This window comes from Phyllobates terribilis, unplaced genomic scaffold, assembly GCF_046119375.1.
Source record: "Phyllobates terribilis strain yellow unplaced genomic scaffold, ASM4611937v1 Scaffold_2__4_contigs__length_985480577, whole genome shotgun sequence".
In the NCBI taxonomy this organism is placed as follows: Eukaryota; Metazoa; Chordata; class Amphibia; order Anura; family Dendrobatidae; genus Phyllobates; species Phyllobates terribilis.
Window position 1 is genome coordinate 443427263 of NW_027362762.1, and position 72089 is coordinate 443499351.

The window sequence follows — 72089 nt, forward strand, 5'->3', positions numbered from 1 at the left end:
ATCGACGGCAAATGGGCTGTCCATCCTCTGCGTAGCGGTCTGTGGGCCTCCCTCGGAACGACGGGATCCTCCTCTGTCGACGCCACGGGACATCCTCCGGACTTGAAGCCAGCTCGATGGGTCTTGACGGGTCCGCTTGCAACGCTTGGACGGTCCTGGTCAACGCTGCGACGCTCCTGGTCAGCTCCTGGACTTGGTGGTGCAGGTCTTTCGACGGGGCTTGGTTCAGGGCCTGTGCATCAGCCCCCACGGGGTCCATAGAGGAGGGCGCCGCCTCCTGGTGGTAGGTGAGAGCAGGGCGCCGGGGGTTTATAGCGCCACTGGTTGCAGATTCACGGAGCACCCTTATGGCCCTGTCCTTAAATTGGGCAAAGGTCAGATCAGGGTTCTGAAAGAACATGAGGCGCAGCTGGGTCCTGTGGGCGCTAGACAGCAGACCTTCTATGAACTGTTCTGTTAGGAGCTTATCCGTATCCTGCACGCTGCCAGGATCAGCTTGTTGGATGGCCCTCAGGGCTTCCTGCAAATTGAGGGCATAGTATCTGATGCTGTCCTGTGCCCGCTGCTTACATCCATAGAACCTCATTTTAATTTCAGCGTAGGTACGTGTGTCAAAGGTACCCCGCAGCCGGGCCAGAATACCCTTCACGGTCCTTTTCTCCTCGGTGGGCCATGATTTTACCTCCCTTTGGGCTGCGCCAGTTAACTGCCCTGTTAATATGCTGACCTTCTGTTCCTCTGTCAGGGGGTAAACCTGGAACAAACTGTATAGCCTTTCCTTAAAGTCAGTTAGGGCATGGGGCTCCCCTGAGTACTTGGGCAGCCAGGCCGCTCCAGGGATGTAGGGCAGGGAAAAGGGCATCACCGCTGCTGCAGCTGCGTTGGTGGTAGTGGGCGCCTCTGTGTCCGACATCTTCCTCCCCCCTAGTTAAGCGTGGCCTACCTTCCGACGATCCTCTTCTGTAGGCCGCGGCTCCGCTGCTGCTGCTCTGGACGAGGACCTTGGGTCGCGTCCTGATGACGTCAGCGTCGCTCTCTCTCCCTTCCAGGACCTTGCGCAGCGTCGGTGCGTGGGGCGGAGCTTCGGATCTCGCGCGGTTTGGACATCCACGCCCCTCTTCTTCCCGCGCGGCGTCCTGAAGATGGCGTCCGATGGTGGGAAAACGGCTGGAGATGGCGGGAAACGGCTCCGAATGGCGGGAAACCTCTTTTCAGGTAAGTGCAAAGTCTTTTCTAGGCACGCAATACCCGTTTGTGGCGGGTTGGTTGCAATCCTGCCGACTACGTCAAAGCTGACTCGCCCCCTGGGCCGTGGGGCATTCGGATCCGGGCAATAGGGGGAACGATGGGAGTAGTAGTGGCAACCCGGTTTCGTGGCTCAGGGTGGTCAGGTCAGTAGTAGTGCGTTATGTGCTGATGTTTATGTCCGACTACGCCACCCGTGGATTGCGGCTATTAGGAACCGCCGCTGCATGCAGACCGCTGGGGCTGATGAGGTGTGCAGCTAGGGTAATGTGACTCCCCACGGGAAGAGTGCGGCCCCAGGGCAGTATAATGGATGTTGGGAGTGATGGTAGTGAGAGTCCCAGTGCTGATAGTGCTGGAGGAGCAAGGAGCACACAGACAACAGGTTGCAGTCCAGGGTCTTTACTAGAACAGGTAAACTGACCCACAAACAGTCCCGGCTAGGAGGGGACCTGGATGTCTGAGAGCAACGGGGAAATTGGCCCTGGTTAGGGTGAGGGTGTAGGCCTACCATGCTTTCTGTGCTCCTTCTGGCTATCTCCTCGTTATAGGGTAGCAGCCCACGTTTCCGAGCTTTCCGTGTATTCTCGCCTGTATGGCCTGCGACGTGGGTTCCTTTCTGCTCCCAGCCTTGTACGGCTCTGCTGGTCCCTTCTGTTGTGGCAGAGCCTCCAGGCTTCTTAGGCCAAGGAATATACAGTCCCTTGCGGACTGGTTATCTGCTGGAGAATGTGGAATCCTCCCAGCCTCAGACACCAAAGTCTGGTAAAGTAAGTCTTTTATCTGCCAAGACAGGCTCTCTTCGCCTCTTGTCTCTGGCTTGTGGCTCTCCTCCTGCCACACTTCCTCTTAGGTGCAATACAACTGTCTGTCCCTGCTCTGCTCTGGGACAAGTCTCAGTCCTGAGACAGGCCTTCAAGTTCTCTCTAACCCTGCCCCCAGTACCAGCTTTTATAGGGGCAGCCTGCTCCCCCTACTGGCCTGAGACAGGAGGCATTGCATGCTAATGTTCCCCTGACTAGAGAACCTCCCCCTTGCTCTCAGACACAGCTTTAATTACACTTGTGGCATCCAGGCCAGGGTGACACATATGCAGTGAGTCCAACGGCTGACCTATTTTAGGAAAAACCCCACTAAGAATTTAAAGACACATAGAGCAGGGCCACAGTAACGACAAATTCCCATTAGAAAGGAGAAAGTCTCCCATAGTGTTGGCCTATGCATTGAATGCAAGGGCTGCCAAAAATTTGGAGGCACTTCGATGACCCTTGGAAGAGACGTGGAGGAGGGCCTCATAAAAAAATGTTCCCATTAAAAAGGAGCGGACCTTCTATACTTGTAATGCACATGCAAGTGTATAGGCTGACAAACATTTACCCCTGGGGGGTATACATGAACATACTGTATAAACAAATTTTTTTTACGGGCATCATAAACACCCTTTTAAAAAATTATGTGGGTGTTGGATCACGGACCACGGTCACTCTGGTAATATGGTGGTGGAGGATGAGGAGAAGGAGGAGGACAAGAGCAAATAGCCAAAATCAGGAAGCGTATACCCATGTGTGGGTGTGAAAAGGTGCATGAGAATACACCTCCCAAGAAAAGACACTGGATTTGAGTTTATGTTACGCTGCTATCATTCGGTGGTGTTGGGAAGTCTGGCCCAATCCAGCCCTTGTTCATTTTTATAAGAGTCAGACTGTCAGCATTTTCAGTTGACAGGCGGATGCGCTTATCAGTTATAATTCCACCAGCGGCACTAAAAACCTGCTCTGATAAAACGCTGGCGGCAGGGCAGGCCAGGACCTCCAAGGCATAGAGAGCCAGTTCATTCCACGAATCCAGCTTGGATACCCAATAATTATAAGGCAAAGAGGAATCACGGAGGACATTGGTACGATTGGCAAGGTACTCCCTCAGCATCTTCCCAAACTTTGCACTCCTTGTGAGAGTACCCCGCGCCTCAGGGCCTGTGCGATGGGAGGGTCTGAGAAAACTCTCCCAGAACTTTGACAGTGTTCCCCTGCCTCTAATGGATTGAAGTTGTGTCTCTCTCGCCTGTACTCCTTGGTTGTCCAACGAAGTGTGCCCTCTGCCGCCAGCGTTTTCAGATGGGAATTTTTTTTAATAGTTCCGCAACAAGGGCCTTCTGGTACAGCCCCATTTTTGTAGACCTGTCCTCCTCAGGAAAAAGAGATATAAAGTTCTCCTTGTAGCGTGGGTCTAGAACACCAACCAGTAATGACTGTCACCCAAAATTTTGAGAACGCGAGAGTCATGGGAAAGGCAGCGTAACATAAACTCAGCCATGCGTGCCAGACTACTAACAGTCAAGACTTCCGTGATCTCACCAAGAGGATGACTGACCATGCTCTCCTCCTCCTCCTCCTCTCTGTCCTCTGGCCATCCACGCTGAACAGACGGTATGACAGCTGTGCAGATAGTACCGTCTATAATGCATGAAACTAGCTCCTGTCCTTCCTCCTCCTCCTCCTCTTCCTCATTGTCACCCAATCCACATTGGGATGAGATGAGGCTTGGCTGTGTGTAATCACCCTGTATGGTTCCTTGCTCCATCTCATCGTGCTCCGCCTGCAATGCATCCTCTTTGATTGTGAGCAGAGAACGTTTCAGAAGACAGAGAAGCGGGATGGTGACGCTAATTATGGCATCATCGCCGCTCACCATCTTGGTGGAGTCCTCAAAGTTTTGGAGGATGGTACATATGTCTGACATCCATGTCCACTGCTGAGGTCTTATGTGTGGAGTCTGAACTGAATACCGACGGCCTTGTTGATGCTTGTACTCAACAACTGCCCTCTTCTGCTCACAAATCCTTCCCAACATCTGCAGTGTAGAGTTCCAATGCGTGGGGACATCACAAACCAGTCTGTGAGCCGGAAGCTGCAAATGCTGCTGAAACACTGCAAGGGCGGCGGAATCTGTAGCTGACTTTTTAAAATGGCCACACAGGCGGTGTACTTTAACAAGCAGATCCGGCAGCTCCGGGTAGGATTTGAGAAATCACTGAACCACGAGGTTAAGCACATGGGCCAGGCATGGTACGTGTGTGAGCTCGCCTCGCCTCAGAGCCACCACCAGGTTCCGGCCATTGTCACACACGACCATGCCTGGCTGTAGGTTCAGCGGTGTGAGCCACAGATCTGCCTGCTCTTTCAGAGCTGTCCACAACTCTTCAGCATTGTGCGGTTTGTCAACTAAGCTTATTAGCTTCAGCACACCCTGTTGCCGCTTGGCCGAGGCAGTGCTGCAGTGCTTCCAGCTTGTGACTGATGTGGTCATTTCGGAGATGGAGGCTGAAGAGGAGGAGGAGGCTGAGGAGGATGAGGTGCAGGAGCTGTAGACCGTGGGGGCAACAATGATTGACCAAGGGCCCGAAATCCTTGGCGTCGGGAGGACGTGTTCCGTCCCAAGGTCCGACTGGGTCCCGGCTTCCACTATGTTAACCCAGTGTGCTGTCAGCGAGATGTACCATCCCTGCCCACAAGCACTTGTCCACGTGTCCGTTGTTAGGTGGACTTTACCGGTAACTGCGTTGTTGAGAGCACGGCTAATGTTTTGGGACACGTGCTTGTGTAATGCAGGGACGGCACACCGGGAGAAATAGTGGCGGCTGGGGACTGAGTACCGAGGGACGGCCGCCGCCATCAGGTTGCAGAATGCTTCCGTCTCCACAAGCCTAAAAGGCAACATTTCGAGTGCCAGCAGTCGTGAAATGTGAGAATTTAGTAGTGTGGCCTGTGTGCCGTGGCTGCATATTTGCGCTTGCGTTCCAAAGACTGGGGTATGGACAACTGAATGCTGCGCTGGGACAAGGACATGGACGTGCTTCCTGATGCTGCTACTTGAGAGTGTGCAATGACAGGTACAGGGCAGGAGGCGTCTTCGCATGCACCATGGACAGGGGATTGGCTTGCATGCACAACAGCAGAAGAAGCAATGGTGCCACCCGCAGACACTGTTCCTGGACCCTGGGGTTCGGCCCACAAAGTCGGGTGCTTTGCTGCCATGTGCCTGATCATGCTGGTGGTGGTCAGGCTGGCCGTTTTGCCACCCCTGCTGATGCTGGCCTGGCAGGTGGTGCAAATGGCCTTTTTGAGGTTATCGGCAAAGTCTTTAAAAAACAACCAGACTCGGGAAGACCTAACAGTTGTACTGGCAACTTCCTTCGTGTTGGTGTTACAGGGAACGGTTGCCTGCCTTCTGTCTGTGGCCACCACACTGCTTCTTCCTGCCTGTTGGGGTGCTCTGCCTCCCTCCCCCTGTGTGCTGCTGTCCTCGCTCTGCATGTCCTCCTGCCAGGTTGGGTCAGTTACTATATCATCCACCACCTCGTCTTCCACTTCCGCACCCAGTTCCTCCTCCTGACTTTCTGGCAATTGTGTCTCATCATCGTCCCCCTCTTGTGACACTTACCCACCTTCGCCTTCATGTGACCGTGGCTTCTCAAATATTTGGGCATCGCTACACGTGATCTCCTCTTGCCCCGCTTCAAGTGGACCGGGCGAGAGGCCCGAATCTATAAATGGATAAGTGAACAGCTCTTCAGAGTGTCCAAGTTGCCTCTGGGTACTCGGCATGGTGGGAGGAAGGAGCATCAGGGTGAGGAATATGCGGTCCAGACTCACGGCTACTGAGACTTGACAGTGTGGTAGACAGGGTGGTGGTGGTGGCTAAGTGACTGGAAGCATTATCCGCTATCCAACCAACAACCTTTTGACACTGCCCTGGGTTCAATAGTGGTGTGCTGCGGTCCCCTAGAAATTGGGACAGGAAGGTCAGGCGAGAAGATGTGGGTGTTTGTTGTGGCACAATTTCGGCTTGCCCACGGCCTTGTCCTCGGCCTCTGAATGCACCATTACCATCACATCCAGTTCCCCGTCCCTTGTCACGTGCCTTGCCCATTTTAAATGGAGGACAGTATCTTCCACGCTCACTACAAATGACTGAGTTTGGAGCGAACGTGCAGTATTTTCTGACAACGTATATGTGATCCGTGTGACGGAGAAAACAGAGTTTTAAATACCTGGCCTGTAGGTAAGTAGTTTGAACCGCAAACTGCGGGGAATTGCTTCACTGACACACTAAAGGAAATTTTTAATGGAGGCCAGAAATGGCAGTATTTTCAGACAACGTATACGTGATCGTGTGACGGAGAAAACAGAGTTTTAAATACCTGGCCTGTAGGTAAGTAGTTTGAACCACAAACTGCGGGGAATTTCTTCACTGACACACTAAAGGAAATTTTTGATGGAGACCAGAAATGGCAGTATTTTCTGACAACGTATAGGTGATCCGTGTGACGGAGAAAGCAGAGTTTTAAATACCTGGCCTGTAGGTAAGTAGTTTGAACCGCAAACTGCTGTGAATTGCTTCACTGACACACTAAAGGAAATGTTTGATGGAGGCCAGAAATGGCAGTATTTTCTGACAACGTATAGGTGATCCGTGTGACGGAGAAAACAGAGTTTTAAATCCCTGGCCTGTAGGTAAGTAGTTTGAACCGCAAACTGCGGTGAATTGCTTCACTGACACACTAAAGGAAATTTTTAATGGAGGCCAGAAATGGCAGTATTTTCTGACAACATATATGTGATCCATTTGACGGAGAAAACACAGTTTTACATAGCTGGATTTCTAGTGCTCTAATATGGAAAGGACCTGGCTATATTCTGCAGTGCCAACAAGCAAATGGCGCAGAGAAAATGGTGTTCTCTGGATTGCTTTTTAAGCAAATAATGAGGATTAAGATCCAAAGAAAAGTATTCCTGGCCCCTGAGACCTGGGCCTTTGTATAGAAATATCTAACAGCAGCAGAAGGCAGAATTGGAATGGAGCCTCTCGTGCTACATGCACTGCAGTCTGCTATACACCCTGCCTGCCTATACACCCTGCCTGCCTGATATCTCTGCAGATGGATTAGTCCTCAGAAGGACTGTTTGTTAAAATGGATATGTGTGATGTACGGTTTTTCTCCCTACAATACCTAATACACAAGCAAATCTGTCCCTGACGCAGCAGCACCTCTCCCAAAACAAGCAAATGGCGCAGAAAAACGGTAATCTCTGGATTGCTTTTTAAGCAAATAATGAGGATTAAGATCCAAAAAAAAAATTCTTGGCCCCTGAGACCTGGGCCTTTGTATAGAAATATCTAACAGCAGCAGAAGGCAGAATTGGAATGGAGCCTCTTGTGCTATATGCACTGCAGTTTGGTATATACACTGCCTGCCTATATACCTTGCCTGCCTGATAGCTCTGCCGATGGATTAGTCCTCAGAAGGACTGTATGTTAAGATGGATATGTGTAATGTACGGTTTTTCCCTACACTACCTAATACACGATCAAATCTCTCCCTGACACAGCAGCAGCTCTCCCTACACTGTCTGATCCGGAGTGACTGTAGGCGCCGGGTCTGATATAGGCCTGATGACGCTGTGTGGCCAGCCAATCACTGTAATGCCCACAACCAACATGGTTATGGCATTACACTGCATGGCAGGCAATCCCTGCATATTCATTGGCTCTCTAAAGAGCGCCAAACATGCAGGGAGGGGACCCGAGTTCCCGCCCGAGCAACCCAGAAATATTCAGCGAGCGCCGAGCATCTCGAGCAGTGAGATGCTCGGGCGAGCACCGAGCAGTAGCGGGCATGCTCGCTCATCACTAGTAATTATTTTTTCTTCACTACCCAATGGTATCAAATTATGTGAGGCACGTGTTATTTCAACATGCTGATTACTCCCCTAGATGAATTCATTGAGGGATGTAGTTTGTAAAGTGTTGTCACTTATGGGGGGTTTGCAATTCTGGCACCTCAAGGGCTCTGCCAATGTGACATGGAACTCTCAAACTATTTCAGCAAAATGTGCACTACAATATGGCGCTCCTTCACTTCTGATCTTTGCACTGTGCCTCAAAAGTAGTTTTTGACCACATATGGGATATCGATTTACTAGGAGAAATTGTGTAACAAATTGTACTGTTTTCTCCTATTAGCCCTTTTGAAAATTAAAAACTTGGGTCCAAAGCAACATTTTAGTGGAAAAATGGTAATTTACTCAGCCTAATTGTTATACAATTCTGTGAATCGTCTGAGGGTTAAAAAAGGGTAATTAAAACTCTAGATGAATTTGGGGGTAAAGGAAGTACCTAAAGGATTAATAAACTTATTGAATGTGGTTTTGAGCAATTTGAGGGGTTCAGTTTTTAAAATGGTGTCACTTTTGGGTATTTTCTGTCACATAGGCTACTCAACGTCACTTCAAATGTGATGTGATCCCTAATAAATTGGTTTTGTAAATTCTGTTGGAAAAATTAGAAATTGTTGATCAACTTTTAACTCCTCTAACTTCCTAACAAAAGAAAAATTATATTTAAAAAATGATTCTGATGTAAAGTAGACATGTGGTAAATGTTATTTATTAACTATTTTGTGTGATATAACTATCTGGTTTAAGGCCAGAAAAATTAAAATTTTGAAAATTGCAAAATTTTACAATTATTTGTCAAATGTTCAATATTTTCTTAAATAAATGCAAATCATATCAACCAAAATTTTCCACTAACATGAAATACAATGTGATAAATGAAAAGGAGAAGAGTGGATCCAGCAACCGCAAAAATTGTATGTAGGAAAAAATATGTGGATTTAAAACATCACATTTAGTCATCGATTAAAACCAGGGAAAATACTTTAAAAATATGGAACAAGGTAGGGGGGATGGGTGGAGAAAAAACATAGCGTTTCAAGCTATGTAACTTTTAGTCCTGACAAAGATCTCATGTATTTGCATTAATGTAATGGAACTTGACATGTACAGTTGCGCTCAAAAGTTTACATACCCCTGCAAAATTGTTCCTTTCTTGGCCTTGTTTCAGAGAATATCAATGATAACAAAAAAAAATTTTCTCCACTCATGGTTATTGGTTGGGTGAAGCCATTTATTGTCAAACTATTGTGTTTTCTCTTTTTAAATCTTAATGACAACCAAAAACATCCAACATGACCCTGATCAAAAGTTCACATACTATGGTGATTTTGGCCTGATAACATGCACAGAATTTGACACAAATGGGTCTGAATGGCTACTAAAGGTAACATCCTCACATGTGACCTGTTTGCTTGTAATCAGTGTGTGTGCATAAAAGCTGAGTGAGTTTCTGGGATCCAGACAGACTCTTGCATATTTCATCCAGCTACTGACGTTTCTGGATTGTAAGTCATGGGGAAAGAAAAAGAATTGTCAATGGATCTACGGGAAAAGGTAGTTGAACAGTATAACACAGGAAAGGGATACAAAAAAATATCCAAGGAATTGATAATGCCAGTCAGCAGCATTCAATCTGTGATTAACAAATAGAAAATCAGGGGCTCTGTAAAAACCAAACCACGATCAGGTAGACCAACAAAAATTTCGGCCACAACTGCCAGGAAAATTGTTTGGGATGCAAAGAAAAACGCACAAATAACATCAGCTGAAATTCAAGACTCTGTGAAAACTAGCGGTGTGGCTGTTTCAAGAGGCACAATAAGGAGGCACTTGAAGTAAAATGGGCTGCATGGTCGAGTCGCCAGAAGAAAGCCATTACTGCGCAAATGCCACAAAGTATCTCGCCTACAATACGCCAAGCAGCACAGAGACAAGCCTCAAAACTTCTAGAACAAGTTAATTTGGAGTGATGAGACCAAAATTGAACTTTTTGGCCACAACCATAAATGTTACATTTGGAGAGAGGTCAACAAGGCCTATGATGAAAAGAATACTATTCCTACAGTAAAGCATGGAGGTGGATCGCTGATGTTTTGGGGATGTGTGAGCTACAAAGGCTCACTGGGGATGTGTGAGCTACACAGGAAACTTGGTAAAAGTTGAAGGAAAGATGAATGCAGCACGTTATCAGCAAATACTGGAGGCAAATTTGCACTCATCAGCCCGAAAGCTGCGCATGGGACGTGCTTGGACGTTCCAACATGGCAACGATCCAAAACACAAGGCCAAGTCGACCTGTCATTGGCTACAGGAGAACAAAGTGTAGGTTCTGGAGTGGCCATCTCAGTCTCCTGACCTCAATATCATTGAGCCACTCTGGTGAGATCTCAAGCGCGCAGTTCATGCTAGACAGCCCAGGAATTTACAGGAACTGGAGGCTTTTTGCCAAGAAGAATGGGCAGCTTTACCATCTGAGAAATTAAAGAACCTTATCCACAACTACCACAAAAGACTTCAAGCTGTCATTGATGTTAGAGGGGGCAATACACAGTATTAAGAACTGGGGTATGTGAACTTTTGATAAGAGTCATTTGGGTGTTTTTGGTTGTCATTAAGATTTAAAAAGAGAAAACACAGTAGTTTGACAATAAATGGCTTCACCCAACCAATAACCTTGAGTGGAGAAAAAGTTTTTTTGTTATCATTCATATTCTCTGAAACAAGGCCAAGAAAGGAAAAATTCTGCTGGGGTATGTAAACTTTTGAGCACAACTGTATATCATAACACAATTTATGTATACTTTATTTTTCTAATATATTTTTTGTTTATGATTTCATTCAATATTAATGCATTTAATTATAATACACATCTATATATGTTAATATGAATTTATCCTCTTCATGCTACCTGTTGCATACCATACAGGGTTAATATATTTCTTTGGACACAATAAGCGTGTTTCTATCATGCCCCTTTTCCAGAACAAGTGTTATAATTTTTTTATTCTTTCAGATATACTTTGTCAGGACTAAGAGCTACAAAGATTGAAATGTATAGACCCGCTGCCTTTTTTTCCCGTCCCCTTGTTTCATGTTTTTAATGTATGTTCCCTAGTTTTAATAGATTGATTAAATGTGATGTTTTAGATCCACATACAGTATTTTTTCCTATAGATATTTTTTTGAAGTTGCTGGATCCACCCTTCTCCTTTTATTTTGTCTCATTGCTCAGGAACCGGCCTGATGCTTCCTTGCACCGCATCCAAATTCATGGAAACTCATACTGGTGAACTTGTGATACTGGTTCATTTTTTCCTTTTTCATTGTCTCCAGTATATCGTGCTTATGGCTCTGGGAAAATATTATTGTTTGTGTATATTTTTTCTTTTTTTATTATCTTTTAATTGCCACATTTTTCTAAGTATGACAACATCACAGTCGGCTGATACTATGTCCTCTTTTATATTGCCCATGGAGCAAAACTGCACATTTATCCAAATTTCCACAGGTTTTTTCCACCAATGACTGCAGCAATATCCCTACTATGACTTCACTTAAATGTCTTTTTTGGGCATCTGGAAAAGACCTTGTTACAGAGACTTCATATTTGATTCCACCATACTTCAACAATATGTGGACAAAAATATGATCCGTAGAGGTCTCAAGATCAAAAAGACATGTATTACGTTTTTTAATGATGATTTCACTAAGGAATGGAATGACATCCTAAGCAATTGTTCCTCTAAACTCATGTCATTAATCATCAAGTATGAACAAGTCAGACATAATGAATTGGAAAAAACTATTGCTAAATTGCAAGACTCTGTCAACAGTTTTTCTACTAATGCTGAGCTTAAAGGGATCCTGTTACCAGAAAAAACTGTCACGGGTGTGTCAGGTGTTATAGACAGTCGCTCTGGATCTGGCTTTAGAAGGTCTCTGCGCTTGGCATTGCAGATACCTTCTTAATCCTTCTTCCTTTAGGACCCAGCGACTACCTCCCTCTCGCTGTTAATTGACACACCATTGCATGGCAGTTAAATACTCTTAGTATGCTGAAGGAGATCGCCGGTGATACTTCTATGTACCTTTGTGCATGCTTGGAACACTAGCTGTTGGATGGCTCCCTCTCAGGTGCCCTTGGAGGACTGCTGGTGTTTTTCTCTGGTGTCTGCTCAAGCTATGTTCATCCCTTTTGTTTTTCTTCCTTGTTGTCTTTAGTTTGTAGTGGGGTCTGACCAGTGCTCACCCTCCCCCTCCCTATCTAGGGCCAAGATCTAAGGATATACAGGGATTAGGTTTCCTGCTCGGCGATTGGTGTGGAACCAATATAGGGATGGTAGTGTAGGCAAGGTGTTATTAGATCTGCCTAGGGGTCTCCACTTCCCCTTGTGTTTGGGCTTCCTTCCCCTCTTCCCTTCCTGTTGCACTTAGTCTTTCCCACACCTTGCGTGACAAAAACCCGACTGACATGATATGCTAATGACGCGCCCCCTGGGCCGCGTGGGGAACCCGGAGCCGGGCCTTCTGTAAGATACTGGGGGTTGTAGTCTCCGTGTGGCGGTGACCCGGTCCGTGCCCAGGGTGGTCAAACCAGTGGCAGTCTTAATGTAAAAGCAAATGTCCGACTACGCCACCCGTGGATTGCGGTCAGTGGGGACCGCCGCTGTGCCGCAGACCGCTGAGGCTGATGTTGTATGCGCAGCCAAGTATGGAATAACTCCCCATGGGAGAAGTATTGCCTCAGGGCAGCTAGTGTGGAAGATGGTGGGAGTGATGGTGTGAGCGTCCCAGTACTAATGGTGCTGGTGCGGCGATGAAACACAGAGATGTGCGGTTGCAGTTTCCAATGCTTTACTCACAGCTGTTATTCGTGTCAATCCTGCAGGCGATGACTGCCCAAGCCGTGCTGCGTCCACCAGGCAAGGGACTCGACCAACTCCCAGGCAATTCCAGAGCATGGCACAGGGCTCCCTTCCTTTCTCTGGCCGTCCCCACCAGTGACCCACCTTTGTCCAGCTTCCTCGGGCCTTCTGTTGGCGAAACCTATCTCCGGTTTCCCTGACCCTATGCGGTATGCTTTCCTGGTGGATGTAGTGAGGGGGTCGCACTAAGATGTGGTAACGACCTCCGGTCTTTGGCTGAGGAATCTGTTGCCTCCACCAATTTGGGTTCTGGTACCCTGTTCTGCCAACCCGTCACCCGCAGTCTCCTGGGTCCTTAGGGTTCCCTCTGTCCTCGTGTCTCTGGGCCTTACTCTGTGTTCCTTGCTTCCTTTCTCCTCTCTTCCAGTTCCCTTCTTACTTTCCTTTCTGTTCCTTCTCCTCTCTTTTTCTGCTGTTTCTGGCCTCCACTCCAGGCCTGCCTCTGGAGCTGGGCCCAGACTGAGCCACAGCTCCCTGTCAGCCCTCTCTGGCTGAACTCCTGACTGAACTGAACCTAGATCTAAGTTGGAGCCCAACTTATATACCTCCCTCTATGTGTGAGCCCAGGTGACTAGCAACCAATGGGCTCCTCCCTATGCCCAGAGACCCACCCCTATCTGCTCCTACACCACTGAGTTTTCCTCCCCCCTCCCCACTCCAGCCAGGGACAGAAGCTGTCGTGCCTGCACTTCTGTCTAGTAGGAGCACCGTTGAGCTGTCCCTCGGAAATGGGGTGTGTGTGATGCATGCAGCCTACTGAGTCCTGGTCCACACTCCATCCTTACCCGGGAGTGGAATATCACACCTCTGGTTTGAGGTGCAATACCCCTGTAGCAGCCGAGCCTTCGGGGTGCTACATTCCCCCCTGGTAAACCACAGCACGTCCTCGGGCTGGAAAAGAGCAAAAACAATTTAAACATACAAATTTTTAAAGTGCACTCGCATATAAGACATTAACTATCAACTCATCCCTTTATGGGAGGTACTCTTCTCTGTTTAACGTTACTGGTATAATCATTATAAAACATTTTGCTAATGCCACCGGAACTCTTTTATAAAACACTATATAAACTTTGGCATTTCTATTTTAGCAGCATATCAAACTTTTTCAGTAGAAAACATTGTCAAGTAAAACATTCTTCCACAAACACATTCTTGAGTTCTGGCCGCTGTGCAACTTGCGACCAGGTAAAGGTGCAACAGTCCAGTTAATCTTGAGGTAGACGTTGCGGTTTTTGTATAAAACCAGTAGGGGGCGCTTTAAGAAGCGCAATTATTTACAAGGGTGGCCGCTCTCAGTCCTCAGCCAGTGAGGATAGGGGAATGGCTGCTCACAGTCCTCAGCCTGGTTACTTAGGAAGGGGCAATTTTTAAACAGTCAACAGTTCACTATTTGTCCCAACGGGGACCACACTTTCAAAAACGGGAAAAGTTCCAAAAACAGTCCTTGTACCCAGACGGGTAACTATATACAGTTCCATTTTACCGTTTACTGGTAACGGTATCCTCCTGATGCTCCTTCCTCGTACTCTTCAGACCCGTCCGGGCCCTCAGGGTAGTCCATGTCTGGGCGGTACCGCAGCTCCTCCTCTGTTAGACAGTGGACATGGAGGGCATACAGTCCCTTTGCGCCCTTGTGCAGGTGACCACGTCACCGGGGTACAGGTCACGGCCGTGATGTCCCTCCGGCAGGTGGCTCTCTACGTCCCTTCTGGTGACAAAGACGTCGGTGTCAGCCTCCGGGTCTCTGATGAAGCCCCAGCCATGCTCTAGCTGGAACTTTACTACGGTCCCGGTGGCTCTGGGACCGCGGATGGCGTGGGCGTCTTGTCGGGCCCTCCTCTTCTGTTCCGCGCTCCTGGCCTGGAGTCGCTCCTCCCTGATGCGCCTCTGCCATCGCTCCCTTTCAAAGGTGGCCAGCTGCTGACGGCAGCAATCCAGGCGCTGGGCTGCTTCCGCCCGGGTCTCCTGGGTGAACCCCATGAGATTCTCGCCGGTGGGGTCCCATGCAAACTGGGCATCCTCCGGCGGGGGTGGAGTGATGTTGGCAGGCTCCGGGGCCGGGATCAGAGGCTCGCTCAGGGGTTGTTCTCTCTGGAGACGGGGGTTGACAAACTCCGGTGGCCACTCAAAGGGCAGCCCGTCCGGGCTGGTATGTTGTGCATACAGGTCCGCACCCAGGGGTGGCACCGCGGGCTTCGGACGGGTGGCAGCGCCCGGGGGCACTCGGCCTTGCGACCAGGCCGGAGGTCGCTGGTTGGTCGCGCCCGGGGGTGGCACCGCCAAGGTAGGGGGCGCTGGTGAGGCAGCGGCGCCCGGGTGGGCTGGGCCTTGTGTCCCGGCCTGTGACGTCTCCCGCTTTACGGCGCCCGGGTTCAGAGGGCACAGCACGGGGCGGGGCGTGACAGTGACGTTTGCAGCCTGAGGTCTAGCTGGCGGCGGTGGAGGCATGATGTCAGGTACGGTCCCCGGGGCTTCGGGTCCCGCAGTGGAGGGTGAGGGCAGGCTGGTGTTCCCGGGGCTTGGGGTGGTGGCGTCCCCGTTACCTGCCTCGGTCTCCGTGGCCTCCTCCGCGGCGTCGTCTGCAGCTGCCGGTCCCTCTTCTCCGCGCCCAGCGGTAAGCATGCTGCCCGGTCCCGGCGAGGTCCTCCGCTGGCTGCCTTCATGCTGCCGGGCCATCTCCTCTCTCCACCCGGCAAACATATCCTGCTGCGCCCGGACCATCCTCCTGTTCAGGTCTTCCAGCGCTGCGCGCGCACTGCCCAGGTCCCTGGGCAGCTGGGCTAGCAACTCTGTCAGGCTGCAGGGTGGCTCAGCTTGCAGCAGGCTACGGGCCAGGGTGCTGGTGGAGTTCTCTGCTCCCTCCATCTCCGGGTGCAGCAGGTCCAGACTGATCCAGGCCGCGCCCGGCCCCACAGTTTTCTTTCCTATCCGCCCCCATGGGGGGTGGTCTTGGGGGCATCTGCTGACAATCACCCTTAGGGGCAGCCCGCCCACATTGATGGACATCCCCACTGCTGCATTCATGGCTGGTGGGGGCGGGCTCCTTCTTTGGCGCCATTCTGGGACCTGGCCCACGATGGGAGGTGGCTTCCTGCTGTCTTTTGGTGCGCACATAATGGCGTCTGCTCTGCCAGGGCGGGAAAAACGGATGAAGATGGCGGGAAACAGTCCAAAATGGCGTCTGATGGCGGGAATCGGCTCCGGATGGCGGGAAACGACTCCGGACGGCGGGAAACTTCTGGAAATGGCGGGAGCCTTCTTTTCAAGGTACATGCACAATCTTCTTCAGGCACGCAATACCCGCTTGTGGCGGGTTGGTAAAGATCCTGCCGACTACGCCAAAAGTTGACGCGCCCCCTGGGCCGCGTGGAAACCCGGAGCCGGGCCTTCTGTAAGATACTGGGGGTTGTAGTCTCCGTGTGGCGGTGACCCGGTCCGTGCCCAGGGTGGTCAAACCAGTGGCAGTCTTAATGTAATAGCAAATGTCCGACTACGCCACCCGTGGATTGCGGTCAGTGGGGACCGCCGCTGCGCCGCAGACCGCTGAGGCTGATGTTGTATGCGCAGCCAAGTATGGAATAACTCCCCACGGGAGAAGTATTGCCTCAGGGCAGCTAGTGTGGAAGATGGTGGGAGTGATGGTGTGAGCGTCCCAGTACTAATGGTGCTGGTGCGGCGATGAAACACAGAGATGTGCGGTTGCAGTTTCCAATGCTTTACTCACAGCTGTTATTCGTGTCAATCCTGCAGGCGATGACTGCCCAAGCCGTGCTGCGTCCACCAGGCAAGGGACTCGACCAACTCCCAGGCAATTCCAGAGCATGGCACAGGGCTCCCTTCGTTTCCTTTCTCTGGCCGTCCCCACCAGTGACCCACCTTTGTCCAGCTTCCTCGGGCCTTCTGTTGGCGAAACCTATCTCCGGTTTCCCTGACCCTATGCGGTATGCTTTCCTGGTGGATGTAGTGAGGGGGTCGCACTAAGATGTGGTAACGACCTCCGGTCTTTGGCTGAGGAATCTGTTGCCTCCACCAATTTGGGTTCCGGTACCCTGTTCTGCCAACCCGTCACCCGCAGTCTCCTGGGTCCTTAGGGTTCCCTCTGTCCTCGTGTCTCTGGGCCTTTCTCTGTGTTCCTTGCTTCCTTTCTCCTCTGTTCCAGTTTCCTTCTTACTTTCCTTTCTGTTCCTTCTCCTCTCTTTTTCTGCTGTTTCTGGCCTCCACTCCAGGCCTGCCTCTGGAGCTGGGCCCAGACTGAGCCACAGCTCCCTGTCAGCCCTCTCTGGCTGAACTCCTGACTGAACTGAACCTAGATCTAAGATGGAGCCCAACTTATATACCTCCCTCTATGTGTGAGCCCAGGTGACTAGCAACCAATGGGCTCCTACCTATGCCCAGAGACCCACCCCTATCTGCTCCTACACCACTGGGTTTTCCTCCCCCCTCCCCACTCCAGCCAGGGACAGAAGCTGTCGTGCCTGCACTTCTGTCTAGTGGGAGCACCGTCGAGCTGTCCCTCGGAAATGGGGTGTGTGTGATGCATGCAGCCTACTGAGTCCTGGTCCACACTCCATCCTTAACCGGGAGTGGAATATCACACCTCTGCTTTGAGGTGCAATACCCCTGTAGCAGCCGAGCCCACGGGGTGCTACACTAATGCAGAGCCAGTTTCAGTCAGCGCCGAGGGCAGCGCCGGCGCCACCCCGTGAATGAAACCAGAATGCTGCCAGAGGTTAATTTTCTCCCCACAGAGTTTGGCTACTTGCAGGCGTCGGGCAGGTTAGTAACTAGAGGTGGTTGAACCCGAACAGTAAAGTTTTGGGTCCGTACCGCACACCTAGTGTTCGGGCACGGTCCCCGGACACGAACTTTCTCAGATCGTTACCGCCAGTCAGAGAGCTGCGGAATCACGCTGTCAGATGTCAACGTGATCCCGCAGCTGTGACTGTGACTGGCGGTAAAAAGTTTACCGTGGGTTACTACTACTACTCCCATCAGCCTATGCCTGCTGTCACTGATACCAGCGAGCGCAGGTGCCGCTGATGCTGGTATTCATCAGCCGGCGCCTGTGCTCAAAGTAAAAATAAATAAATAAGTACATATTGAAATAAAAATAAAAAACACAGTTATACTCACCTAACACCTAATCCCTAAAGACCTTGTCCCCTGTAAAAAAGAAAAAATAATAAACCACCATAATACTCACCTACCTGCAGTAATCCACGTAATTCATACTGTACCACGACGATCTCACTTGTAGAACAGTAACATCAGCAAATGTGACTGCTCTACCCGGCAGGCATCTACACACTGACAGGAGCATAATCGCTCTTACAGTGTATAGTGCTGAGCTGCCATGACAGAGTTCACCAGTGTTCATCAGCTGATGAACTCCGGTGATCTCCCTTTTGGCACCACCACTGCTTAAGAAAGTTGTCACCCAGCGCTGGTGCCATAAGTGAGGTCACTGGGGCTCATCAGCTGATGAACTCCTGTGAACTCTCTCACGACAGCTCAGTGCTACACACTGCCTGTGTCAGTGTGTAGCCTGCTGTCGTGTAGAGCAGTCACAACAGTTGCTCTACAACTGATCCAGATTGTCGTGGGACACTATGGATTATTTCAGCACTTCGAACAGGTGAAGGATATGTTGTTTTATTTTTGTTTTTTTACAGGTGACAATGGCTTCCGGGATTAAGTGTTAGGTGAGTATAAATTTGCCTTTTTATTTTCTGTTTTTTTTACAGGGGACATTGGCTTTATGGATTAGACGTTAGGTGAGTATAACTGTGTTTTTTAATTTTAAATAAATGAGTCAAATCCTGTCTACTTTTATTTGAAATAAAGGAATTTTTACATACCGTGTTTTATTTCCAAACTTTTACTATGGGGTTAGTAATGTGTGTATCTTAGAGACGCCTCTCCATTACTACCTGGGCTTCATGTCAGTTGCCAATACAACACTGCTTTGAACCCCAAGCCTATTACCCCACTTGCCACAGCATAAGGACAAGTGGGAAGAGCCGAGGCCATGGGCCAGATTTGCACCAGATTTGCATCTTATTGATGCACCATTTCTGGGGTGGCTGAGGGCTGATGTTATTAGCCTCGGAGGGGGCTAGTATCCATGGCACCTTCCCTGGCTGTTAATATCAGCTCACAGCTGTCTGGTCATCCTTTGCAAGTTAGATTTTATAGAGGGACCCTACATCAATTTTTTTCTGGGGTCCCCCTGTAAACTAGCCAGTAAATGCTAATCAAACAGCTGTGAGCTGTTATTAACAGGAAGGGAACATTTTGGGCTTATGGACTCTTTCCCTGGCTAGTAATATCAGCCCCAGCAGGCGGCTTTCCCTCTGCTAGTTATGAACAACCCATTTAAAATGTCCCTCAAAGTTTCCCATGAGGTTTCTGGGCCTCGCAGATGCCGGGAGATTGGTTGGCTTTGAATTCATATGTAAAATATATATCTTTGGCACAATAAAAGAGAATTTATTTGATGCCAAAAAAATTGTTTATTCAGAGCGACCCAAAGAAACAAGAAAATCCAACATTTCGGCTAATGCCTTTATCAAGGTTATCTAAATACAGAAACAATCAGATATAGGGTCAAAATATTGCATATAGACAAATGCACATACCAAAATATAACTCACTGAGACATTTGATAGACAATGTACTAATCAATAAGAAGCAGCAAAAAGGACGTTATATAAAATAAGAACAAAAATGATAAATAAGAAATCCTCATAGTGGACAGATAACCTAAGGCCATGGGTACAGTATCTACCTACATAGAAAGCCCAAACAGGAAAACAAATCTTATAAGTGTGAACATATATAAAATAAACGACCAGAAAAAATCATATAATAGAAAAAGAAGTGATAGTAAACAGATAATTACCTTGGCTAGTACTCGGTGCTCACAGATCATGTGGAATGGTTAATGTCTGCAGTGCATACCTGCTTGTGAACGCACTGTGTTATTCCCGTCGAAATATGCACGTGTAAGGAGGCAGGGCGGAAGTGCTGATCACTTCCGCTCTCTGTGAGTGCGTTCCATGTGCATGCCAAATAAGGGAAGTGATGTCATGGACAAGTAAGATCGGGACTAGGATCTAATGCGGCAATGCGTATGTCCAATATGAGTTTAGGCAGAATCACGGGGGCATATGTAGACAATGGTACAAAAGAGCTGCCCATGTATGTATATGCGTACTGTATATGAGTTATGTGCTGAAGGATGAAAAGGGAAAAGATTATGAATAGATAGAAAAAAACAGAAAAAAAAGGAGAAAAGAAAAGAGAAAGAGAAATAAATAGATAAGAAACCAAGCAGGAAAGGAAAAAGGCCGGTGTCCAGAAAAAAAACAAAAGCGGGTAGACAGCAAATACCTCATGGATCCCTATGGCGCCTGTAATGAAAAAAAGAAAAAATAATAATTAGTAATAATTATATACATACTGTACATCTCTGTCTACAATCACTTGGTCTAGAATACAAAGTACTCGGAATATTAATATAAAACCAGGGAAATATATGTTTCCACCGGATGGTATGAACGAGGAGGGTTTGAATTCATGTCATTGTCGCCTGTTCTCCCTGAGATCAGCGTGACCAGGCGACAATGATGGGAGTTGTAGTCATCACCCGCAGTGTACATTATGTGTAAAATAAAGAATTACATTAAAAAAACAGTGTGGGCTGCCGCCGATTATTCATAACCAGCAGAGGGAAAGCCACCCACTGGGGGCTGATTTTACTAGCCAGGGAAAGGGTCCATTAGCCCAAAATGTTCCCTTACTATTAATAACAGCTCACAGCTGATCCAGATCACGTGTAGTGCAGTCACAGCTGTACATGATAGCTGGCTACACAAAGACACAGTGTGTAGCTCTGAGCTGCTGTGAGAGAGTTCACAGAAGTTCATCAGCTGATGAACCCCGGTGACCTCACTTACGGCACTGCTGCTGCGTGAGAACTTTCTCACGTGGCGGTGTAGTAAGTGAGATCGCGGGAGCTCATCAGCTGATGAACTCCTGTGAACTCTGCCACGGCAGCTCAGTGCTATACACTGGGGGAGCGATTACGCTCCTGTCAATGTTTAGCTGGTTGCTGGGTAGAACAGTCACATCTGTTAATGTGACTGTTCTATAAGTGATGCTGATCGTCGTGGGACACTATGGATTACGGCGGATAGGTGAGTATTATGGTGGTTTATTATTTTTTCTTTTTTTACAGGTGACATGGGCTTCAGGGATTAGGTGTTAGGTGAGTATAACTGTGCTTTTTATTTTTTATTTCAATATGTATGCCTTTATTTTAACTTCTTTTTTTTACTTTGAGCACAGGCGCCTGCTGATGACTACTCCCATCAGCGGCACCTGCGCTCTGTTATCAGTGACCGCAGACATAGGCTGATGGGAGCAGTAGTACTCTCATCAGCCGACGCTTGTGACCCGCGGTAAGCTTTTTACCGCTGGTCACAGTCACAGCTGTAGGCTCACGCTTACATCTTACAGCGTAATCCCGCAGCGCTCTGACCGGCGGTAAAGATGCTCGGGTACTGTTCTGAACCCGAAATTTTAATAGATGTTTGGCCGAACCCGCCGGACCTGAACATCCAGGGGTTCACCCATCACTATTAGTAACTCTATTAGCTTGAAGATTAACCTCATATCTGCAAGTTAACAGCATTTTTTCTGGAGACAGGTTCCCTTTAAACACAATTTTTGCTACCCAGGACAATGTTCATTCCAATATCACTTTTAAACAAAAAGTGGCTGTGTCACAACTATGAAACAGCAATAATATTATTATCCACCCTTCAGACAAAGGTGGCTCAATAGTCATTCTGGACAAGATGTTATAACAAAAATTAGTGAAAGAGATGCTATCTGATTCCTCCACTTATGGCTAAATTATTAGAAGGGACGCGTCAAGGTTTTATTACCAAAAAAGAACAGGAATACCTCATGGTAGATACACCTGTCTGCCCTATTTTTCATGCACTTCCAAAAGTGCATAAGAAACAATTTCCTCCACCACCACACCCAATTGTTTGGGGTATCAGTTCATTAACATCTGTCCATCTGGGTGGATAATCTCCTACAGCCTTTTGTATTACAGTGTTACGCTCATGCCTGGACTGACTGGCGTGAGCGTGATTAGTGATCCCACTGTACCATGAACCGAGGAGTGCCTGGAGGGGCGTAACTAAGTATCAACCCAAGGTCGCACGGCGGCTCAGTCGACTCCGTGAACCAAGGAGGAACTGAGCAGAGGGACCAGGTGCTACTCCAGGTCAGACCCCGATCACAGCTGTTAACCCACACACCAGGGAATGCAGGAACAGGCAGGTTAGACTGGCATGTAGACAGGTGGGTACTGGCAAACACGGCTAGTATGCAGACAAGTGGATATTGACAGGCACAGCTGGTATGCAGACAGGTGGGCACTGGCAGGCACGGCTGGCGTGCAGACAGGTGGGCGCAGGCAGGCACGGCTGACATGCAGAGAGGTGGGTACTGGCAGGTAGAAACATAGGCAGGATAGGGACCTGTACAGACTGGGACACAGGAACTGAGCCGCAGGTGCAGTAGACGAGCAGACCAGAGCAAAACCCACAGATGCGGTAGACAAGCTGAGCAGAGCAAAACCCGCAGATGCGGTAGACAAGCTGAGCAGAGCAAAACCCGCAGATGGGGTAGACAAGCTGAGCAGAGCAAAACCCGCAGATGCGGTAGACAAGCTGAGCAGAGCAAAACCCGCAGATGCGGTAGACAAGCTGAGCAGAGCAAAACCCGCAGATGCGGTAGAAAAGCTGAGCAGAGCAAAAACCCGCAGATGCGGTAGACAAGCTGAGCAGAGCAAAACCCGCAGGTGCGGTAGACAAGCTGAGCAGAGCAAAACCCGCAGGTGCAGTAGACAAGCAGAGCAGAGCAAAACCCGCAGATGCGGTAGAAAAGCTGAGCAGATCAAAACCCGCAGATGCGGTAGACAAGCAGAGCAGAGCAAAACCCGCAGATGCAGTAGAAATAGCAGAGCGGAGCAAAACCGCAGGTGCGGCAAACAAGCGAAGCAGAGTGGAACCGCCGGAGCGGTGAACAAGCACAGCAGAAGGTGAAGGCAGACAGGACAGGGTTCTGTTCACATGGAACAGACTGGAAAATACAGGAAGATGGTTAAAACACAGGAGGTAGATACGGAGGCAGGGAAAGGGGACAAGCAGAACCAGATACACACAAGGTACTTACAATGAAGTAGCGAGTGGACACAAAACTCACAAACAGAAGTACAGAGACAACGAGTTGGAGTTAGGTGCAAGTTCAGACACTGCAGGCAAAGAGAAGGGACGGACATAGAGAGAAACAAGTAACGGGCTAGGACACTGTTCAGACAGGAACTGAACCAGGAATAAGATACAGGAACGAGCCTGGGAACTCAGCCCCCAGGGTGGCGGAAACAGACAAGAAGTCAGAGATACAGGTAGAGGCCCTGGGTACTCGGCCCCCAGGGTGGCGGAAACAGAGTCAGGACAGGACCTTACACAGACTGTAAGAAAGTGATGCTCAGGTCCCTCCCACTGGGTGGAGGGAGTTTAAGTATCCAGTGACTCACAGCAATAGGCTGGGGATGCATTAGGACTGTGCACACAGTAGCTATAAGAAACAAGCAGAAAGCCGCGCCGATGCCCTAAGCAATCAGACAAGAGACATGGACAGAGCAGGTACTGGAGCAAAGAGTGCAGCATGGACTGACAGGTAAGATTGCGGTCTTGCATGGTGGGAGGTGGTGCACTATGCAAGCACGCCGCCAGGGATGTTACATACAGACTACCAGTCACATTAAGGATGCAAAACAATTACTTTATATTGTGGATAATATACAGTGTACTGATTATCATTGGGTTACTAGTGATGTCATCTCACTATATTCTTGAATCCCTCATAAGGCTTTAATTGTCTGATCTTTTCATCTGCAGAAATACAGTAGTTTTTCTAAGAAATTAATGGATTTAATTCTATCTGTAACATTATTTTTGTTAACAAATAATTTTTTCTCCCTTGATAATAAATTCTACCTGCAGGTTCAAAGATGTCCCATGGGTGTCAGATTCTCACCATCCCTTTCCAATTTATATATGGCTTGGTGGGAGGAAACTTTTATTTCTACCTTCAAATCCATTTCATCAGTATATCATCTGGCATGGTAGATATATTGATGACCTGTTGTTTGTTTGGTCTAATGATTCTAATCCATCTAAAAAAATCAGCTTTTTCTACCTTTCTTCATAACAATTACAAAAATAACAATTTGAGATTTAGAGTTGAATTTCATGATCATTGTACTCCTTTTTTGGATCTAATGTTGATTGGTAATAAATAACAAAACTAATAAGATAGATACTGAAGTATATAGAAAACCTATTAGTGGCAATTCTATCTTAAATGCCACTAGTTGTCATCCTGACCATGTTATTAAGAATCTCCCTGTAGGTGAGTTTATACGAACCCTAAGTACCTGTTCAAATGACGTTACTTTTGATTTGGAATATAAGGTTATTAAACACAGGCTATTGTCTAGGGCAGGGGTGAGGAATATTTTTTCTGCCAAGGGCCATTTGGATATGTATAACATCCTTCGGGGGCCGTACAAATTGCACGCCCACAAAATACATCCTGAAGCTGGCATTGGTTTCAGTACGTAATCTTTCATTGCACGTGCCTCAGAATTCCGTAATGAACACTGCTTTTGTGTGCTCACAGAGCAAGAAGAGACTAATGGGCTGGCAGCCATGAAAATAAAGCTGACAGCCCAAGCACTGCGGTCCCCGAGAATCTGTCCTGGGCCGGATAAAAGGTCATTGAGGACCCATGATGATTTCTTATACCCCCTGGTCTAGGAGGTATAAGAAATCATCCCTAATCATAGCATAGGGTATAGCAAAATAGAAAAAAAGCCAACAACTGCTGTTCAATAATAATACCAAGCGCAAAAATGCTTTGCAAAATTACAACAAAATTACTTTTACCACCACATTTAGTACTAATTACAACACTATTTTAAATATCATTCAAAATAACTTGCCTTTGCTGTACCAAGATGACACTTTAGGGCAGTTTTTGTCTTAGGGAGTCAGAGCCTGACCCGTATTAGTACGTCATGGCGATCGTGCGCGCACACAGGCTGTGCGGGCGCGATCGCCGCCGGGTGTCAGCTGATTGTCACAGCTGACACCCGGTACTATGTGCAGGGAGTGGTCCCGCACCGCTCCTGGCACATTAACCCCCGCAATTCTGTAATCAAAGTCGATCGCAGCATTGCGGTGGCTAAGGGGGGGAGGTGATCGGGATACTCACCTCTTCTTCCGGCCTCCAGCGCTGTCTGCCGCGGCTTCCCGGATGTTCCACGTCGACCCGATGTCGTCATGACAACATCCGGGTCACCAGACAGCAGTAAGATCGTTTGGTCATGTGCAGTACATGACCAAACGCTCTTCTCACTGTGCAGCCCTGACTGCCTGCATGGCACAGGGATGGTGCTCCATCCCTATGCTATGCAGGCAATCAGAATAAAAAAAGTGTAAGTCCCATAGTGGGACAAAGTATACAAATTAAAAAACTGTCAGAAAATGAAAAAAAAATTGTAAAAATATTAAAAAATAAATAAAAAAAATAATCCACCAAAAATAAAAATATAATGTATCCATCAATAAATATTACTGTATTATGAAAAAAAAAAACAGCAAACAATAAAAGTACACATATTTGGTATCGCCGCGTCCGGAATGACCTGACCTATAAAATTATCCCACTAGTTAACCCCTTCAGTGAACACGGTAAAAAAAAAATTTAAAAAAAAACGAAGCAAATAACAATGCTTTATCATCATACCTCCAAGCAAAAAATGGAATAACACGCGATCAAAAAGAGGGATGTAAATAAAAATGGTACCGCTGAAAATGTCATCTAGTTCCGCAAAAAACAAGCTGCCATACAGCTCCATGAGCCGAAAAATAAAAAAGTTATAGCTCTCAGAATAAAGCAATGCAAAAAAATAATTTTTTCTATAAAATAGCTTTTATTGTGTAAAAGCGCCAAAACATAAAAAAAGATATAAATGTGGTACCACTGTAAACGTACTGACCCGAAGAATAAAGCTACCTTATCAATTTTACCACACGCGGAGTAGAATAAAAAAAAAAAAAAAAAAAAAACAATTCCTGAATTATTGTTTTTTGTTTATTCTGCCTCCCAAAAATCGGAATAGAAAGCGAACAAAAAATGTCACGTGCCCGAAAATGATACCAATAAAAACGTCAACTTGTCCCGCAAAAAACAAGCCATCACATGACTCTGTTGGCCAAAATATGGAAAAATTATAGCTTTCAAAATATGGCGATGCAAAAACTAGATTTTACAAAATATGTGTCTTTTAGTGTGTGACAGCTGTCAATCATAAAAACCCGATATGATTCTGGTATTGCTGTAATCACACTGACCTGAAGAATAAAGTAGTCTAATCACTTATACCGCACTAGGAACGGCGTTAAAAATAAACGCTAGGGCTGGGGTTGGGGTTGGTGTTAGGGTTGGGGTTAGGGTTGGGCTTAGGGTTGGGCTTAGGGTTGGGTTAGGGTTGGGTTAGGGTTGGAGTTAGTGTTGGGGTTAGGGTTTTTGTTTTTTTTTCAAAAAAAAAAAAAAAGATGACGATATGGAGATTAGTGTTGAGAGCAAGTGCTCGCTACTTGAGTTTGCATCAGGTGCTCGGGTATGCACTGAGTATCGCGGGTGCTCAAGTGACATGCTCGAGTCTCTGCCCCATATGCCTCGCGGCCACAAAAATCTCGCGGGGATTGCCTGCCATGCATGAGCGATCACCACATGTTTATTTTGGGTGTCTAATAACCGTGAAACATGCGGGCAGGGACTCGAGCATGTCACTCGAGCACCCGCGATACATGGTGCATACCTGAGTACCCGATGCAAACTCAAGTAGCGAGCACTTGCGCTCAAGACTAATGACAACTTATTCAATATGATGACCTAATGTTATCAAATTCTGTGTCGTACCTCTGGGTTCAAAATGTTCACTATACCCCTTGATAAAATATTTGAGGGGTGTAGTTTCCAAAATGGGGTCACTTGTGGGGGGTTTCCACTATTTAGGCACATCAGGGGCTCTCCAAACGCGACATGGCGTCCGCTCTCGATTCCAGCCGATTTTGCGTTCAAAAAGTCACACAGTGCTCCTTCCCTTCTGAACTCTGCCGTGCGCCCAAACACTGTATTTTCCCCACATATGGGGTATTGGCGTACTCAGGAGAAATTGCACAAAAGTTTTTGGGGTCCATTTTCTCCTCTTACCCTTGTGAAAATAAAAAAAATTAGGGCTAAAACATCTTTTCACGGCTCCATGTTATAAACTTCTGTAAAGGACTTGGGGGTTCAAGGTGCTCACCACACATCTAGATAAGTTCCTTGAGGGGTTTAGTTTACATCAGGGGCACATCCGCTAATTATTCAAGCAAATTTTACAATGAAAAAGTCAAATGGCGCTTCTTCCCTTCCGAACCCTGCCGTGCGCCCAAACAGTGTTTTTCCCCCACATATGGGGTATCTGCTTACTCAGGAGAAATTGTACAACAAACTGCATGGTGCAATTTCTCCTATTACCCTTATGAAAATGCAAAAGTGGGGGCTGAAAAACATTTTTGTGGGAAAAATGTGAAAATTTTATTTTTATGGCTCAATGTTATAAACTTCTGTGAAGCCCCTGGGGGTTCAAGGTGCTCACCACACATCTAAATAAGTTCCCTGAGGGGTCTAGTTTCCAAAATGGTGTCACTTGTGGGTGGTTTCCACTATTTAGGTACATCAGGGGCTCTCAAAACGCAAAATGGCGTCAGCTAATTATTCAAGCAAATTTTACAATCAAAAAGTCAAATGGCGCTCCTTCCCTTCCGAACCCTGCCGTGCGCCCAAACAGTGGTTTTTCCCCACATATGGGGTATCTGCGTACCCAGGGGAAATTGCACAACAAATTTTGGGGTCCATTTTTTCCTGTTACCAATGCGAAAATAAAAAAAACTGGGTCTAAAATAACATTTTTGTGAAAAAAGTTAAATGTTAATTTTTTTCTTCCACATTCCAAAAATTCCTGTGAAGCACCTGAAGGGTTAATAAAGTTCTTGAATGTGGTTTTGAGCACCTTGAGGGGTGCAGTTTTTAGAATGGTGTCACTTCTGGGTATTTTCTGTCATAAAGACCCCTCAAAGTGACTTAAAATATGATCTGGTCCCTAAAAAAATGGTTTTGTAAATTTTGTTGGAAAAATGAGAAATCGCTGGTCAACTTTTAACCCTTATAGCTCCCTAATAAAAAAAAAATTTGGTTCCAAAATTGTGCTGATGTAAAGTAGACATGTGGGAAATGTTATTTATTAACTATTTTGTGTGACATATCTCTCTGATTTAAAGGCATAAAAATTCAAATTTTGAAAATCGCAAAATTTTCAACATTTTGGCCAAATTTCCGTTTATTTCACAAATAAACGCAACTGATATTGAAGAAATTTTACCACAATCATGAAGTACAATATGTCACGAAAAAAACAGTCTCAGAATCAGGGGGATAAGTTGAAGCGTTCCAGAGTAATTACCTCATAAAATGACAATGGTCAGAATTGTAAAAATTGGCCTGGCCATTAACGTGCAAACCACCTTGGGTTGTAAAGGGGTTAAAGGGAGCGTATCTATTGGCCTTTATGCCTTAATTATATGATAGAGGTCAGACTCCCAGCAATCCCAAGAATAGGGCTCTGAAACATGGAGAATGGGTCTCTGCCTGTCTTAAAGGGGTTTTTCCACGAACAAAAGTTCATTATAATCAATAAATCTTGGAATAATAATAAGTTCCACAATTGGATGTGTTTAAATAAAATGTTACTGTGTTGAGATAATCTTGTAAATTTTCCATTGTGTAATGTCTGTGTCTGACCGTGTATGAAACACGGTCTGATCATACCACATCTCCTGGGCAGAGGAGGAAGCAAAAGAGTATACAGACATTACAGCATTTTTGTGAGGTAAAACATTTCCCTGCCTGTTTTTAAACAATGTTTTACTTCAAAGAAAGAATCAGCTGCAATCCTCTGCTGTAATGTCGGTAAACTCTTTTGCTTCCTCCCCTGCTCAAGAGCTGTCGCATGATTCCCATTGTGGAACTTATTATTATTCGAAGATCTATTGTTTAAAAATAACTTTTGTTTGTAGGAAAACCCCTTTAAATCCTTCACAAACTATGACGTATAATTACATCATAGGTCGCCTCCCCCTGTTTGATGCAGGCTCTGGCGCTGAGACAGCATGTTTTCAGGCACATGACAGCTGATCTGATCAGCTGTCATGTGCCCCCAACCTCTGCAGGTGGAAACGCGATCCACTCGCGGCTGTTAACATTTTAAATGCCTGGGCAGCACAGTGGCTCAGTGGTTAGCATTGTTGCTGTTCAAATCCCACGCAGAACAACATCTGCAAGGAGTTTGTATGTTCTCCGCGTGTTTGCATGCGTTTCTTCCTAGTTTTCCGGTTTCCTCCAACATTCCAAAGATATATTGATGGGGAATCTAGATTGTGAAAATAAATAAAATGCTGCTGTCAATCACTGACAGCGGCATTTAACATGATTGCACCGGAAGTGTGTTACTAGCTCCGCCCATCGGCACCCCTGTCACATGATCGTGGGGCGCCAATGGGTTGGCATGACGACTCCTGGGTCTGCAGGAGACCCCTGTGGTTGTCATTACTGATCTGCTATGAGCACCGCCCTGTGGGCGGTGTTCATAGCAGATGATCAATTCTGCTCTGCTATCAATTCTGCAATTCTGCTAACAAACAGGCAATCCCTGTGTAGCACCCCGAGGGCTCGGCTGCTACAGGGGTATTGCACCTCAAACCAGAGGTGTGATATTCCACTCCCGGGTAAGGATGGAGTGTGGACTAGGACTCAGTAAGCTGCATGCACCACACACACCCCATTTCCGAGGGACAGGTCAACGGTGCTCCCACTAGACAGAAGTGCAGGCACGACAGCATCTATCCCTGGCTGGAGTGGGGTGGGGGGTGGAAAACCCAGTGGTGTAGGAGCAGATAGGGGTGGGTTTCTGGGCATAGGTAGGAGCCCATTGGTTGCTAGTCACCTGGGCTCGGGTGTTAGAAGGAGGTATATAAGGTGGGCACCATCTTAGGACAGTAGTCAGTTCGAGCCAGTTCAGAGAGGAGTTCAGCCAGAGAGGGCTGACAGGGAGCTGTGGCTCAGTCTGGGCCCAGCTCCAGAGACAGGCCTGGAGTGGAGGCCAGAAACAGCAGAAAGAGAGAGGAGAAGGAACGGAAAGGAAAGTAAGAAAGGAACTGGAACAGAGGAGAAAGGAAGCAAGGAACACAGAGAAAGGCCCAGAGACACGAGGACAGAAGGAACCCCATATGCCCAGGAGATACAGGGTGAAGGGTTGGCAGAACAGGGTACCGGAACCCAAATTGGTGGAGGCAACAGATTCCTCAGCCAAAGACCGGAGGTTGTTACCACATCTTGGTGCGACCCTTCACTACATCCACCAGGAAAGCATACCGCATAGGGTCAGGGAAACCGGAGATAGGTTCCGCCAAGAGAAGGCCCGAGGGAGCTGGACAAAGGTGGGTCACTGGTGGGGACGGCCAGAGAAAGGAAAGGAAGGGAGCCCTGTGCCACGCTCTGGAATTGCCTGGGAGTTGGTCGAGTCCCTTGCCTGGTGAACGCAGCACGGCTCAGGCGATCCCTCATGTGCTCAAGTGACCAGAATAACAACTGTGAGTAAAGCATTGGAAACTGCAATTACAAGTCTCTGTGTTTCATCGCCGCACCAGCACCATCAGTACTGGGACGCTCACACCATCACTCCCAACATTCACTCTAGCTGCCCTGAGGCAATACTTCTCCCGTGGGGAGTCATCCCATTCCTGGCTGCTCATATAACATCAGCCTCAGCGGTCTGCAGCGCAGCGGCGGTCCCCACTGACCGCAATCCACGGGTGGCGTAGTCGGACAATTACAATACCAATAGACTGCCACTGGTTTGACCGCCCTGGGCACGGACCGGGTCACCGCCACACTGAGACTACAACCCCCAGCGATCCGGCTCCGGGTATCCCCCTGCACAGCACAGGCCCAGGGGGTGCGTCAACTTTGGTGTAGTCGGCAGGATCTTTACCAACCCGCCACAAGTGGGTATTGCGTGCCTGAAGAAGATCGTACATGTACCTTGAAAAGAAGTCTCCCGCCATTTCCAGAAGTTTCCCGCCATCCGGAGCCGATTCCCGCCATCAGACGCCATCTTGGACCGTTTCCCGCCATCTTCATCCGTTTTTCCCGCCCTGGCAGAGCGGACGCCATTATGTGCGCACCAAAAGACAGCAGGAAGCCGCCTCCCATCGTGGGCCAGGTCTCAGAGTGGCGCCAAAGGAGGGGCCCGCCCCCAGCAACGATGAGTGCTGCAATGGAGATGTCCATCAACGTGGGGGTCTGCCCCTAAAGGTGATTGTCAGCAGATGCCCCCAAGACCACCCCCCATGGGGGCGGATAGGAAAGAAAACTGTGGGGCCGGGCGCGGCCTGGATCAGTCTGGACCTGCTGCACCCGGAGATGGAGGGAGCAGAGAACTCCACCAGCACCCTGGCCCGCAGCCTGCTGCAAGCTGAGCCACCCTGCAGCCTGACTGAGTTGCTAGCCCAGCTGCCCAGGGACCCGGACAATGCGCGCGCAGCGCTGGAAGACCTGAACAGGAGGATGTTCCGGGCGCAGCGGGATGTGTTTGCCGGGTGGAGGGAGGAGATGACCCAGCAGCACGAAGGCAGCCAGCGGAGGACCCCGCCGGGACCGGGCAGTGCGCTTACCGCTGGGCGTGGAGAAGAGGGACCGGCAGCTGCAGACGACGCCGCGGAGGAGGCCACAGAGACCGAGGCAGGTAATGGGGACGCCACCACCCCAAGCCCTGGGAACACCAGCCTGCCCTCACCCTCCACTGCGGGACCCGAAGCCCCGGGGACCAGACCTGACATCATGCCTCCACTGCCGCCAGCTAGGCCTCAGGCTGCAAACGTCACCGTCACGCCCCGCCCCGCGCTGTGCCCTCTGAACCCGGGCGCCATAAAGCGGGAGACGTCACAGGCCGGGACGCAAGGCCCAGCGCACCCGGGCGCCGCTGCCTCACCAGCGCCCCTTACCTTGGCGGTGCCAACCCCGGGCGCGACCAACAAGCGACCACCGGCCTGGTCGCAAGGCCGAGTGCCCCCGGGCGCTGCCACACGTCTGAAGCCCGCGGTGCCACCCCTGGGTGCGGACCTGTATGCCCACCATACCAGCCCGGACGGGCTGCCCTTTGAGTGGCCACCGGAGTTTGCCAACCCCCGTCTCCGGAGGGAACAACCCCTGAGCGAGCCTCTGATCCCGGCCCCGGTGCCTGCCAACCTCGCTCCACCCCCGCCGGAGGATGCGCATATAACATCAGCCTCAGCGGTCTGCAGCACAGCGGCGGTCCCCACTGACCGCAATCCACGGGTGGCGTAGTCGGACAATTACAATACCAATAGACTGCCACTGGTTTGACCACCCTGGGCACGGACCGGGTCGCCGCCACACTAGACTACAACCCCCAGGGTATCCCCTGCGCAGCACAGGCCCAGGGGGCGCGTCACCTGCATGTGTTGCGTCTGTCTACCACTGCAAAACATGCAGGTGCAGGAACTCTAGCATATTAACAGAGCTTGCCGAAGATACTAGGATAACACCCGAGCATGCTCTCATAACACGTTATCCGAGCAGGTTTGTTTCGCTCATCACTAATGATAACCCTTATAATCAGTGCCTCGAGTTTAATCACAATTTCTGTTTTTGATTGTACACTCGCTTTTTGAGGATTGACCAGGTTCTCAATAGTCCAGTATAGAAGTCCCATGCACCTTTGATGAGTATGTACTACTCGACAGGGCCTCCCACAAGGTCAAAAAACAGCAGCAAAAAAAAAGTCTTCACAGAAAACGACACCCCAGTTGTCAACTCAAGCCTCAGCAACTGACACAGAATCTAGTAATGAAGATTCAGATTCACTCTCCCACTCATCAGCCCCTGCACCAATTTCCAGATTGTTCTTAAAAAAAACATTGGCGCAGGCAGTGCAACCACTTCTGCAGGAACTGTCTGGACTCAGGTCAGATCTAAAACAAGTGGGTCACAGGGTTGAAACCTCGAATCTGTACAAACTGACCTATTAGGAAACTTTGAAGGACCAATTGGACTAACAAAAACACCAACTGAACTCTGCTATGCTGGCCATAGAAGAACAGGAAATCTAAGATTAACCCCTTTCTGATGTCGGGGGTAATAATACGTATCTGCGTCATGGGCCTATTGGGTCTATTATTACGCCCTGGTGATCGCGCCCACACAGAGGCTGTGTGGACTCGATCGCCGCCAGGTGTCAGCTGATTCTAACAGCTGTCACACGTTACTATGTGCCAGGAGCGGTGCCGAACCCCAGAAATACTGCGTTTGAAGTCGATCGCAGCATTTCCAGGGCAAGTTTCAGTAAGAGAGCCCCTCTTACCTTCTATCCGGGGTCCCGCGCTGTGTGTGCTGGGTCTGGATAGTTGCCATGATGACCTGATGTCGTCATGACAACATCCGGGTCACCAGGCATCAGCAAGATAGGTAGATCATGCTCAGTGCACAATCTACCTAAATTGTGTGTGCAGGGCTGACAGCCTGCACAGCATAGGGATGCAGCTGCGATCAGACTGCAAAAAATGAAAGTCCCATAGTGGGACAAAGTATAAAAGTAAAAAAAAAGCATCAGAAAGTGAAAATAATAAAAAAAATTGTAAAAATATTAAAGAAAAAATAATCCAAAAAAATAAAAATATACTGTACCCATAAATAAATATTATTATGAAAAAAAAACAAAAAAAACAATAAAAGTACACATATTTAGTATCGCCGCGGCCGGAACAACCTGACCCATAAAACTGTCCCACTAGTTAACCCCTTTAGTGAACACGGTAAAAAAAAAGAAAAACAATGCTTTATCATCATACCGCCAAACAAAAAATGGGCAATCAAAAAGACGAATGGTACCGCTGAAAATGTCATCTTGTCCCGCAAAAAACAAGCCACCATACAGCTCCATCAGCTGAAAATTAAAACAGTTATAGCTCTCAGAATAAAGCGATGCAAAAAACTTATTTTTTCTATAAAATAGTTTTTATTGTGTAAAAATGCCAAAAATAAAAATATTATATAAATGTGGTACCACAGTAAACGTACTGCTCAGAAGAATAGCGCTGCTTTATCAATTTTACCTCACGCGGAACGGCATAAAAAAAAAAACGATTCCTGAATTGTTGGTTTTTGTTTATTCTGCCTCCCAAAAATCAGAATAGAAAGCGATCAAAAAAATGTCATTTGCCCAAAAATGGTACCAATAAAAACATCAATTTGTGCCGCAAAAAAACAATCTTTTACATGATTCTGTCGGCTGAAATATTAATAATAATAATTATAGCTCTCAAAATATGGCAATGCAAAAACTAGTCTTTGCAAAAAAACGTTTTTTTAGTGTGTGACAGCTGTCAATCATAAAAACCCGATATAAATCTGGTATCGCTGTAATCACACCAACCCGAATAAAGTAGTCTAATCACTTAAACTGCATGAGGAACGGCGTAAAAATTAAACGCTAGGGTTAGGGTTGTGCTAGGGTTAGAATTGTGCTAGGGTTAGTTTTGTTTTAGGGTTAGGGTTGTGCTAGGGTTAGGATTAGGGTTGTGCTAGGGTTAGGGTTGTGTTAGGGTTGTGTTAGGGTTAGGGTTGCACTAGGGTTAGGCTTGCGCTAGGGTTAGGGTTGCGCTACGGTTAGGGTTGGGCTAAGGTTAGGGTTGTGCTAGGGCTAGGGTTGTATTAGGGTTAGGGTTGTATTAGGGTTGGGGTTAGGGTTGTGTTGGTGTTGGGATTTTTTCAAAAGTAAAGAAAAAAAGATGACAATATGGCGACTAGTGTTGAGCGCAAGTGCTCGCTACTTGAATTTGCATCGGGTGCTCAGATATGCACCGAGTATCGCTGGTGCTCGAGTGACATGCTCGAGTCTTCGCCCTATATGTCAGCCGCCTGTCGTGCTCATCTGCTGTACCGGTCAGTCCCTGTCTTCTGACCCGTGGGAGTCACCTGCTGTCATACAAGGTCGGTCCCAGAGTAGCACCTGGTTCCTCTGCTCGGTCCTTCCCTGGTCACGGAGTCGATTGAGCCGCCGTACGACCTTGGTTGGTCCGAGTTGATACCTAGTTACGCCCCTCTGGTCCCTCCTTGCACCGCAGCACAGAGGTTCCACCACCCGGATCAGTAACAGTTTGCACGGGTGTCTGTTCCACCTGTGTCTGCCCCAAGTCGAGTGACACCCGCTCCAGCAGCGCCGCTGCCTACCAATACCACGGCATCCAGCCTAGGACCCCGGCTTTCTGCGCCTCCTCGTTTTGGAGGTGACCCCGTCCTATGTCGGGGCTTTCTGAACCAGTGCACGCTGAACTTTGAACTTCTGCCACATCAGTTTCCCTCAGACCGGGCCAAGGTGGTGTTCGTCATGTTTCACCTCACCGGGGAAGCATTGGCATGGCTTAACCCTCTATGGGAGAGAGGGGATTCCCTGGTGTCCGATCTTCCGGCTTTCCTCGCTGCCTTCCGGAAGGTCTTCGATGAACCCGGACGAAGGATTTCTATGGCCTCCTCAGTGCTCCGTCTCCACCAAGGGAGTCTCACTGTGGCCCAGTATGCCATACGGTTCCGTACCCTCGCTTCTGAGCTTGCCTGGGACAACGAGGCCCTGGTATCCACCTTCTGGGAGGGCCTTTCCGGCCGGATTAAGGGCGAGTTAGCCGGCTGGGACATTCCTACCACCCTGGATGACCTGGTGTCACTAGCAACCCGGATTGACATCCGTTTCCTAGAACGTGCTAAGGAGACTACCCGGGAGGGAAGATTTCCTCGTCTTGCTCCTGTTTTCCAGAAACCGTCTTCCCAATCAGCAACTCCCTGGGCACGCTCGCCCGAACCTATGCAGATCGACCAGACCAAGATGGTCAAGTCTCGCCAAGAAACACACCGAGCCGAGGGGAGCTGCTTCTACCGTGGTAGTAAGGAGCACCTGATCCGTTCCTGCCCGGTGAAGCCGGAAAACTCCAGTGTCTAGGACCGCTCAGAGAGGTCGTCCTGGGCAAGAGTAAACCCTCTCTGTTCTTGACTTTGTCCATCTCTATCTCCTGTGGAGAGAACCGCTTCTTTGAGACCGCCTATCTGGACTCCGGAGCCGCTGGGAATCTCATTTCCCAGTCCCTTTTACAGAAATATCAGATTCCTACCAAATCTTTGGCTGAACCATTGGCAGTCGCTTCTGTGGATGGAAGACTCCTTCTGGTGACCATCTTGCTCGTCACAGAGCCCGTAACCCTGCAGGTGGGAATGCTGCACTCAGAGAGGATCTCCTTCCATGTGCTTTCCGGACTCTCTCACCCTCTTTTGCTAGGTCTATCCTGGCTACAGAGATATGAACCCGTTCTGAACTGGCAATCCGGTGAGGTGCCCCGTTGGGGGCAGGATTGACATAAGACCTGCCTGGTTCTGGTTCACCCGGCTCGACCTCCATCTACTCCGACTAATTTACCCGGTCTACCGGCACCTTACTGGTCCTATGCTGATGTCTTCGACAAGAAGGAGGCAGAGACACTGCCACCTCATAGGCCATATGACTGCCCTGATACCCGGTGCCACTCCACCCCGTGGGCTTATTTACCCGTTGTCGTTGTCCGAAACCCGGGCCATGTCGGAGTACATCGAAGAAAATCTGGCTAGGGGATTCATCCGGAAATATTCCTGCCCGGCTGGAGCCGGATTTTTCTTCGTAAAAAAAAAAAGACGGTTCACTACGCCCATGTACCGATTATAGAGGTCGCAACCAAATCACTATCAAAAACAAATACCCCCTGCCGCTCATCTCTGAGCTGTTTGACCGTCTTAAAAGCGCGAAGATCTTCACCAAGCTCGATCTTCGTGGGACATATTACTTGGTCCGGATCCGCCAAGGAGACGAGTGGAAGACGGCATTCAATACCCGGGATGGTCACTATGAATACCGTGTGATGCCCTTCGGCCTCTGTAATGCTCCCGCCTTCTTCCAAGAATTAGTTAACGACATCTTCCGTGACCCCTTATATTCTTGCGTGGTGGTGTACCTGGACGACATCTTGGTCTTCTCTCCGGATCTTCCCACACACCGGAGGGATGTTCGTCAGGTCCTGCTTAGGCTCAGGCAGAATCACCTTTATGCAAAATTTGAGAAGTACCTCTTCAAGCAGATCTCCCTTCCGTTCCTGGGCTATATTATCTCTAAGACTGGTCTACGGATGGACCCCGAGAAGGTCTCTGCCGTCTTAAAGTGGCCCCGTCCGGAGGGGTTGAAGGCGATTCGGCGATTCCTGGGCTTCGCCAACTATTACCATCTCTTCATTCCACATTTCTCTTCCCGGACTACTCCCATCTCTGCGCTCACCCGAAAGGGAGCAAATCCTAAGGAATAGCCGTCCAAAGCGGAGAAGGCCTTCCTTTCCTTAAAACAAGCCTTCTCTTCCGCCCCTGTGTTGCACCATCCAGATAGCATCAAACAGTTCTTTCTGAGGTTGATGCTTCCTCTTCCGGAGCCGGAGCGGTGCTCACCCAGAAATCTCCATCCGGGAGAATGGTAACCTGCGGCTTCTTCTCCAAGCTCTTCTCCTCGTCTGAGCGCAACTACTCCATAGGAGACCGAGAACTGCTAGCCATCAAATTGGTGCTGGAGGAATAGCATTACCTGCTCGAGGGGACTCTGCACCCAGTGGTCATCTATACTGACCACAAAAACCTGGCTTATCTACAGAATGCCCAAAGACTCAATTCGCGTCAGGCCCAGTGGTCTTTGTTGTTCGCCCGCTTCAACTTTTCCCTACATTACCGCCCGGCAGACAAGAACGTTAAAGCCGATGCCTTGTCCCGATCCTTCCTGTCGTCCGATCAAGAGGAGGAGCCTATGCATATCATCGATCCCTCCAAACTGATGAATGTGTAAACTGCTGGATGTCACCCTGGATTTCTCCTCTGCTTACCATCCGCAGTCCAATGGCCAAGTGGAACGTATCAATCAGATCCTTACCAGCTACCTCCGACACTTTTTCAACGCTCACCATACCGATTGGGTGGAGCTCCTACCATGGGCCGAGTTCTCCTACAACAACCATGAGAGCGAATCTTCTTCCAAGTCCCCGTTCTTTGTGGTCTACGGTCAACACCCCCGGATTCCGTTTCCCTTTTCCGCTGCTGTGGACAACCCTGCCGCGGAGTCTCTGGCCAGCGAATTTTCTACCACTTGGGAGGACACTAGGTCCGCACTTCTTCAATCCTCTGAGCGGATGAAGAAACATGCTGATAAGAGACGTCTGGATCCGCCTCAATTCCGTCCGGGAGACAAGGTTTGGCTCTCCTCCAAACATGTTCGTCTCAAAATACCTTCCTATAAGTTGGGTCCACGGTTCATCGGCCCATTTGAAGTCCTCCAGCGAATCAACCCAGTAGCTTACAAGTTAAAACTCCCGGCTACCTTACGGATTCCCAACTCCTTCCACGTATCTCTCCTCAAACCAGTTGTGCTTAATTCTTTTTCCGACAATTCAGGTACCTCCCCAGCTCCGGTCTCCGCTGAGGACATCTATGAGGTAGAGAACATTCAGGCCACCAAGAGGGTAAGAGGAAAAACCTTTTTTCTGGTGGATTGGAAGGGGTTCGGCCCAGAGGAGAGAACTTGGGAACGCTTCTCCTTAAAAAATTTCTTTCAGGCCTAAAAAAGAGGGGGGCGTAAAGGGGGGGGGGTACTGTAGTATCGACGTCTCTGCCCCCTGATAGGCAGAGACGCCGTCCCACTTACCGCCGCGCTCCCTGCCCGGCGTCCTCCAGCGCTCCTGCCTCTGTTGCTGTCGGCACACGCAGCTTCCCGGGCACTGTGCTTAGGGCGCGCACGCGCTCCCTCCCTCTTAAAGGGGCCGCGCGCGCCATCCTAAGGAGTCCCCGGCCAATGGCCGGAGGACCTCTCATATAAAAGGCACCTCCTCCAAAATGGAGGTGCCCATGCAAGGTTGTAGCTTTGTGTGTTATACTCTGCTTCAGCCCTCAGGTCCCGCTCCTAGCCTGTCTACCAGTCCAGCCCGCCAGCCTGACTACCAGTCCAGCCTGCCAGCCTGACTACCAGTCCAGCCCGCCTGCCTGACTACCAGTCCAGTCCGCCAGCCTGACTACTAGTCCAGTGCACCAGCTTGTCTACTCTCCAGCCCGCCAGTCTGTCCACAGTCCAGTCCGCCAGTCTATCTATGGGCTCTGCCCGCCTGCTTACCTGGAAGCACCTGCCCGTTACCTGCCGTGAATGCCAGCCAGCTTACCTGGAAGCACCTGCCTGTTACCTGCCGTGCCTGCCAGCCCGCTTACCTAGAAGCACCTGCCTGTTACCTGCCGTGCCTACCAGCCAGCCTACCTGGAGGCTCCTGCATGTTACCTGCCGTGCCTGCCAGCCCGCTTACCTAGAAGCACCTGTCAGTTACCTGCCGTGCCTACCAGCCAGCCTACCTGGAGGCTCCTGCTTGTTACCTGCCGTGTCTGCCAGTCTGTCTGCCCGGATCACCCGTCAGCCTGCCTGCCATGCTCATCTGCTGTACCGGTCAGTCCCTGTCTTCTGACCCGTGGGAGTCACCTGCTCTCATACAAGGTTGGTCCCAGAGTAGCACCTGGTCCCTCTGCTCGGTCCTTCCCTGGTCACGGAGTCGATTGAGCCGCCGTACGACCTTCGTCGGTCCGAGTTGATACCTAGTTACGCCCCTCTGGTCCCTCCTTGCACCGCAGCACAGAGGTTTCACCACCCGGATCCGTAACAGTAACCTTGGTGTTTTCCCCTCACCCATGACAGCACACCTTGAGAGAATTTTGAAGAATTATGAGCACCCTAGGGAGAGATCATCGCCTGAAGTACCCTTCTCCCAAAGGTAAGGTCAGAGGAGGACAGATCCAACCGATAGTGCTTACAGAAGGTGGATGGTGTAGTCCAAGTAGCAGCTCTACATACTTGATCGATTGAGACATCTGCCCTCTCCACCCAGGAGGCTGCTATGGCTCTAGTGGAATGAGCCTTGACATTGTCCGAGGCCTGAAGTCCTGTGGATGTATATGCTAGACAAATGGCTTCCCCAAGCCACTTGGAAATGGTACCCTTGGACACCCCGTATGGTACCCTTGGACCCTTCCTACTCCCCTGAAAGGCCAGGAACAAGGAATGGTTCTTCCTCCACTCACTAGTCATGTTAATGTACCATAGTAGGGCTCTCCTAACATCTAGGTTATCGAATCTAAATTCCCCGGGTTTTTTCGGATTGCTGCAAAACAAGGGTAGTACAATCTCCTGGTTACAGTGGAATCTAGACACCACCTTGGAAAGATATGCTGGGTCCGGACACAAGGTGACCCTATCATCATGAATTTGTGTGTACGGAGGATCGACTGAAAGGGCCTGCAGGTCACTCACCCTATGGGTTGATGTTAAGGCCACTAAGAGGATGGTTTTAATGGTGAGGATCTTTGGAGAGACATCCTGTAGGGGATCGAACGGGTCACTGGTGAGTGCGTTCAAGAGCAGATTCAGGTCCCAGGAAGGAACTCTAAGAGACCGAACCGGTCTGGCTCTGGCGCAGGACTTAATAAATCTAGAGACCCACCAGTTACCTGCCAGGTTATAATTATAGAGCGCCCCCAAGGCAAACACCTGAACTTTAAGAGTCCCCGTGGCTAGACCCAGGTAACGCCTCTTATGTAAAAACTCCAGAATTCCCTTGATTGGAGGTTTATCTGATAATGGGGCATCTCTAAAATCTAGGAATTTCCCCCAGATGCGGCTATAAATGTTAGTTGTTATTGGTTTCCAACTACCCAGTAGGGTAGAGACTAGACATGGTGAAAACCCCTTGCTACTTAATAGTGACCTCTCAAATTCCACGCCACAAGATGGAATTCTCTGGCTTGCGTGTGGAATACCGGTCCCTGAATGAGAAGGTCCCGCCTCTCTGGTAGGACCCAGGGATCTGAAACCTACATTAGACGAAGCAGGGAGAACCAGGGTCTCTTTGGTCAAAAAGGAGCTATAAGAATTATCCTCGCCCCATCTTCCCGGAACCACTGCCGGAACCATTACTAATGGGGGAAAGGCATAGGCCTTCCTGAACTTCCATGGAATCTGGAGGGCATCTACAGCATAGGGATTTTCTGTTGGGTTCAAGGAACATAATCTCTCTACCTTCCTGTTTGCTCTTGTGACGAACAGATCTATGTCTGGTTGCCCCCATAAATGGACAATCTGCCGGAAGACCAGCGGGTTTAGGCTCCACTCCCCCTGTCTTAGGGTGTGGCGGCTGAGAAAATCTGCTTTTGAGTTTTCTACCCTCCTTATGTGTAGGGCACTGAGGGATGGGAGATGTTGCTCTGCCAGATGTAGGATTCTGTCTGCCACTGTCATCAGGGACTGTGACCTTGTTCTCCCCTGGTGATTTACATAGGCTACTTTTGTCTGATTGTCGGACCTGACCTGGACATGGTGACCCTGAATGTGAGGAAGGAAGCCTATCAGGGATTTCTCCACTGCCCAAAGTTCTTTTAAGTTTGAAGATGCCCCCATCTCGTGGTAAGCCCAGTGACTCTGTACTGAGAGCTCTGCTAGATGACCCCCCCCCCCATCCAGAGCCGCTCGCATTGGTTGTAATCGCACGGTCTGCTGGTCTGGACCACTGTATGCCTGAGGTCAGATTTTCCCTGTTTGTCCACCATGAAAGGGAATCTACAGCTTCTAGGGAAAGAGATAGCTTTCTTTCTAAATGTCCATTGAAGGATCTCTGCGCTGACAGGACCTCCCACTGAAGAAGTCTCATATGCCCCTGAGCCCATTTGACTGCTGGGAGACAGGCCATCATGGAGCCCAGGAGGGACATTGCTTCTCTTAGGGACACTACAGGAGACTCTATGGCCTTCGAGACTAATCCGATTACTTTGCGGACCTCGTCTTCTGGGAGGAAGTAGGCTTGGAGACGAGAATTCAGGATTAGGCAAAGGAAGGTTTGAGTCCATGAGGGGGTTAATTTTGATTTTTGGGAATTTATCAACCATCCTAGCCATTGCAACACCGCCGTGACTTCTAGAAGTTGACTGGAGCAGTAGCCTTCTGATTTTCCTATTACCAAAAAGTCGTCTAAGTAGGGAACGATCATTACTTTTTTGAGTCGTAGAAAGGCTGTTACCTCTTCTATTAATTTCGTAAACACTCTCGGGGCTATGGAGAGACCGAAGGGTAGGGCAGTAAACTGGAAATGCCTCAGTTCCTCCTGAAAGAACAGGGCTACTCTCAGATATTTCTGGTAGTCTGGGTGGATTGGGACATGATAATAGGCGTCCTTCAAGTCTATTACTGCCATAAAGCAATTGTGGTGCAAGAGCTTCACTGCCGAGCTCACTGACTTCATTTTGAAAGTCTGGTTCTCCATCAACCGGTTTAGACTCTTGAGGTTGATGATGGTCCTTAAGGACCCATTTGTTTTTTTTATCATGAATAGAGAGGAATAGAATCCCCTTCCCCTTTGTGATATCGGAACTTTGAGAATGACCTGTTTCTCTACCAGTGCTAATATCTCTAATAACTCCAGAGCTATCTGTTCTTCCTAGACCTTCCTCTAGGGGGTAATCAGAAAGGTCCAGCGAGGAATCTGGCTGAACCACACCTTTAGGCCACCGCTCACAATATTCAGAATCCAGAGATTTGATGCATTGGCTTCCCAAGCTGGAATAAAGTGGGAAAGCCTTCCCCCCACTTCCGGCCTGGCGTCATTGGGAAGATTTCTTAGTATTGGAGGATAGTCCTCGAAACATATAGCCTGACTCCTTTTTTGATTTGGACTCCCATCTTCTCCTGTCTCCTGGAGGGCGACCCAGATTAAATTTCCTTCTCCGAAAATTACATCTTTTTGAGTCCCCCGAGAATCCTGGGAAACCTCTGTTTCTATCGCCAGCCTTCTCTAAAAGGTCATCCAGCTTCTGGCCAAACAGGAGTCTGCCGTCACAAGGGAGGGAAAATAACTTATGTTTAGATTGTAGGTCACCCGGGCAACCCTTGAGCCACAAGGCCCGTCTGGCAGCATTAGATAAATTTGCTGATCTGGCAGAGAGTCTAACTAAGTCCATTGAAGAGTCTGCCAGGAAGGATGACGCTGCCTGCATTAGGGTCAGATTGGAAAGGATTCTATCCCTAGGGATCTTTTTATCCCTAAGCTGGTCTTCTAATTGTTGGAGCCACACCGTGAGAGATCTTGCAACACAGGTGCCTGCTACCGCAGGCTTCAGGCCCCGTGCTGCAGCTTCCCATGTGTGACGTAGAAAGGAGTCAGCTTTTTTATCAAGGGCATCTTTTAGGACGCCTGAATCCTCCAAGGGTAGAGACGATTTTTTGGACGATCTGGCAACTGCCCCATCAATTTTTGGGATCTTATCCCAAGGCTCAGAGTCCTTCTCCTCCATTCTCGGTCAATGAGGCCCTGAATTTTAGGGTTTACCGGAAAGGAGCGTCTTTTTTTTCTCCAAGGAACATAATGTCTTCCCCGGATGTGGCTGCTTTCTCCTCCCCCAAACCCATGGTTGATATGACCGCTCTGACCGTACCCTCAATTGGGAAGCAGGGTCTACCATTATCCAATGAAGAAGAGGACGATGAATCACTGATCCATAGATCCTCGGACTGGGAGCAATCATAGTCGGAGGAGATATCCTTATGGGATTTTTTCTTCCCTCTAAGTAACCCCTTCAGGGACCCTTGAACCTCTGCGCGGACTATGGATTTTAGATTGGATGCGAAATCCAGAGAACTTTCCGCTATGATTCTATTAATACAGTTTGAGCAAAGCTGTTTTTGCCAATCTATGGGAAGGGGAATTTGGCTTAGGGCACAAATTCTGTGCTTTTGCTTGGCGCTACTCTTCTAAGGCTCCTACAGAAGGAAGCACATAAAATACTTCCCATTACTAAAAGGTGACATTCACGAAGATCACTCACCCCTGAAGTCACAAACGGGTACCGGATTCAGAGGCTGTGGCGGAATATGCGATGTGTAGCGTCGGCGTCCCTGCCTCCTGCTAGACAGGGACGCTGTTCCCCTCACCTCTCCACTCTGTGCCCGGCGTCCTCCTCCCGCTCTGCTGGCAGCGCGCGCTGCTTCCCGGCCACTGTGCTTAGGGCGCGCGCACGCTCCCCCTCTCTTAAAGGGGCCGCGCGCGCCATCCTAAGGAGTCCCCGGCCAATGGCCGGAGGACCTCACCATATATAAGGCACCTCCTCCAAAATGGAGGTGCCCGAGCAATGTTGTTGCAAAGCCTTCACTCTGCTTCAGCCCTCAGGTCCCGTTACCAGTTACCTGCCAGTCACCTGTCAGATTCCTGCTTGATACCTGCCTGATATCCGTTTACCTGCTTGCAAGTCTGCGGTCCGACGGTCTGCCTTCCGACACCTGTCAGTCTGTCTATGGACCAGCCTGCCCGCTCACCTGGGAGCGTTCATCTGCTACCTGCCTGCTAGCCTACCTGGAGGCTCCGCCGTCACTTGCCGTGACCACCTGCCTGTCCAGAGACTCTTGCCTGCTCACCTGGGAGCGCTCATCTGCTACCTGCCTGCTAGCCTACCTGGAGGCTCCGCCGTCACTTGCCGTGACCACCTGCCTGTCCAGAGACTCTTGCCTGCTCATCTGGGAGCGCTCACGTGCTACCTGCCTGCTAGCCTACCTGGAGGCTCCGCCGTCACTTGCCGTGACCACCTGCCTGTCCAGAGACTCTTGCCTGCTCACCTGGGAGCACTCACCTGCTACCTGCCTGCTAGCCTACCTGGAGGCTCCGCCGTCACTTGCCGTGACCACCTGCCTGTCCAGAGACTCTTGCCTGCTAACCTGGGAGCACTCACCTGCTACCTGCCTGCTAGCCTACCTGGAGGCTCTGCCGTCACTTGCCGTGACCACCTGCCTGTCCAAAGACTCTCGCCCGCTCACCTGGGAGCGCTCACCAGCCACCTGCCTGCTGTCCTTCTACCCAGAGACTGTCCCTGTCACTTGCCGTGAGTACCCGTCCTTCTACCCAGAGACTGTCCCTGTCACTTGCCGTGACTACCTGCCCTTCTACCCAGAGACTGTCCCTGTCACTTGCCGCGACTACCTGCCCTTCTACCCAGAGACTGTCCCTGTCACTTGCCGTGACTACCTGCCCGTCTTCCCTGGGAGCCACCCGCTTCCTTACAAGGACCGCCCCCTTGTATAGTTGCTCAGAGGTTCCGCCTCCCAGACCGGTTACACGATGATTCCTTTCTGGATGGTTTAGAGACGTCCGACACCTTCCGCCTGCGGCTGCCACTACGATTGCTTGAGCGGCTGTCCGTATGAGAGGCATCAGTCTGCCTCTTCCGTTGCTAGGGTGGGGGGTCAGCTGCTACTCCTGACTGTCCTGGTCAGCCATGGTTTACCAAGACTATGCGCTGGAGCATGAGCAGCGCTTCCAAGATAACCCCCCCACCTTAAATAGGGCCATCCAGAACCTCCTCCGGTTCAAGCGCCCTCCCCCCACCGGCTGAGGCTTCGAAAAAAACGGCCGGGGAACACTTTACAGGGCGCCGCCATCTTGGAATCGGACGCCGCCCCCTGACGTCATTCGGCATTCCTCTCCAAGCAAGCACCGCGGCGTCAGGCGCGTCATACCCGGAAGTTGCCGCTTCAGAATGCGGCCAACTGAGGAGTCTGCGGGAGTGGGAGGGCGGCGCAGCAGTCTGCGGGAAGCTGGAGCTTGCCTCACCGGGTGCGCCTGCTTGGACTCAGGCCATAAGGGAGCTGTGGACGGCGCTTCTGGAGCCTGGAACCCGATGCACAGGCCAGCGCCCGTTCTTCCACACCGGAACAGACCCAGGTAAGCTTGACAACATCTTCTTCCAGACAGTTTCCCATCAAGGACAGGAAACCAACTGAAGCGAAGGAGAGGTACCGCCCTTTTATTTCAGACTGTTTCCTGTCCTTGATGAGGCAGATCCCTCTCTCAAGGTGTGCTGTCATGGGTAAGGGGAAAAAGCGCTTTAATCCAGGGCCGGCGTCAGCACCCGGCGCACCCGGGCAAATGCCGGGGCCCTGAGCAGGCAGAGGGGCCCACTGGCAGTCGCGCACCCCGCTGGGCTATGGGCGGAGGAGAGCGGTGTCAGCGCCCGCCCTTCTCAGCCACTTGCTTAGGGCCCCGGCAGCTGGATACTTACCTCTCCCCGTGCCTCCGCAGATCAGCTGTCTTCCTGCTCTGCGCTCCCTGTGACGTCTCAGGTCAGAGGGCGCGGTGACGTCTTTACACCGCGCCCTCCCCTGAGCCGTCACAGGGAGCGCTGAGCGGGAAGACGCCGACAACGCTGGAGTTCGGACCCGAGCAGCGGGCAGCGGGCAGAAGGTAGCAGGTGAGGAGAAGGGAGGTGAGTATTTGATTTTTTTTTTTTTAATGTATGGAGGCATGGGGCAGTATAAAGAGAAGGGGGGGGCATCCTGCATGGGGCAGTATAAAGAGAAGGGGGGGGCATCCTGTATGGGGCATTATAAAGAGGGGGGGCATCCTGCATGGGGCATTATAAAGAGGGGGGGTGACATCCTGCATGGGGCATTATAAGGTGGGGAACAGCCTGCATGGGGCATTATAAAGGGGGGGGGCAGCCTGCATAGTGCATTATCTGGGGGGGAACAGCCTGCATGGAGCATTATAAGGGGGGGGCAGCCTGTATGGGGCATTATGTGGGGGGTAACAGCCTGCATGGAGCATTAAAAGGGGGGGGCCTGTATGGGGCATTATGTGGGGGGTAACAGCCTGCATGGAGCATTATAAGGGGGGGACAGCCTGTATGGGGCATTATGTGGGGGGTAACAGCCTGCATGCAGCATTATATGGGGGCCAGTATCCTGTATGGAGCGTTATAAGGGGACCGGTATCCTGTATTGAGCGTTATAAGGGGACCGGTATCCTGTATGGAGCGTTATATGGGGGCCGGTATCCTGTATGAAGTTTTATAAGGGGATCAGTATCCTGTATGGAGCGTTATATGGGGGCCAGTATCCTGTATGGAGCTTTATAAGGGGACCAGTATCCTGTATGGAGCGTTATATGGGGGCCAGTATTCTGTATGGAGCCTTATATGGGGGCCAGTATTCCGTATGGAGCCTTATATGGAGGCCAGTATTCCGTATGGAGCCTTATATGGGGGCCAGTATTCCGTATGGGGCCTTATATGGGGGCCAGTATTCCGTATGGGGCCTTATATGGGGGCCAGTATTCCGTATGAAGCCTTATATGGGGGCCAGTATTCCGTATGGAGCCTTATATGGGGGCCAGTATTCCGTATGGAGCCTTATATGGGGGCCAGTATTCCATATGGAGCCTTATATGGGGGCCGGTATTCCGTATGGGGCCTTATATGGGGGCCAGTATTCCGTATGGAGCCTTATATGGGGGCCAGTATTTCGTATGGAGCCTTATATGGGGGCCAGTATTCCGCATGGAGCCTTATATGGGGGTCAGTATTCCACATGGAGCCTTATATGGGGGCCAGTATTCCGTATGGGGCCTTATATGGGGGCCAGTATTCCTTATGGGGCCTTATATGGGGGCCAGTATTCCGTATGGGGCCTTATATGGGGGCCAGTATTCCGTATGAAGCGTTATATGGGGGCCAGTATTCCGTATGGAGCCTTATATGGGGGTCAGTATTCTGTGTGGAGCGATTCACCGGTTTCTGAGCTATTGTGGAATTTACAGTAGATATCACTCATGTAATGTAAGAAGTGAAATATTTGCATTGTACTAATATATATATATATATATATATATATATATTTCTCCGCCGTATCTCTGCATCATGAATCGTGGTATGTGTTAAAGGGGCCCACTGAGACTCTTTTGCCCGGGGCCCAGAAAAACCTGGAGCCGGCCCTGCTTTAATCAATTCTATTCTGTACAGGCTTGGCGTACGGGGGATGCCAAGCAATCCCCGCCTATGTGCTTATTATTCCCCCAAATCCCTGCCTATATTCTTAATCATATTCCCCCCCTCCCCTGCACGTCACAGGGCCTTGTGACAGGCCCTGTGACGTGCACTGTTCTCCCTGACTTCCCGGGCATGCGCAAAGCGCCGCTCACACAGAGCGCGCTTTGCTTTATCCCGGCCCCATCTGCCTGTGCACTGCGCTGCAGGGTTCTATTGTGCAGGCACCGTTAAGTGACAATGACTCCCCGGCGCCTGCGCAATAGAAACCTGTGGTGCAGTGCACAGAGACGGGGCCGGGATGAAGCAAAGCGCGCTGTACGTGAGCGGCGCTTTGCGCATGCCCGGGAAGTCAGGGAGCACAGTGCACGTCACAGGGCCCTGTGACGTGCAGGGGAGGGGGGGTGATTATGATAATTAAGCATATAGGCAGGGATTTGGGGGAATAATAAGCACATCGGCGGGGATGTATAGATTTACTTTTCAATACCCTGTATGCCCATAGTAGAGGTCTGATAATTCCAAAGTGGTGACAGATTCCCTTTAAGGTCTGAAGACTGGCTAGGCCTCTCCAAACCTTCTTTTTGAGACACTCCTTTGTTGCTTTGGTTGTATGTTTCGGGTCATTGTCTTGCTGGAAGACCCAGCCACGACCATTTTTAATGTCCTGGCGGAGGGAAGGAGCTTGTGACTCAGGATTTTACAGTACATAGCTCCATCCATTCTCCCATTGATGCAGTGAAGTAGTCCTGTGCCCTTAGCAGAGAAACACCCCCAAAACATAATGTTTCCACCTCCATGCTTGACAGTGGGGACGGTGTTCTTTGGGTCATAGGCAGCATTTCTCTTCCTTCAAACACGGCGAGTTGAGTTAATGCCAAAGAGCTCAATTTTTGTCTAATCTGACCACAGCACCTTCTCCCAATAACTCACAGAATCATCCAGGTGTTCATTGGGAAACTTCAGACGGGCCTGCACATGTGCCTTCTTGAGCAGGGGGACCTTGCGGGCACTACTGGATTTTAAACCTTTAAGGCGTAATGTGTTACCAATGGTTTTCTTGGTGACTGTGGTACCAGCTGCCTTGAGATCATTAACAAGTTCCCCCGTATAGTTTTAGGCTGATCTCTCACCTTCCTCAGGATCAAGGATACCCCACGAGGTGAGATTTTGCATGGTGCCCTAGATCTTACTATTGCACCAACTGTTGCCTCCTTCTCACCCAGCATCTTACTTATGGTTCTGTAGCCCATTCCAGCTTTATGCAGGTCTATGATCTTGTCCCTGACATCCTTAGAAAGCTCTTTGGTCTTGCCCATGTTGCAGAGGTTAGAGTCTGACTTATTAATTGAGTCTGTGGACAGGAGTCTTTTATACAGGTGACTATGTAAGACAGCTGTCTTTAATGCAAGTAACGAGTTGATTAGGAGCGTCTAAGTGGTCTGTAGGAGCCAGAACTCATAATGGTTTGTAGGGGATCAAATACTTATGTCTAACTGCACAATGCAACTAAATTTATTTAATTTATACAATGTGATTTTCTTGATTATTTTGGGATATTCTATCTCTCAATGTTAAAATTAACCATTAAAATTATAGACTGTTCATATCTTTGTCAGTGGGCAAACTTACAAAAGCAGCAAAGGATCAAATAATCATTTCCTACACTGTATGTAATGATGAGTTGCAGCGCGTGGTCACGTTGCAAATCAGTCGGTGAGGTGGCACTTGCAAGCACTGCTGTAGCACCACTAGACCAGCAGCAGCTGTAGGTGATTTGCAGAAATGGGCGCACACAGTACATGTGCGTGGTTGCCAAGCTTCTGAGCTGCCACCAGGTTACGGCCATTATCACACATGACCATGCCTGGTTGTAGGTTCAGCGGCGAGAGCCACAGATCTGCCTGGTCTGTTAGATGTTTCAACAACTCTGATGGTGTGTCACCTAAAGAAATGAGTTTCAGCAAAGCCTGTTGACGCCTCACCGAGGCAGTCACAGGCGCCTGCGCACAAGATCACTGCTGGAAAAAATATAGCCGGGAGAAAAAAAAGTGCGCTTTGTGTTATAGGTGATTTGCGCATGTGTGGGATCTGAAAAACAAGACTGCGTGTCACAGGGCACTGTGACGTGCAGGGGAGGGGAGGGAACATTGTACTTAGCAAAGTAGGTGGGGATTTCTTTTCGTCCCCCGGCCGGCAAGAATGAGAAAACGGACTGAATAAAAAAAGACATTTCAAAACAACCAGATCTCTAATATAAGGCATACAGGTATGTATAGATTTACATATCTATCACCTTTATGCCCATATTAGTGGTCTGATAAGTCCCTTGAGGTGACATATTACCTTTGAATGTTTTTAAAGTGACAGATTAATGCTTTTTGCAATAAGAGTGGCACCACCAAAATATTGTCTTTTGTTTTCTTCTGTCTTCACAGCTACTTCAAGAATTCTGGGTCAGATCCAGAGTAGAGATGAGCGGTGTTCGACTCGAACTGTTCGCCAATCTCAAATTCGAGCTGTTTTGGGCGGTGTTTGAGCCGTTCAGCAAACACGAACGATTTGAAAAAAATCCGGCTGTTCGAGGTTATGTTCGATAACTGTTCGTGCACCAAAATCATAACTGGATTTTTTCACAGTAATGCTGATAATCAATGTTAATACGCAGTTTGAGTGTACAGCGGGGCGGGGGGAGGGGCAGGGGATGGATCTCTGCATAAATAATGAAGATCTCCATTTTTTTTCTCTTTCCCGCATTTACAGTAGGGAGGTGCAATCTGTCAGCCTATCAGCAGCGCACACACGCAGCGAAGTGCTTTTTTTCACACAAGCAAGGGCATGTGTCATTGGCTGTGTATGTCACATGTCCTTGCCCAGCCATTTTCCCCGTCGCCACCATTTTCTCACTGCTGCAGCTGCGTGTTAGACGGCACCGCTGTTGCTGTGTGCGCTATACTTTCAGTGTTAATTTCAAGCCAATTTCTCAGAAATATACAGATAGCTTGGGAGTAGGGAATAGTTGTGATTGCAGTCCTTTTGAGGACTAGGTTACAGCATTTCCTAGGACTTTTTGCCAGGCAGGTCTGTGCCAGTGCTGTGCAAGTGTTTTTCACAGCATTTGGCTAAATCTAGCTAAGCAAATCCTTTTTGGCAGTGTGTGTTAGTCAGTGGAGTAGCGTATCTGTATTGCAAGCTACACCACCTGTGTATAGAATACAATTTTTTTTACTGCACCTAGCCAAGTAAAACCTTTTGGGCATAGCATCATTCTATTAGTCCATCTATACTAAGCTCCACCAGCTTGCAAATTATAAATAATTTTTAGCTGCATCTAGCTCGGAAAATGATTTTGGGCATAGTAACAGTGTGTGGTACTCATTCTATTAGGCCATCTATACTAAGCTCCACCAGCTTTGAAATTAATAATAATTTTTAGCTGCATCTTGCCTGTAAAATAATTTTGGGCATATTATCAGTGTGTGGTACTCATTCTATTAGGCCATCTATACTAAGCTCCACCAGCTTTTAAATTACTAATAATTTTTAGCTGCATCTTGCCTGGAAAATAATTTTGGGCATAGTAGCAGTGTGTGGTACTCATTGTATTAGGTCATCTATACCAAGCTCCACCAGCTTTGAAATTAATAATAATTTTTAGCTGCATCTAGCCCGGAAAATAATTTTTCTTCCCAATAGTGGTAGCAATAGAAATATGGGGCGCGCACCTGGCTAACAAAAATATACGCTTCATAACAAAAAACACCAGCCTAGCGCACTACATTAATAAGATGGCATCATCGTCTCTCCCAGTGCTAGGCCTACTACGCCGGCTAGCATTCCTGTGCCTAAAACACAATGCATTGGTCCGCGCTAGCCACAATGCTGAGGGGTCTAAAGCTACTGCTAACGCTTTATTACAATTCAATTGGCCGATTTTCACAGAGCTCCTCCCCAATGCCCACCCATCGGGCAACAGTTGCCCACCCTCCCTATGGGATCTAGTGGCGAATAGTTGATGCCATTAATCAGAGCGTCAGTTGCCCCGTCGACGTGGCAAGCATACGGTAAGGCATGGGAACAGTGGACACGACTAGTAGCAGGCAGACGGGTTGACCAATGTGAACAAGCCAGATTACAAGTCACCATAGAATTTCTCCACCAGCTAATGATGAGGGGCATATCAGGGGCGTCAGCGCAGCAGTGTCTGACCGGAGTAGCATTTCACTTCCAACTACTGAATTGGGGAGATGTGACAAAGAGATTCATCATCAGACAATCCATAAAAGGGTGGAAAAGGGGTCAGCCAAGTAAGGAGTGTAGACGTCCCGTCCCGTGTCACTAAAACTGATTTCTCACATCATATCCCTAACACCATTAACATGACACTCACAATTTGAAGCAACACTACTGTCTACTGCATTTGCGATCGCCTTCTTCGGGGCGCTATGCATAGGCTAATTAGTCCCTCAATCCAAAATTACCACCAGTGGAGGCTTATTACACCAGGACGTAGTCATAGCCAATAATGCAATACGTCTACGCATATGACTCGCCCCCTGGGCCGTGGGGTACTCAGATCCAGGCAACAGGGTAATAATGGGGGTAGTAGTGGCAACCCGGTCCGTGGCTCAGGATGGTCAGACCAGTGGCAGTCTTCTATATGTTTTGCAATGTCCGACTACGCCACCTGTGGATTGCGGTCAGGGCTAACCGCCGCTGCAGTGCAGACCGCTGGGGCAGATGTAAATGTGCAGCACTGAATAGTACAACTCCCCACGGGAGGAGTATGGCCCCAGGGCAGTATATAATGGATGATGGAGGGGATGATTCCAACCGCAATAGCCAGGAAACGGAGGCCTCTTAAACAGTTCAGGGTCTTTATTAGGACAGGTGAAACAGTCCCGGCTAGGAGGGGGCCTGGATGTCTGAGAACAAGTGGGAAGCTGGCCCTGGTCAGGGTGAGGGTGTAGGCCTACCGTGCTCTCTGCGCTCTTTCTGGCTATTTCCCTCCTCGTGGTGTAATAGCCCACGTTCCTGAGCTTGCCGTGTCTTCTCGCCCGTATGGCTTGCAACTTGGGTCCCTTTCTACTCCCGGCCTGGTATGGCTTTGCTGGTCCCTTCTGCTGTGGCGGAACCTCCGGGCTTCTTAGGCCAGGGAACATACAATCCCCTGCGGACTGGTTATTTGCTGTAGGACTTGGAATCCTCACAGCCTCAGACACCAAAGTCTGGTAGATTAGTTTCTCTATCCGCCAGGACAGGCTCGCTTCGCCTCTTGTCCCTGGCTCGTGGCTCTCCTACTGTCACACGGCCTCTTAGGCTGCAACACAACTGTCTATCCCTGCTCTGGGACACCTCTTTCTCCAGAGACAGGTTGTCCAGTTCTCCCTAACCCTGCCCCCAGTTCCAGCTTTTATAGGGGCAGCCTGCTCCCCCTACTGGCCTGGGACAGGAGGTATTGCATGCTAATGGTCCTTGACCAGAGAACCTCCCCTTTGCTCTCAGACACAGCTTTATTATACATTTGTGGCATCCAGGCCAGGGTGACACACATACGCCAATCGAAAACGGTTCCAGCGGGCAGGGGCACTTGGGTACTTCTACAACCCACAAACGGTATACTGAGTCGGGTAACAATAGTAAAAACATATATAATGATCAGATCACAAAGTAATTTCTTCCTATCACACATTGATGGAATGCCATTATCAAGATACCAGTTCCAAGCTATAGTTAATAAATGCATAACATCGGCAGGGAACCACCCCAAAGATTATGGGACACACTCATTCTGCATAGGCGCGGCCACGGAAGCAGCAAGAGCAGGACTGTCAGAAACGGAAGTTCAGAGGATAGGGAGATGGTGATCCACGTGTTTGGCGAGATACATAAGACCGGACTTGTTATCCTAACGTGGTTTGTTTCTTTTACAGGTGACGCTAAGCCAACAGTGTGGGTGATAGGCCACTCGTATATATATTGGGCAGAAAAAAGGACTTTCATAACACATATTTCAACTGGAGAGGTATTAGAGGCCTGCTATGGCCACAGGTACTAATGGAGGTAATCAAGGTAGGGAGAGAGGCAAGAGGTCCGGTCATCTTAGTTATACAGGCCGGGGGAAACGACCTAGGTCATCACAAGAGCGCATAACTAATGGCAATAATGAAACTAGACACTGAGCGCTTCAGAGAATTTTTCACAAAACGAACTATAGTATGGTCAGAGATTGTGCCGATAGCGGTATGGCAAGGTGCGCGAGACATCACGGCCATTGAACGGACAAGGCGGGTAATAAATATTCGGATGGCAAAATTTAGAAGAGACAGAGGCGGTGTAGTGATACAACACCGACAACTGGAAGGAGATAAAGCAGGCCTCATACGGCCCGACGGTGTTCACTTAATGGATATTGGACTGGACATATTCCTGTCAGGACTCCAGGACGGAGTGGAACAAGCGTTAAGAGTGATGGATGGGGGTCAGAGTCCTGCATACGAGTACGCAGGATCCTCCGTGGCCTGGAAATAGAAAGGACATGTTGGAGAGTTACACTTGTTGGCCAACTTGCTGGTGTGGAGACCCAGGGCATGCTGCAACAGCTGAATTATTTTAGAAATAAAATGCCTTTCAATGGAATGAGTATAAAGAGTTAATAAAGCTGTGACCGATCCTCACCCATCCATTTGTAAGAGTTACATTATTGTATTGTCAAGGAAAGGGGGGTGGTAGGGGGGCTGAGCATCTGGGTTTGGTTGGGGGTCCCCACAGTCTGCCTAGGCTAGATGCATTTAAAAATTCTTATTAGATACACAGGCGGTGCAGCTTGCTTCGCAGCTGGGCTACTACGCCCAAAGTATTGCCTAGGCTAGATGCAGTTAAAAATTCTACGCAGACTAGCAGACACTGAAGCTTTGGAGCAGACCTCTGAGTAAACAGCTTTTCAGACTCAACCATCTGTGTTACCCCAAGCCATAGTGTATGTAGTTTCTTACAGTTAAAAGGGAGGGGGGGCGACTCAACCCACCTGGAATTGACGATGGGAACGTCACGTAAAACACAGCAAGGGGACTCCAAAAAGAGTCTCCATTTTTTCCAAAAATTGTGGCACAGGCACCACTTAAGTGGCATCAATTGCCCCAGAGTTGCTTAAAACGGTTGTTGAGGTGATTTTACCAAATCCTCAAGCTTTTAGTCTCCCCAGGATAACACAGGTGTAGAAAAGTCCTTAAGGATCCAAGATTTGCTCATCTTTATGAACGCGAGTCTGTCTACATTCTCAGTTGACAGCCGCGTGCGCTTATCTGTCAGCACACCACCAGCAGCGCTGAACACACGTTCAGAGAGAACGCTGGCTGCAGGGCATGACAAGATCTCCAAGGCGTGAGTGGCGAGCTCCGGACATTTTTCCAGATAGGAATCCCAAAATGAGCAAGGTGTTACGGTTTGAGTGATGAAGACTCGATAGTCCCACGGTTTGCAAGTTAGAACTGTGAGATTCACTACGTGCACCACTGGTGTTTTGTGGAAAAGCACATGTAAGATTCTGCAACAGCCTCTGCTGATACTCCTGCATGCGTGAATCCCTTTCTATGGCAGGAATTATTTCTGCAAATTTACTTTTGTACCGGAGATCTAAGAGTGTGGCAACCCAGTAGTCAGGATTGCTTCGAATTCTGACAATCCAAGGGTCATGTTGCAGGTAATGCAGCATGAAGGCACTCATGTGTCTTGCGCATCCAGGAGGACCAAGTCCTTGTTGTGTTGGTAGCGTGGTAAGAATCATGCTTCCTTCTTCTGCCCTCTCCCACCAACCTCACACAACAGAAATGTGATCAAGATCTCCCTCATCTGAGGAGTCTTACATGCCCATCGCCAGTTCGTCCTCCACTTCTTCCTCGGCTCCTGCACCTTCCTCAACAGTTTGGCTGCTACCATGCGCTCTGGTTAATCCCTCTCCCCCACCCTCCCATGCCTGCCGCCTTGGTGCTGCCGACCGTCTGGACCTTGGAGATGTTATCCCTTTCGCATACGACTCCTCCTCTACTTCCTCCACCTCCTCTTGTCCCACCACCTGACTCTGAATTCTGTTTAACGTGTGCTCCAGCATGCAAATCACCGGAATATTCATGCTGATAATGGCATCGTCAGCACTAAACATCTTCGTCGCCATTTCAAAACTGTGCAGAAGGGTGTGTGGCGCCCCTGAGGGTTCAGTCGCCACAGAGGTACTGCATCTCACCCAGAGGTGTGGTATCTCACCCTCAGGTAAGGAAGGAGTATGGCTCGGGACCCTAACACCTGCATCCAACACATACCCGCAGTGGGGGTAGGGCGAGATTGCTCCTAAGGGAGAGCACAGTCCCAGGTCCCTAGCTGGCGGGAGGGTCCTATGTAGTGGGTGTGGGTGGAGAAAGCAGCTTAGGGGAGCACATGACAGGGAGAGTATAAATAGGAAGCCATCTTAGAAAGAGCAAGCCAGTCAGAGGAGAAGTGACAGGAGCAGAGGCTCTGCATGAGCTTTGCTCCGGAGGCGGGCCTAGCCTGAGAGGCCCAGGACGGAAGGAGAGAAGAGAGGAGTGGGAGCAGGAAGGCTCCAGGAACCGAAGGTACCTTAGGGGTACGGGCCGTGCAGAAGGCCACCCGTACGCCCGCTGCTACCAGGAGGTAGAGGGGTCAGGCCAGATAAGGGGAACCGGTCCCTCAACTAGCGGAGAAACAGCAAGGCTCAACTAGAAACCGGAAGCTGCAGCATTTCATGTACTGCAGGCCAAAGTCCACACCAGTCTCACTAAGAAGGTAGCCACATAGGACCCAGGGGACTGAACACACGTCGCCCGCCAAGGCCCGAGGATACCGGATAGAAGTGTCACCGGGTGTGAGGTTCAGGGAGAAGGCCAGAGAAAGGACACACAGAAGGGGGTCCTGCTATGTACTCCGAAGCTATCTGGGGGTGGACTGAGCCCCTCACTGAGTACGCACAGCACGACGGGGGAGATTGCTCTGGTACCTGTAATCTGGACTGCAACAACTGTGAGTAAAGATCTTGGGACTGCATCACACGGACTCTGTGTTCATTACTGACTCCCTGCACTACAACCACCATCATCCACCCACACTGCCCTGAAGCTACACTCTTCCTGTGGGGAGTAATAAGATCATTGCTGCAAAACCACCAGCTTCAGAGGACTTTTCCGCAGCGGCGGCCCCTTGGCCGCACTCCACAGGTGGCGTAGTCAGACATTATAAAACCCATATATACAAATTACCCTTGGATTGACCGCCCTGGGTCACGGACCGGGTCACCGCCACAGTGACTACAACCCCCAGCGTCTACCGGCCAGGCTCCGGGTACCCCACGGTCCATGGGGGCGCGTCAACTTCATAGGTCCCTGATCTGAGACCACTCCTGCAGCGTGATTTGCCCCACCTCTGGATCTCGTTGGCCCAGGCTATACGTCACAACATATTGCACCAGGGCTTGTTGGTGCTGCCACAGTCACTGCAACATGTGCAGAGTTGAATTCCACCGTGTCGGCACATCGCATTTCAGCCGGTGAACTGGCAGGCCCAACGACTTCTGCAGAGATGTAAGTCGTTGAGCTGCGGGATGCGAACGGCGGAAGTGAGCACACAGCGACCGTGCCCTCTGCAGAAGGCCATCTAGTCCGGGATAGTGGGCTAAAAATTGCTGGACAACCAGGTTCAACACGTGAGCCATACAAGGCACGTGTGTGACATTGCCCCGGCGAAGGGCCGCACCCAGGTTTGCAGCATTGTCACACACGGCCTTCCCTGGTTGCAGGTCCAGTGGAGACAACCATTCATGAAACTGGGTCTCCAGAGCTGACCACAACTCCTCAGCTGTGTGACTCACATTTCCCAGACATTTCAAAGTAAACACCGCCTGATGCCGTGGAGCCCTGCTGCCAGCATAGTAAGGAGGTGTGCAGGATTCCTTCTGCATAGTTAGAAAGCGGGTGGCATTACCAGACAGGCTTTGGGTGCATGTGGAGAACCGAGAGGAGGTTGAGGAGGCAGAAGCAGTGGAGGAACTTCTAGATAAAGAGGATTGACGTACAACTCGTGGGGACGGCAATACTTGGACAGCAGCCCCTTGTCCTGCTGTCACCATAGTTACCCAGTGCCCAGTCAGCGACATGTAACGCCCCTATCCATGCCTACTCGTCCAAGTGTCTGTGGTGAAATGCACCCTGTCACACACAGAGTTTCTCAAAGAAGCGGTGATGTTGTGTGCGACATGCTGGTGTAGCGCAGGCACACCTTTCTTTGAGAAGTAGTGCCGACTGGGCATCTGGTACTGGGGCACTGCGACGGACATAAGGTTTCGAAAATCCTCTGTGTCCACCAGGTGGAAAGGCAACATTTCTGTAGCCAACAGCTGGCAGATGGTGAAATTCAACCTCTTAGCTTTGTCATGGCTAGGAAGAAATGGTCTTTTACTTGTCCACATCTGAGGGACCGAGGGCTGGCTGTTGTGCTTAGACGGGGTTGAGTAGGGTGTCCCCAGCAAACTGCCGGTCTGTGAGGAAGATGCAGGCGGAAAAGTTAGGTTGCCTTGATCCAAAGGTGGTGCTCTCGATGTCGGAGAGCGCTCAACACTAGCTGGTGTTTCCACTTCCAAATGAAATGATGACCTGCCAATCACACTGGCTGTTGCGGGTAAAGAGGTGGCAGGTCTGCGTCCAAAAATATGTGTGACTGCTGTCCCCCCAGTCACAGAGGATGAAGAGGCTGCGGATGCACAAGATGGGGCAGACGGTGGTTGGCCCGGCCCGCTAGGCCGCACAGTGAGCTTCCCACTGCAACTTATGCTTCATATCCATGTGACGGTTCATGCATGAAGTACTCAAACCATGGATTTTTTGGCCTCTTCTTAGCTTTTGGTGACAAATATTACAGATAACACGAGTTGGGTCACCCTTATCGATCTGAAAAAATGCCCAGGCTATGCAAGGCTTAGAGCCCATGCGATCTGAAGAGCCACTACGACTTGCGGTCAGAGGTAGAGTTGTGGTTGAGGATGCAGTTGTTGACGTGCTTCCAGTACTCCGTCTCAGTCCAGGAAGGCGCAACCTAACCTCGTCGTCAATAGCATCTGTGACGCCCAGCTGCGCTTGGTATCACAGATCCTAGAAGAGTGCATTGATGGAATCCTCCACAAGAGGCCCCCATAAAAATTCACACATCTCCACCTTCCACCTCAGACCAGCAGAGGGAGCCCGTTATGGATATAAATAGGGAAGGTGGAGCTAGGCAGTTCAGTTCTTCTGAAGAGTTTCTGCAGTAGAGAAGCCTAAGAGAGATCAGTCTGCAGTGGAGCTCAGTCTAGTCTAGAGAACTCAGTTAATAGTTCAGCAGTGGAGCACGAGGCTCCTGCTAGCTAGATTCAGGGAGCCCAGTTAGAGCTTAAGGTGTGCCGGCGCCATAAGATCGGTGAAGCGCGGCAAGCTGCCGTTAGTGTGTATAGCCTAGTGAGGGCCCGATTAGGCCGAAGGTGAGTGGAGAGTTAGTACATAGGGGGCAGAGGAGCTTAACCAGCTCACCCCGAAGCATTTACCGGACACCGGATCCGAGCTTACCGGGATCTCTATGACCCAGTAAGGCATAACCGGAATCCCTGGAGAACTACAAGTCCCAGGATCGCTAAGGTGCTGATACGTAACAGAGCCAGGAGACGCTTAGGCCCCGCATACTGGGAGCGTGAACTCCAAGACAAGGCCCTACCACAAGGTCAGCCAGAGCAGGACAGAGACAAAGTTAGGCCTAGCTCCAGGCAGGTCAGAAACTTACTACGCAGCGGCAAGAAACAGGAGGCCCTACACCCGCTCATTTGGGAGGATCCTGACATGCACCCTTCACCCTACAGTGCTCCGGGATGTGCCTGAATTTCCATCAGTAAAAGGTACTGAAGTGACTACCATGTCCGTTCCCGTTCTTGTTCTGACCCAGCTGGGTCTCGCCTGTCCTGCATTCCCCCTGCATACGCTTTTCTGAGGCCTAGCTCTACCATCGAGCTGCCTTATCACCGGCCTCAGTGTACTGCTGCAGCGCTGGTGCTTCTCACCAGATACCACAGGTGTTATAAAATTAACAATTATCCACCCTTTTAAAGAGTGACCCCAGGGTACGGGCCCGGGAACCGACCACCACGACATCCCCAAGGCCAGGCAAAGGCCCGGGTACCGAGTCATCCCCATCCCCTGGGCTAGTCACATCCTCCTCCACCTCCTCTGCTGACCTCATCGACTGGCTGACTGTGGGTTGACAGTAAGTGGGATCTCCAACCTCGTCATCATCACCCTGTGTGTTCTCACACCCGTCGTCCTCAGAGCCAACCTCTTCCTGCCCTGACCGAAAAGTCAAGTTGTCGCTCCAATCAAGTATCGTCTTCATCATTGTCTCCACCAACAGGAGTTAGTGTTTGGGAACGAGGGTCTACATTATGCTCAGAACTTTCTTCATCTGGTCCTGGATCCGACTCAAAGATTCTGGGCATCAGTGCAGATCATTTCCTCGTCTGGATTAACAGAAGCTCCGGAGCAGACCTCCGTTTCCCAGGCTATAGTATGAGTAAACAGCTGTGCAGACTCAACCGTCTGTGTTACCCCATACTCAGACGGGCGGGAGACTTGGGAGCTGTGAGGAAGCAAGTGCGATTGGGGTGACACCTCTGAGGACTGGAGTATTTGTGATGTTGAAGTTGAGGTGGAGGAGAACCCACTTGAAGGAGCACTTGATATCCGTTGAAGCACCTGCTGTTTTTGTGCCTCATCTGGAATTTGTAGCAATGGGCGTCTCCGTAAGAAAGGGATCGTATCACATTGTCCACGAAAAGAACTCGACATGTTAGTTTGGCTGGAAGATGGTCTTTCTTCTGCAGATGTTACTCCCCCCCACCGCAGGGGGGCTCGACCCACCAGCGGACAGGCACCAGTATTGGGAGAGGGGGGCTGGCCGTCAGGGTCCACCGCGGCTCTGGCACAAACCCGGCGACACGGAGGTCGCACGGGCAGGAACGGACTGGCCGTGTCGGCTTCGCACTCCAGCGTAGTCCCTCTGCCCGCTCGCTCCCGTAACCTCAAAGGGATGCGCAAGCGGCTTTTCTTCCCAGGGCTGTTCCCCGCCCAGCAGGAACGTGGGGGAGCTCAGGTCGGCCTTCCACTGTACTCCCTTACCTCCCTCGCCCTCTTTCCTTCTTCCGTTCTCCATCTAACCCCTCAGCTCTGCGGTGTCCGCTCTCCCTCCAGCTCTCTCCTTCTCACAGGTGGACTACCGCGTGTATTCACACTGTGGCGAATCTTTTGGGCCCAGGCATAAGAAGTTGTCGAGGTAATGGATAATATGTGCCCCCTTAGAAACGTCCATTACAACCCATTCAAGGAAGCAACTAAACGCCTCAAATAGTGACCAGGATCTGGACCACCCCATGGGCAAACAGTGATCTATATAGTATGCTCCTTCCCAGAAGCAGCCCAATAGGTGGACACTATTCGGAGGCACAGGTAGTAAGTAACCGGAATGCCGCATCAATGTCTGTTTTGGCCATTAGGGTGACCCTTCCCAACTTCTTGATCCGCCTGATTGCCTTGTCAAAGGATGTACAGTATATACTACTGTACTTGGTTCCGCGTCGATGTTGTCGTTTACGGACCTGCCCCTTGGATATGACAAATGGTGGATTAGTCCGAATGTATTGGGTTTCGTTTTTGGCACAACTCACAACAGGGATACCACTACGTCTTGTAAGTGAAGTGTTCTGAATGGAACTGCCGTTCTACCTAAAGATATTTATTTTTTTAATTTTCTTGTCACGGCATCTGGGTGTTGGTAGGCTGATTTTAGATTTTTACTCCAGCCTTTCTTGATTTTAGAAGGGCATGACATGCCTATATCTGTGTCTCCCCCTCCTTTTACTCCTCCACCTCTTTTCTTTTCGCATGACTATATGTACTTGTCACTTTTCCATGTAGTAGTTGTGTCTTCTGAGCAGTTTTTCAGCTTTTGGACACCTTTGAAGTGTTTTCTATGTTTTTGTTTGCCTGCCATTGGTTTTAACGGTGTTCTAAGGTGTTCGACGAACAGTTCGGCGAACATAGGGGTGTTCGACGAACCGAACTCGAACACTACGGGGGTGGCTCAACACTAATCCAGAGCTGCAGCTTAACAATGAAAACATGTTTTTGATGTTATACCCTTTATTAAAACATAAATAAATGAAACTTGATGGATTGGGTATAAGCCAGTTTACATAAAAAACAAAGGGTGAAAAACTTTGACACATGGGAAATCTTTTATTGCTTTGCTGTCAGAAAGGGTCCAAACAGATACAGTATCAAGACATGCTTCAACCATACAGTGTGGTATCAGTAAAAAGTCATTACAAGGGAACCACACCTATAACACACACACACAAAAAATAATAACACATAAGTAAACATTCTAGTTCTACCATCTTGCCTTTCTTACTCCTCAGACTGGTTTCTCAGTCTGCATTTTAAAAGAAGTTTAAAGTGTCACAGGCAATGTGCAGCCCAGCAATACTACCTTCTTATAATGAACAGCCTCCTACAATTTATGGTTTTCTCTAATCTATTTATTTTTTTATATTTTTATCTGGGACGTAGAAATTTGGAGTTGGAATGAGAGTAACAGTTGCAGGGTCTATGGTGGCATCGAAAACATTAAAGAAGCACTCCCATCAAAGTTTTTATCCTTTTAATATATTGCAATCATCATATTATATAGTGCTGTGTACTTACAATTGCTCATTTTGCCTTTCTACCCAATAAAATTCTTCGCTTTTCTCTGCTCCATGTATCAACTCTTGACCTAGCTGCTCCCTCCTCCCCCCTGCCAGGGACTTTTGCAGTGACTCATGACTCATGCAGGGAAAATTGACCTACTGTTTCTACTTAGAGCTTATAAAGTATTCTGCTAGACAGTTTTTAATTATGTGCTGGCATAGACCTAATGGAATGCAGAAGAATATGTTGGGTAGAAAGGCAAAATGAGCACTTGTAAGTACACAGTGCCATATAATATGATGATTGCAATATATTAAGAGGATATAACTTTGATGGGAGTGCTCCTTTAAAGAAAACGTGTCATAAGAAAAAAAAAAAAACAGTATCTACGTGCAATCATAGTGCCAATCTTCAGGTAAATATCTTTCCACACATGTGAGGCTATCAAATGGAAAAAAAAAATGTTATCCTGCAGCTGCTCGGTTCCAGTCATTTGGACGTCAGTCTCTACACCACTGCTTTATGGAATACTGAAATATATTGATAAGTATTTTTCCACTACTTTCTCCAGCTCAGCTTGCGAAATTGAAGACAACCTGAAGTGGACTGCTCATCATCTTCATTTGATGATTTTTGATCCGGTCTGTAAAATAGAATAAGAGCTATATAATCAGAATTGGATTAAGCCTTCTTTTCTGTTAACATTTAGCACTGTATTTGGTGGTCAGTAAGGTTGGATGTCCACCACTTACTAGAATAAAGGGGCTCTTTTTTTGACATTTTCTTTAGATTTGCATAAACTGCAATCATGTATATTACTAGATACATTAAAGACAAAAGGAGTGCCAGCCAACACTATTTCTGAGCATATGTATGACAAAATGTACGATGTCACTTCATTTACTTCACAGGGAGGGGGAGTGAGGATCCACCTTTGCCCCCCCCTAATCCTGGTATCACTCGTAAACTCTGACTGGGACCTTCCCCCGCAGCAGTCCCATGGAGACGCACTCTCCTGCTTGATGAGCACAGACCTTCTTGTTCCACCTTTCGGCTATGTGCACACGATGCGTATTTCATGTGGAAAATTCCGCAGCGTAAACGCATGAATTACGCATGTTAGCCTTCTGCCATGGTCCCCTATGGCATTCCGCAATTGTAATGCCCACGCTGCGGAATTTTCCGCAGCGTTTTGTTGTGCGGAAAATTCCGCAGCATGTCAATTCTTTGTGCGTTTACGCATGCGGAATTGCCATCTACAATGCAGTAGAAAACGCAAGGCAATTCCGCATGTGCAAAACGCGCGAATTACGCGCGAAAAACGCATGCCAAATTCCGCATGTGTTTTCCAGGAAAAAGGACATGCGGAAATGAAGCGGAAATTTCCGCTTCAAATACGCATCGTGTGCACTTAGCCTTCCTCTTCCTTAGTCTGGATGAGAACTCCACCCTGTGATTATCTCCCTCCCACTGCTTCAAATCGACCACAATTCAGTCTTCAAAGGAAAATTTATTTGGTCATATAAAAAACAGACTAACAAGGCTTGACCAAATAAATTTTCCTTTGAACACTCATCACGCAGGAGAGGGCATCCCCACGGGACTGCTGTGGGGGAAGGTCCCAGTCGAAACTTGTGTTACGAGGATTAGGTGGGCAAAGGTGGCTCCTCCCCCCCCCACCTCCCTTGCAAAGCAAGTTAAACGACATTGGACTTTCTGTGATACATATGTTCAGAAATAGTGTTGACTGATGCTCATTTTTGTCTTTCCTGTAGCTGGGATTCTGATTATGGGGTTCGTACATAGTGCCACCCCAACGCACTAGAAGCTCTGTTATGTGAGTGGTCTTGTGCCACTCACAAACTGTAAGTTCCTTTGCCCCTTTCTAGGGTTTAAATTATCTTTTCCACATCTGATTGAAAGCACTGCAATTAAGCCCTTTTTTCTGTTTTATTCATATACTGTATATTACTAAAATTTTTGACAAGTGTTCAGATGACACAGTGACTCGCCCCCTGGGCCATGGGGCACGCGGATCCGGGCGATAGGGGAACGACGGGGGTAGTAGTAGTGGCGGCCCGGTCCCACGGCTCAGGGTGGTCAGGCCATTGGTAGTCTGCTACTGTACTTTAGATAATGTCCGACTACGCCACCCGTGGATTGCGGTTATTAGGAACCGCCGCTGCAAGGCAGTCCGCTGGGGCTGATGATGGGTGCAGCTGAGGTGATGTGACTCCCCACGGGAAGAGTGCAGCCCCAGGGCAGTGTAGTGGATGGTGGGAGTGATGGTAGTGCGAGTCCCGGTGCTGATAGTGCTGGAGGCGCGAAGGAGCACACAGACAACAAGTTACAGTCCAGGGTCTTTACTCACAGTTCGTTTGTTCCGGGTCACTTCTGTCAGCAGTGACCGCCCGAGCCGTGCTGCGTCCACCAGGTGAGGGGCTCGGTCAACTCCCAGGCAGCTCAGGAGCATGGCACAGGACCCCCTTTAATCCTTTCTCTGGCCTGCCTCACCAGTGACCCACTTTTGTCCAGCTGCCGCGGACTTGTGCGGTTAAACGTGGGCCCCGTCCTCCGCTGTCCTATATGGTGCCTTCCTAGCAGGTTTGATGGGGTGTCGCACCAATAGATGATCACGACGACCGGTCTTTGGCTGAGGGTTGTTTCTCCTCCACCAACTTGGGATCCGGTACCCTTAATCTGCCTGACCCTGCACCCTGGATTCTCGTGGGTTCTTAGGGTCCCTTCCACCTTCTTGTTCCTGAGCCCTTCTGTTTCTCTGTCTCTCCTTCTTTGCAGTTCCTGTTCTGTTCCTTTCTGTTCCTTTCTCTTGGAGCTGAGATGAGCCAGAATCTCAGCTCCCCTTCACCTCCTCCTCGGCCTCTCACTAGGCCCTCCTGGAGTAGAGCTCCTACAGAGCCTCTACTCCCTGTCTTCTCCTCTGGCTGAACTGACTCAGAACTAAGATGGTGCTCACCTTTTATACCTCCCTCTAGCCATGAGCCCAGGTGACCAGCAACCAATGGGCTCCTATCTACACTCAGGAACCGCCCCCTATCTGCCCCTACAGCACTGGGTGTTCCACCCCTCCCTCCCCACTCCAGCAGGGACATGGTCGGTCGTGCCTGCACTTCTGTCTAGTGGGAGCACCGTTGAGCTGTCCCTGAGAAATGGGGTGTGTGTGCTGCATGCAGCTAACTGAGCCCTGGTCCACACTCCATCCTTACCTGGGAGTGGAATATCACACCTCTGGCAGAGGTGCAATACCCCTGTAGCGGCTGAACCCTCGGGGCGCTACATCAGCAAGGAGTCAAAAGCAGTAGTCATAATAGCAAGCAGGTAATTAATGGGCTAGAAATTTGGAATAGTAGCTTGGAATTTGAGTTACTCCAAAAATTTCAGGATTGAATGATTTTATTATATGTATCTTTACATGGCTCTGAACTCAAATATGAGCCAAATTCCCTAATTGCCTTCATAGTTATAAAAACGTAAGCTGGTTGTGTCTGCCATTAGGGCTAGATTAAAGTATGGGATACTGGAGGTAATCAGAATTTTAGCATTTCATTCTATGAACATTTGAATGGAGGCCCCCTCTTAGCAAGCAGTGTTATGGTATGTCTGTAATATACTTTGACTATAGTTATCTTCTGCAGGAGTGTGCAGCTCCCCAGCCTCCCGACTTCCTGCTTGCCGGGACGGTGCGCTCTTGCTTGACTGACAGTTCGCATACATGGCATCAGTGCACCACTGGCCTGTACTGTGCATTCTCTTATGTGGTTATATGAGGCTACTTTGTCTCTGCAGTATTGTAAGAGTATTGTAAGAGTTTGTAAGCAGTGCACTTGTTTGACCACTACTGATAAGACTACAGCAGTGGCCAGTAACCTGGACAACGAGCTATAAACAATAAAATTAAAAATGCATACTTGAGAACGGAGAAGTCTTTTAATAACAAGTACCGTAAATTGCAAATTGCAAGTTTCTACATGCACTTTGCAATTGTAACCATTAAAGAACACAAGAACAATCTTTTAAACTATATACTTACTCTTTTTCACGTGAGGTGACGATATCTAAGTATTTTGATTCAAAATCCAGATTCTGTGACAGAGAACATGTTTAGTAAGAAAGAGTCTCTGCTTTCGATACTATCAAGGACAGAGACACAATCTAATTTACAAAATTACAATTTTTCTGGATCTATCAACAAGCGATAGTTTAGATTCGCTGCCACTCGTCATCTGTGGACTTTTTACATAATACTGATTGAATTTATAATCTAACAAAAAAAAAGTGATTACTTTGCTGTGCTAAACTGTACAAAATGTATGATTTCACATACAGTAATCTAGGACCAGACAGGAAACATTCAATTTGTTTTTGCTATTTTTACTAAGTGAAGGGTTTTCTGAATGTTGTAACTGAAGGAGAGGTAGAAACCCAGATGTGACTATTGAAGAACGTGGTGACACTACTGAGGCTAAAGGCAAAACGGGAAACTGCTGTGACTACTAGGGAAATGGGAGACCATTATGACTATCAGGGAAAAGGAAAATGGATAACAGAGTTCTTCAATGGACGTCTTCAAACAGAGGCTGGACAGATCTGTCTGAGATGGTTTAGTGAATCCTGCATTGAGCAGGGGATTGGACACGATGACACTGAAGGTCCCCTCCAACTCTCAACATTGTATGATTCCGTGATTGTGTAATAGTGGGGAAGGGCGTAGCCTTCCCTTGGTACTGAGATAGGTAAAGGAAGTGTTCCTGAAGTCGGACCTCTCTAACTGTGGTAGACCAAGCTAAGGGGGTTAGCTTTAGTGGTCCAGTTAGTAGAGTAGAGGGGGAACTTAGTGCCTGATCAAGCCTTGAGTAGCATAGACCTTGTTCCTGGCATAATTCCTTGTGGGCTGCAGTACCTGTAGACAGCCACAAGATGCCACTGTTCTGGGTGCAGATGTCAGGTTGAGTCTGCTAGCAGGGTTACAGACAGTGAGGAGTTAATGCTGTGTGATGACAGCTCACCGAGGGTGGGCACTTTAGGAAAATTCCTGTTTAAGTTTCCAGAAAGCAGGAGGAGTCACTCAGTAAGAGATAGGACAGAGAATCCTACAGGCAGTCTGAGTATATTGGCTGCTAGGGTAGACGGGAGCTCCATACCCTCAGACAGTGGGATCACCAGTGTGCAAGTCTCCCTATGCAAGAGCACGAGTCCTGTTAGCCGGCCGGAGAAACTCATCAAAGGTAGTGAGGACCCGGGGCACTTCTAGTCTGCAGGAAGCAGAGGAAGACAAATAGGACTCCAGGCTAAGACGTGGGGGAGAGATTGGATCCAGTTCACTGTCCGTGTTACAGAAGAGTCTCTTGGGCTAGAGATAGAGTCACAGAGATGCTTCACTTAAAGAGGGAACCAGGGCTGAAGATGTTGCCAGCGCCTGTGTGAGAGATGATAACCTGTCGGGCCTTATCCATTATATCTGCCTATAAATACTGTATATATTCCTCTTCCCCAAGTAAAGTTCAAGTTCTGGTTAAGAACCTCGTGTCCTCTGAATTTATTGCTGCCCTGGTCCCAGAAGAGAAATGCCTGGAGACGGCCACGATCGGATGGCTTGAAGTAAGTGAAGAGCACCACATACACAGCCACACATCAGAGGGAGGACACGTATTGTCTGTAGGGTGCCAGAGCGAGAGGGGGCTACAGCTCGCCCACGACTACCTCGCTGGGGCACCTTACAATTGCTCCGGAAATACTACATTAAATGAGAAGAACCTGCTGTAACTGTGTTCCGAAAGAATTGCTGCAACTACTGGGAGAGGGGATGTGGCCTTGAGGGAACTAATATAATTCATAGAGTAGAAACATGTAGGATTCGGCATTCCCTGCTGTACCCTCCCATGTAATGAATAAATATTGAGAACTACAGACAGAATCTTACAACAGTAGCAGTTCACCAGATAGATAAAATGTTTATGCGTTTCTGAATTCTACAGATTCCTTCGTCAGGTGCCTATAGATTTTGAACATGTAGATCTAGTACTAACCTCATCTTTTACGGTGTTCAACTGATTTGATCTAATGAATGCTTCTTTAATATATCCTAATAAAGAACGCTGGAATGAAAGAACATATTTCATAATCCTGAATTGTTATGCATGCAACAAGTGAACAATTATTCTTCAGCTTAGTCATATTGACATATACTGTATAATAAATCTTTACACTACCACACAATGGATAGAACCTAGAGTGCAAAAATAAAAAATAAAGCTAGGTTAAGAAATAATAATAATAATAATAATAATAATAATAATAATAATAATAATAATAATAAAAACTATTCCTTTAAAGTGGTTATATCTACATCAATAATAGTTAAAATTGTAAAAACAAGCAACTTTGCAAGTTTAATCTTACTAAAAATCCTCTCCATTCTTGGAGGGATTTTTAACATTTTCAGCTGCTCATTGCCTAAACAACTGGCCATCTCTGCAGTCTAGCCTTGTGTTTGAGCATATGTATTGCTTACAAGTTCTTTTTTAATAGAACTTGTAAGTACTGCTCTAAAGCGTTATTGCCCTGCGCTCCTCTGATGCTGCAGCAGCATTGGAGTGAACATAGTCAGGACTAGTGTTGAGTGAATTTGTTCGGCATTTCAAATTCGTGTTCGTGTTCGGAGTTCCGGCTTGTTCGCGCCAAAAAAAATTGGCTCTGCCCCTGAACATCCCTGATTTAAAACCAGGGGAGGAGTCCTGAGGAGATAATTTGCATATTCCCACTGCATTTTGGGATAAGTGAAGAGTCTCCGCGAGCTCAAAGAACACTGGATTTTGGCTGTTGGAGCTGAAAAGTGGACATCGGTAAACCAGGGGAGGAGTCCTGAGGAGATAATTTGCATATTCCCACTGCATTTTGGGGTAAGTGAAGAGTCTCCGCGAGCTCAAAGAACACTGGATTTTGGCCGTTGGAGCTGAAAAGAGGACATCGGTAAACCAGGGGAGGAGTCCTGAGGAGATAATTTGCATATTCCCACTGCATTTTGGGGTAAGTGAAGAGTCTCCGCGAGCTCAAAGAACACTGGATTTTGGCCGTTGGAGCTGAAAAGAGGACATCGGTAAACCAGGGGAGGAGTCCTGAGGAGATAATTTGCATATTCCCACTGCATTTTGGGGTAAGTGAAGAGTCTCCGCGAGCTCAAAGAACACTGGATTTTGGCCGTTGGAGCTGAAAAGAGGACATCGGTAAACCAGGGGAGGAGTCCTGAGGAGATAATTTGCATATTCCCACTGCATTTTGGGTAAGTGAAGAGTCTCCGCGAGCTCAAAGAACACTGGATTTTGGCCGTTGGAGCTGAAAAGAGGACATCGGTAAACCAGGGGAGGAGTCCTGAGGAGATAATTTGCATATTCCCACTGCATTTTGGGTAAGTGAAGAGTCTCCGCGAGCTCAAAGAACACTGGATTTTGGCCGTTGGAGCTGAAAAGAGGACATCGGTAAACCAGGGGAGGAGTCCTGAGGAGATAATTTGCATATTCCCACTGCATTTTGGGGTAAGTGAAGAGTCTCCGCGAGCTCAAAGAACACTGGATTTTGGCCGTTGGAGCTGAAAAGAGGACATCGGTAAACCAGGGGAGGAGTCCTGAGGAGATAATTTGCATATTCCCACTGCATTTTGGGGTAAGTGAAGAGTCTCCGCGAGCTCAAAGAACACTGGATTTTGGCCGTTGGAGCTGAAAAGAGGACATCGGTAAACCAGGGGAGGAGTCCTGAGGAGATAATTTGCATATTCCCACTGCATTTTGGGGTAAGTGAAGAGTCTCCGCGAGCTCAAAGAACACTGGATTTTGGCCGTTGGAGCTGAAAAGAGGACATCGGTAAACCAGGGGAGGAGTCCTGAGGAGATAATTTGCATATTCCCACTGCATTTTGGGGTAAGTGAAGAGTCTCCGCGAGCTCAAAGAACACTGGATTTTGGCCGTTGGAGCTGAAAAGAGGACATCGGTAAACCAGGGGAGGAGTCCTGAGGAGATAATTTGCATATTCCCACTGCATTTTGGGGTAAGTGAAGAGTCTCCGCGAGCTCAAAGAACACTGGATTTTGGCCGTTGGAGCTGAAAAGAGGACATCGGTAAACCAGGGGAGGAGTCCTGAGGAGATAATTTGCATATTCCCACTGCATTTTGGGGTAAGTGAAGAGTCTCCGCGAGCTCAAAGAACACTGGATTTTGGCCGTTGGAGCTGAAAAGAGGACATCGGTAAACCAGGGGAGGAGTCCTGAGGAGATAATTTGCATATTCCCACTGCATTTTGGGGTAAGTGAAGAGTCTCCGCGAGCTCAAAGAACACTGGATTTTGGCCGTTGGAGCTGAAAAGAGGACATCGGTAAACCGCGCGCCGCATTTTGAAGCCTTTTTTTTAAGCTTTTTTCACTGTTTTCAGAACATTAACAATAAGAACATGGAAGAGTCCAGGAGCCATTTGGTGAGCTGCATATCCTGCTATATGTTCACAGACTTGCCAGTGGAAAAGCCAAACTTCACATGCCAGAAATGCAAGCTTGTGTCCCTGTTGGAGGAAAAGTTGCGAAATCTAGAAGAGAGGTTAACTACCTTGAAAATCATTAAGGAAGGTGAAGAGTTCTTAGACAGAGCAGAATTATCTCTTCATGATTCAGAAAGAGAAGAAATTCGAACTGCACCTGACGAAACAGAGGAATGGAAGCATGTGACCCACAGAAGCAGGAGGATCGAGAGGCAGTCAGCACCCATACTGCTCAGGAACCAGTACCAGGCTCTCACGCAGGAGAACCATGAAGAAATACAGCAAAATAAGACTTTGCCAGCAATGAATAACCTTGTAAGCCCTCAGAATCCTCCTGGATGGAGAAAGAAGAATGTTGTGAAGAAAAAACGGAGAGTGGTGGTCATGGGGGATTCCCTGTTAAGAGGAACAGAGGCGGCTATCTGCAGACCAGACATAACCTCAAGAGAAATGTGCTGTCTTCCAGGAGCAAAAATTAAAGATGTGTCTGACAGGATATCAAGACTTTTCAGACCTACAGATCACTACCCATTCCTGCTAATACATGTGGGGACAAATGACACCGCAAGAAAGGACCTGGAAACCATCTGCAGTGACTTTGAAGACTTAGGCAAGAAAGTGAAAGAATTGGGAGCGCAGGTGGTCTTCTCATC